Source organism: Enhydra lutris, unplaced genomic scaffold, assembly GCF_002288905.1.
Source record: "Enhydra lutris kenyoni isolate GAN:26980312 unplaced genomic scaffold, ASM228890v2 scaffoldscaffold12, whole genome shotgun sequence".
NCBI classification, from domain to species: domain Eukaryota; kingdom Metazoa; phylum Chordata; class Mammalia; order Carnivora; family Mustelidae; genus Enhydra; species Enhydra lutris.
Genome location: NW_019154096.1, coordinates 60922670 through 60993469, shown reverse-complemented (window position 1 = coordinate 60993469; position 70800 = coordinate 60922670). Strand labels below are relative to the sequence as shown.

The following is a 70800-nucleotide window of genomic DNA, read 5'->3' as shown; positions in this document are numbered from 1 at the left end:
CACAAGACCGCATGCTGTCCCAGCCTTTCTCCCTTGGCGACTTGTGCTCTGAGGCAACACTGTCGTTACTTCTCTTTGAAATGTGTGGGGTTCCTACAGCATCTGCTGCTTATTTTGTGAACTTTGGCCAAAAGGAGGTCCTGAAGAGGTCCCACAGCCTCCTCCTCGCCCTACCTTCTCGGCACTCTGGGACTCCTCTTTTGATCATCTGCCCCCCTGATACGCCTTCGAACCCTGCAAAGATCTCAGTCGCCCACCAGTATCTGTCTGTCTGATGTTTGTCTTTCTCTCTATGAACCAGAGCCGTATAGACTGGAAGCAGTCCCGCAGCATGTCTGGTATTGTCCCTGTAACCATCCCTGGCGTATGCACCTTTGCCACAAATGCTTTCACTGCGTAAGTCATTGACCATAAGGCATTTGTGTCATAAAAGAAAAAAAAGAATTGGTTGACACAGTTTAGTTTCATTTCTCTAGATGCAGTACTCCCGTTTTTTTATTATATAAATCTTAACCTTCATAATGGTCTATACAGTGGTGCACTTTTGAACCCACATCTCCCATAAAACTTTAGAACATCTATCAACAGACATGTAGGAATATGCCAAGAGGAAATGCCAGTATAGAAGTTTTTCAAAAGGGGTCCTGCGTGGCTCAGCTGGTTAAGCATCTGCTTTTGGCTCAGGTCATGATCCAGGGTCCTGGGATTGGGGGGGTCTGCTTCTCCCTCTCCTTCTGCACTCCCCCTGCACCAGCTTGTATGCTCACACACTCTCTATCTCTCAAAAACATAAATAATTTTTTTAAAAAGAAGGCTTTCACAATGCAATACAAAGCTCAGTAACAAATATCCATCCTAGTATTTCTTTTAATGAAGGAAGAAATTTTAGTGGGAAAAAAAATGTGATGCTGGGGGCACCTGGGTGGCTCAGTGGGTTAAAGCCTCTGCCTTCGGCTCGGGTCATGATCCCAGGGTCCTGGGATTGAGCCCCGCATCGGGCTCTCTGCTCAGCAGGGAGCCTGCTTCCTCCTCTCTCTCTGCCTGCCTCTCTGCCTACTTGTGATCTCTGTCTGTCAAATAAATAAATAAACAAAATCTTAAAAAAAAAGTGATGCTGAATGAAAAGATGAATTAACAAGAAGAAAAATAATATCATAAACAAAAGACTTTGAAGACAAGTGCATAGGTACAGCCCACAAAATAAAATCAGTTATTTGTGCAGTATTGTGGTGAACCTATACTATATGTTTTGAATATATTCAAGAATTTACATTTTGTAATAGTCTTTTAAATTTTGTTGTTCATTTTTCATGTTTCATTATGTTCTTTTAAATGAATGTCCCTCTTTTATTTTTCATGGTTTTATCTTGTATAGCAAAATTGCCTTATGGCCAGTTAGTTAATGTGGCAAAAATCCCTGCAGCCTAGATGTTATGGTGAAAGCACCTAGAACCTTCCTGCAGACAGCAAATGTACTAACACCTTACAGATGTCTTGATTACTTGGATTAAGAGTCCCCAGCTCAATACTTTCAGGAACAAGGCAGATAGCATGACACATGAAGCCCATGGGCTGGGTACTGGGCACCACTGCTCGACTCTGTTGGGTCCGTTATCAAAGGAATGAGACTGAGACAAAGTTACGCAAAGCCTTATTCTATGCCAAGCATTAGAAGTTAGACTGACCGGCCAGGGAAACGAGGCTGAGACAAAGTAAAAGTTATGTAAAGCTTTATTCTATGCCAAGCATTAGAAGTCAGACTGACCGGCCAGGGCTGCCTCCGAAGAGAGCGACGCCCCTTGGTCTTACAGGCTAGTTTTTATAGGGCACAATCGCAGACCTCTACATATGTGGCTTTGGCTGATTGGATGTCTCCTACCTGTGTGTTTTAGTAACGGTTACCTGGAACCGATACTAGTAACTGTTGAGGCGTTTATTAAACAACGGCTCAAAAATGGCCTTGTTTTAGGTATGTGTTTTAGTAATAGTTACCTGGAACCGATATAAACAAAATGGCCTTGTTTTAGGTGTGTGTTTTATTAACAGTTACCTGGAACTGATATCAATAACTGTTGAGGCATTTATTAAACAACAAAATGTCTACCTAGGCAACATGGAGTCACTATGACTAAGTAGGCCCAGGCAGGCCCTAGGGGTTTAACATGTTTTAACGTGGAATCGACCCCAACAGACTCCACCATGTCTGGTTGCAAAATTTTAGCAAGAACCACAGGCCCAATCTTAACAGATTTTTTTTTTTTTTTGGTGGTGGGGTGAAATCTCTTCATTTTTCTGTGTTGGCAACTATTTTTTAAAAATCTTAAAATATCATGGGGGGCTCACCTGGGTGGCTCAGTGGGTTAAAGCCTCTGCCTTCAGCTCAGGTCATAGTCCCAGGATCCTGGGATCAAGTCCCGCATCGGGCTCTCTACTCAGGAGGGAGCCTGCTTCCCCTCTTCTCTCTCTGCCTGCGTCTCTGCCTACTTGTGATCTCTGTCAGGTAAATAAATAAAATCTTAAAAAAAAAAAAAGGTCAGCAAGAACATCCCTCCAATATGTTTGACCTGATCGATGAGAACTGGTGTTAAAAAAATATATATATCATGTGGGATGAGCTAAAATACCTATGGGCCAGACTTAGTCATTCAGTACCAAATTTACAACCTTTGATGGTGGTTTTCACTTGCATGAGTTTTGTGATGGAAATTATCCAAGGAATCCCCTAATTCTTCATTTTGCTTCACGTATGTATGGATGTAGCCCTTGCTCTTGAAATTATAACCATCCAGGCTTTGCTACGTTGGGTTTGCACAGCTGACTTGAGAGACCGTGGCCTGAAGAACAAGAGGAATAGAGGGGAAGGAGTAGACCAGTCTTCTGCAGTAACCCGGCTGGGTAGCTTTGCTCACATGAATCTCTTGGTTTGAACATCCTCATTTATAAAATGAAGGTTTAGATGAAGGGATCCTACCAGTTCCCAAATTCCGTAAATCTATGGCCTTAATATAAGTGATTGAATTAGTACTTTTTCTTTTGTTTGTACCTAAAATAATCTAGACTAGTTACTTAGAGACTCAGGCTTATGGTGTCCTAGGGAAATAAATCTAATTTACTAGAGTATAGGGGAACTCTGTGGTGTAATTTTTCCTGTCTGTTTCCCTAAAAGGAGAGGCTAAGGAAGGGTTCACTCTAATATGAAGTGCTACCTCAGTTTCCCAGTGGCCAAAGTCATTAGAAATTTCATTTAGAAAAAAAAAAAAGAGATTTCATTTGAAATATGGAGCAAGAAGATGGAGGAAGGACAAATATATTGATAAAGAATAATAAGAACAGACCAGGATGTGGAAATATTGGAACTCTTATTCATTGCTGGTGTGCATATAAAATGGTGCAACCACTTCAGAATACAGTTAAACAGTTCTTCAAAATATTAAATATAGAATTACCTTACCATATGACCTAGCAATTCCACTCCAAGGTACAACCCAAGAGCAATGAAAATACATATCTACAAAAAACCTTATACATAAATATTTGCATCATTATTTACAATAGCCAAAAAGTGGAAATAGTTCAAATGTCCATTGAACATTTTATCTATTTATTTATTTATGACAAAATTATATATGTTCAAGGTATGCAGTGTGATGTTTTGATATATATATGTTCTAAAATGATTACCACAACTGAACTAATTAACATATCCATTACCTCTCATACTTTTTTTTTGTGGTGAGAACACTTAAAATCTACTCTCTCAGTAAATTTCAAATATATAATACATTATCATTAGTATATTCACCAAGTTGTACATTAGGTCTCCAGAACTCACTCATCTTATAACTAACAGTTTGTATCCTTTGATAAATATTACCTCTTCCCCCTTTACTCTCCACCTCCCGCTAGCCTCTGCTAACTACCATTCTGCTCTGTTACTATGAGTTCAACTTTTTTTTTTTTTAGAATTCACATATAAGTGAGATCATGAAATGATTGTCTTTCTGTGTCTGGCTTGTTTCACTTAGCACATTGTTCTCCAGGTTCATTCATGTTGTCTCAAATGGATGGTTTCCTTTTCTTTAATGCAGAATATATTTCACTGTGTATATATTATCACACTTTCTTTATCCATTATCTGTTGATGGACCCTTAGGTTGTTTCCATGTCTTGACTATCATGAATAACGCTGCAATGAATATGGGAGTGCAGATATCTTATTAAGATGGTGATTTTTGGATATATCCCCAGAAGTGGGATTGTTGGATCATATGGTAGTTCTATTTTGATGTTTTGAAGAACCTCCATACTATTTTCTATAATAGCTGTGTCATTTTACATTCCCACCAACAATACACAAGGGTTTCCTTCTCTCTACATTCTCCCCAACACTTGTTATTTCTTGTCTTTTTGATAATAGCCATTCTAACAGGTGTGGGGTGATATTTTATTATGGTTCTGATTTGCATTTCCCTGATGGTTAGTGATGTTGAGCACCTTTTCATAAACTTGTTGGCTATGTGTATGGCTTCTTTGGGAAAATCCCTATTCAGATCCTTTGCCCATTTATAAACTGGGTTATTTCTTTTTGCTACTGAATTGCATGAGTTCCTTGTATATCCCAAATATTCATTTGAATGGATAAATAAAGTGTGGCATATCCATACAATGGAATACTATTCTGCCATAAAAAGGACCGAGACACTGATACAGGCCACAACATGGATGAACCTTGACAGTATTATGCTAAATGAAATAAACTGGACACAAAAGGTGATGTTTTGCATAATTTATAATTCCATTTATATGGAATGCTCAGAAGAGGAGACCCTATGGAGACAGAAAATAGATTAGTGGTTTTGTAAGGCCGTGGGGGATGGGGAAGTGAGGAGTGAGGGATTTCTTTAGGAGGGATTAAAAGGTTATAGTGGTGATGTTGGCACAACTTTGTAAATATGCTAAGGCCCACTTACTTGTGTACTTTAAGTGAGCGAATTATATGACATGTGAATTATATACCAACGCAGCTGTTTAAAAAAAAATAGTAAGGATAAAAAGGTTTAAATGAAGGGATGTATGAATAAAAATGTAAACAAAGGTTAATGAGAAACAGAAGAAAAGAATGTTATAGACTAGATTAAGTTACTAATACATATTTTTAGAGCTCTTCATTTTATACTGAGAAGGGGCTGCTTTTAGCAGGCAAATTATGGTTAGAGGAAGGGATGTTTAACAATCAGAAATTGTGATTTTTATTCTTGGCTATGGTCCTAAGCATGAAATTGTTTTCCTGATATTTTTATGTAGTGTTTTGAAGTTCAGACAGACTGCTCCTCTGTTTTTCGATTCCATTTGTTTGAGTTTGGCTTGTTTGAGTTAATACTGAGGATGCGTTATGGCAAGGGACACTCATGACATAAGTACCAAGAGGGTTGCCAAAATTCTGCAGACCTTGCCAAGCCCCAGTGAGTTGCCCCACGCCTTGCAAAGTCCAAGTCACTAAACAGGAAGACTGAAGGACTTGCTAGTTGGTGCTAAGTTTGGGGCATTCTGTGTTTGTGTGCCAGGGGTAAAACATTTTGGCAAGATGTGGTTGATTTAGTTCAATTGCACAAGGGCAATTTCAGTGGAGTTGGAATCCAGGCCATGCTTTGTCAAATTCCTTAGAAGTCACATACGGGGATGTCTACAGGGGCCTGGCAGGTAACAGTAGAACCTACGTGGTTAAATGGAGGGCTCCCTGTCCCACCTTAAGGGAGAAGCCCCTGCTCTGTTCATGCTGCTTGTTGCTGTATAGAAGTGAGGGCCAGTGTTGCCAAACCAATCTCCTGATTTTTCAAAAGAAGCTGAAGATAGGGATTTTTAAATAGCAAACCTTTCCTTTTTTAAATGTTGCTATCTAACTAGAATTTAAAAATGCAACAACCCACGGAATGGGAGAAAATATTTGCAAATCATATGTCTGATGAGGGACTTGCATCTAGAGTATATAATGAATGCTTACAACTCGATACTGAAAAAACAACCCGATTTTAAAATGGGCAAATGTTCCAAATAGCTATTTCTCCAGTGGAGATATGCAAATGGCCAATAAGCACATGGAAAAAAAAGCTCAACATCATTAGCTCTCAGGAAATGCAAATCAAAACCACAAGTTACCATTTTATACCTACTATAATGGATGACTAAAATAAAAAAGAAAGATGTCAGCAAGTGTTGATTAGTATGTGAAGAAATGGGAACCCTCATACATTGCTGGTGGGTATGTACAATGGTGGAGCCACTTTGAAGAACAACTTAGCACTTCCTCAAAAGGTGAAACATAGAGTGACCATATGACTCAACATTTCTATGCCTACATATATACTCAAGAGAAATGGAAGCATGTCCATACAAAAACTTGTACATGAATGTTCATAGCTGCATCACTCCCAATATCCAAAAAGTGGAAACAACCCAAATGTCCATCAACTGATGAATGGATGAACATTACATGGGACTTTATTTGACAATAAAAAGGAATCAAGTACATACTACAACATGGATAAACCTTGAAAACATTATGCGAAATGAAAGAGGTCAGCTACAAAAGACCATATACTGTAAGACTACATTTATATGACACAGCCAGAAGAGGCAGATCTATAGGAAGTAGATTAGTGATTGCCTAGAATAGAAAGGATGGAGGCAAATGGGAAGTAAATGCCAAGGGAAATGGGCGGTAAATGCCAAGGGTGATAAAAATGTTCAAAAAATGGAATATACTAAAAGTCATGGAGTTGCATACTTTAAATGGCTAAATTGTATAGAAAGTGAATTATATCCCAATAAAACTGTTATGAAAAATGACTATAGTGAGAGCCACACAAAGCTCTGCCAGGCTGCCAGCTTCAAGTCTTTTGATTAGAACTTGATCAAATGCATAGCAGGTCTGGAAGAGGCTGGTCAACCCCAAATTCCTAGGAAACAGAAGAGGATGATCTGCCAGTTCTAAAGTCACACGGCTATTTAGTGGCAGAGTTAGGGCCAGAACTTGTCCTCGACCTTTACCTCTAGGCCATGCTGTTTCTATCCAAAGCCCAGATTTCAAGGCAGAGCCAGGAAGGGATTGTGAAAAGTCAACATCAGGAACAGCTGGATATACTCTCATCCTTTTCCCACATTTTCTGAAGGTCTCTCATAGACTCCTTGAGAAAAGGATAAAATATGGTAAAAAGGAATCCTCCTTAAAGGAAGAGAGGACACAATGCTTCCCTGAGCCTCTTTTCCTGAATCATGGGGAGGTCTGCGTGTTTCAGTCACTTACTCTGTATATTCCTGATTCATTTACACTTAGCTCATCATTATGTTGTTTGTGCAAGAACCATTTGATGTCCAAGAAATCCTTTGGGTCTCTTTAATTTTTTTTTTTCGTTTGAACCAAAGAATTGAACTTTGCCAAGAGTAAATAGAACTCAGATATCAAAAGGTCTGAGTTCAGTTTTCATTGAATACAAAGGGGGAGTAGATTCTGAACTGAGCCAAATGCATTCTCCCACCCTTAATTTACAGTACATTGTTTTGGCAGACTCTACAGTCCCAAAAGTTGGCTTTTCTTCTCCCATTCCTTTCTAGGGTGTAACCACAAGCCTATCTTTGGTTAGCTTTACAAAAATAAGGCCATATTGTACCAATTTATGAGAGCCTCACTCATCACTGGTTCTATAGCGATCAATTTTATTAGAACAAACTGAAATGTTTGAAAAGGTTAAAAGCCTCCTCTAAAGTTGTAATTTTGTTTGATATCCTACAAGGATTTTTATTTTTTCAGTCCTTTCATCTGGGGTTTTATCAAAAGGGATGTTGCTCCCTTTCCCCCATCAATGGTCAGGCCATCAACCAGTTATTAAATTGAGTATTGGAGGGCTACTTTGCTTGTGCTGCTCATATTTGGAGAATGAAACAGGTCCTTCATTATGTCTTTAAAGGAGAAAGGGTCAGAGAAAGGAGTAGTGTTTTGAGCTTTTTAAAAATAACAAAACCAATCTTAAAATAAAGAAGCAGAGCAAAATTAAGATCACCCCAAATTCTGTCACTTCAAGATAAACGTTAACACTTTGTGGATCATTCTCCTTTTATTTTAAAAAGGTATCTATGTTAGTAGAGATATATGTGCATATATAATAATAAAAATGGGATATTACATTATTTTGTAATCGGCCTTTTCCATTTTAGTTCATAACTAATTATCAATATTAATATAATATTATCTATATTAATATAATTATAATTGATAATATTATCAATATTAATATAATTATATCTACTTCATGCATAACATTCAGTTGCACAGATGGAATGCAACTTACTTAAATGATTCAGGGAGGAGTCTTTCAATTGCAAGTGACAGAAAATCCACGTCAAACTGACGTAAACACAAAGGGAAATTTTTGCGCTGATATTTGAAAAGTCCAGTGGGAGATTTGGTTTCAGGCATGGCAGGATTCAGGGCTCAAATTACATGATGATGTTATGCCCCAATAATGGGTCCATGATTAAAGGAGCGAGACTGATACAAAGCGAAGGTCAAGCAAAGCTTTATTTCATGCCAAGCATCAAGAATCTAACTGAACGTTTGGGGACGCACCTCTTACAAGAGAGGGCGACCCTTCTCTGTTTCACAGACTAGCTTTTAAGAGCAAAGGCCATGCGGTTGGGTCTGGCCATGCACAGGTGACCAATGAGATTGTAACACACACAGGAAACTCCACAGTGATGCTAGGTGACCAACTGAATTATAATTTACCCTAGTAGACATTTTTTTTTTTAAGATTTTATTTATTTATCTGTCAGAGAGAGAGAGAGGGAGAGAGAGCGGCAGAAGGGAGCAGGGACAGTTTAACTTTAATGAAAGCCTCTTGCTAAATAGGTCCTTACAATGATGTTTCAGCTTCTCTTCCTTTCCTTTTGCTCTGCCTTCTGCTGCTTTGGTGCTGCTCACATGTTGCTAGCAGAGGCAGCAGTTCCAGAAAACATGCATCCAGGTTTTTACCTGGCAGAGGAGAACAAAGCTCTGTGCCAGCTCCCACCATGTAAATCACGTTGCCCTGGTCCCATAGCAATCTCTGAGTCTTCACTGCGCATCTTGTGCCCAGGTCATCAAAGACTCCTGGAATCCAAGTATTTCACCAGAATAACACAGATTGAGAATGAGCTGGGGAGGGAGGGAGGAAAGGAAGGAGAATGGGTGAATATTGTATGGCCAAAATAAGCTCCACAATTCACATGCTTGAACACGTAGAACTATTTTTGTATTGTTTCCCATGGTTTTTGTCACAAAGTACCACAAACTAGGTGGTTTGAACAGAAATTTATTTTCTCACAAGTTCTGGAAGCTGGAACTCCAAGATCAAGGTGGGGTTGGTCCCTTCTGAGGGTCGTGAAAGAGAATCTGTTCCATGCCTCTCTCCTAGCTTCTGCTCATATGGTGGCAATGTTTGGCATGTAGATGCATCATTGTGATGTCTGCCTTCATTGTCACATGGTGTTCTGTCTGTGTCCAAGTTTCCCCTTCTTATAAAGATACCAGTCCTATTGGATTAAGGGTCCAGTGCTTCAGTATGACCTCATTTGAGTGATTACATCTACAGTGGTTCTATTTCCAAATATGATCAATCACATTTTGAGATACTAGGGGTTGGGGCTTCAAAATACGAATTGCGGGTGTGAGGGGTACAATTCATTCTTTTTACACACTTAATGTTCTGGCTATATCTAAGGCCCATTGCAGTCTGGGTTTGAATGTTGAATCTGGCTGCTTCTCTCTGGCCAGGGTTTGGACTACCAGGTTGGATGAGGTGACCTCTAGGGTCCCTTTGTGTTTAAGGGCTTAGGGGCTAGGAATCCATCCCGCTGCCTGAATGTATCCCACGGAGCCCCACCCCTGCCTAGCTTGTGGACTTTGGGCAAGTGACTTAACCTCTGCAAACCTCAGTCTCCTTAACCAGTAAAATGAGCATAACAGTGCTCCACTCCTTGCTTGTTGTGGGCCAGGCACATAGTGCTCAGTAAACATTAGTGACTGTTCCACCTCTCCAGACATGTAAGGACCGAAGAGTCAGAAGAGCCTGACATAACCCCAGTGTTCTCACCTTTCGTGATAATTTGGCCCAACAATTTCTCTCTGAGTTTGTCCCAGAAGAAGCTTCAGATGGGAAGGGCTGCCTTGTAAGACGGCAAACCGGAATTCAAATCCGGTCCAGGGAACACAAAGTATTCTCTCTGCTAAAGCCAGATGCTGTAAATTCTGAGCAGACTCCTCCTAGGCAGTGTGATTACGAAATACCTGTTTCTTTTGCGTCCCACTTATCCGCCTCTCTGACATTTCCTTTTTTCTCTTACAACTTGATCTTTCCCACCATCTATCAGATGTGGGCTGGAACCAGTCATTTTATTTACAATCTCCTTCTTTTTTGGCTCTATAAATCTGAGGACATGAAACAGCCGTCTGCTGCTTTCCAAGGCGCCACATCTTTTCGTTCTTTCAGACTTTTTCTGTGGGGCCTAATTTAGCTTATCTAAATGCTTATTGAATAACAACCAGAACTTCAAGTTCTTGCAGATGGCAGGACCTATTTGATAAGGTGTCTTAAGGCCTTCACCAAGGTCAAAGCAAGAAATGTAGATCACCTTTAAAAACGTGGTTACTTTCACTTAGCAAATATTTCCTAAGTGCTGACTCTGTGCCAAGTGCTGTTCTAAGCACCAGAATCCCTTACCCTTGAGAACTGCACTTTCTAGGGGCATTCATTCACGCAGAAAATATGCAGTGAGAACCTACCACATGGCAGGAATTGTTCATCATTAAACAGCAGAGACACAATCCTTGCACTGATGACTATTGTGTGTGTGCGTGTGTGTGTGTGTGTGTGTGTGTATGTGTTTGTAGGAGGGGATAGAATACAATACAATACAAGTAAATTTTTATCATAGTAAAAGGTGATAAGCACTATGGAAAAAAATACAGCAGGGTAAGGGGGGATTAGGATTGGTGGCAAGGTTGTATTTTAAACAAGGTGGTCAGAGAAGGTCTGCATCAGGTCCCTGCATCAGGTTCCCCGGTCAGCTGGGAGTCTGTTTCTCCCTCTGCCCCTCTCCCTGCTCGTTCTCATTCTCAAATCAATAATTTTTTTTTTTTTTTTTTTTTTTAAAGAGAGAAGATGATATGTGAGCAAAGACTCACAGGCAAGTTGAGAGAAAGGTGAGGAAGAGAGCCCTAATATTTGGATAAAGAGCAAGTCCAAAGGCCCTGGGGCATGAGTATGCCTAGCTTTTCAAGACTAGAAAGGAGGCTAGTTTTCGCTGGAGCAGAGTGAGCAAGGTGAGAATAGAAGGAAGTGAAGTTAGGGGCAGATCAAATAGAACTTTCAGCTTGCGTGACCTGAGGAACCATCAGGAAGTGCTAAGCTGGGTAGCAACATGATCTCAGACTTCGAAGGATAGATCTGGCTGCAGTGTTCAGTCCAGACAGTGCAGGTGTGGGTGGCAGTAGGGAGGCCAGTAAAATCAATCACTCAAGTGCGCCAGACCAGAGCAGAGACAGGAGGGGTGGTGAGACGCCTCGGATTAGGGATTTATTTTAAAAACAGGTCAACAGGATCTGACCGGCGGGGTGGAGGGGTTGGGGAGTGGGGTGGGTGGGGGGTGTTTGAGCGAAGAGGGTAGGGATGGCTTCAAGAATTTGGCCTGAGCATCCTGAAATAATGGAGTAGCCACTGGCTGAGATGGCCAAGACTGGTGGAGCAGTTTTGTTTTGTTTTCATGCTTTGGGCCGGGAGCTTGGTTCAGACATGTTAAGTCTGAAGAGCTTGTTAGCTCTCCGTGTGGAGTGGCCAGCTGGATTTGGATGTTGCCTGGGGAAGTGATTTTGGGGGACATCTCTAAAGCCTCAGGAAGTGAGACCCTGCTGGAGTACTGTCAGAACTGGCTTTGTCTCTCTCCTCTCTGCCCTCTTCAAGGTCGGAGACTCCCTGGAGAGCAGCTCTTCGCGCTACAGCCCTTTCAGCCGGCAAAGTTCCTCTTTTTTCTCTTTGGGGAACAGTGAGAAAAATCAGCAGATATGACGGTCCGTGGTATGGCCTCCATTCCTTAACTCGCTGCGGGGGAAAGAGGCAAAGCCTCATGGGGTGGAAACGCAGACCCGCCTCCCGTTTCCCGCCTCCCTGACGACACCCCCTGAGCTCCGGGCTGGCGGGCGGGGCCGCGGCGCGAGCGCACGCCACAGAAGGGGGCGTGGCCGCTCGGCTCGCGCGCTTGCAGCGTGCACGCCGGCCTCGCTCCTTCCTGCTCTTCCCAGGGTGATCAGCTGGTCTGCGCTCCCCTGACGTGGGCCGGGGCACGTCACCGCCGAATGGCAGCCTCCAGAAAGGCACCGCGAGTAAGGTGAGGGACTCTGCCGGGGAGCCGGCTTCTGGGCTGTGCGCGATCCCCGGGGCCCGGACGCGCATTTTGCACCCCAGAGGGCAGGAACCAGAAGGGGAGAAGCAGCAGGCGGCCCACCATAGTCCGGAGAGGGCCCCGGCTTGCGGGAGCCCCCTGAGCGGGAGCAGGGGGAGGGGACCATTGCAGCCAGGCAAGTTCAGGTTCGTTTCAGGAGGGCCGCGTGCACCCTCGGGCCGCCCGATCCGGGCCCACGGACGTGTGTGCCCGCAGAGCTGCGGCGCTCAGCCCGAGGGTCGGTGTCCGTGTTCCACCTCTACTCCTGGCCTGGCAGGAAGGCCCCCGCTGTTGCAGGAAGTTGGCCCCTCTAGGCGCCTCCGGGTTTCCCGGGGAAGTGGGCGAGCCCCTGTCCTTGCCCCTCTTCCCGCGGAATATAATCTTCAGATTTACAGCCCTGACAATACAGCAGCAGTTCGCCTTATTGATCTCCTATCGCCAGGAAGATTGGCACCCGCGGGCCCATCCCCACCCGCATGGTTTCAGAGGCTGTGTGAGGGAATACTTTGGCGTAATCTCTCCAAGATCCCACCAGTAGCCTGTCCTGGGCTCTCCCTGGGTACAGGGGGCGTGGGAAGGGTAATCTCCTCATCTCAGACACATTTCGGTTTATTCTCCCGCCACAACTGGGCTATACTTCTGACAAAGTGGGAGACTGAGAAATGTTTGGAGATCACAAAGACGGGAAGCCAGAATCCTTGGAGATCCACACGGGATTGGGGTCAGTCATCCTCAGGCCAGTTGAGACTTGAGTGAATACGCCTGGAAGCATGAACACAGACCGTGGCTTGTAGTTGTGATTTTGAGTGGACAGATCGCAAGCTGACCTTGACCTGGCCTTGGCCTTGCCATATCATGTTGGGGATGAGTAGAGAAGGAGGGATGTGTAGAGAACCAGGCCTATCTTGTGGAAGGATGTGGGGAGGTGTGGCAAACCTGGTGTGGAAGGAGTTGCCTTATATTAACTGCTGACAATGGGGTTAGGCAGGTGGCTAATGATGAATTAGGTCCTAGTCACATAAGTAGCTTTGAGGACCAAGATTAGATTTATAGAATCACAACATTTTGAGGGCAGAAGGGTCTCTCAGCATCAGCTGGCAGAGCCTCCTTACCACACATGGGAGGCAATTGAGAGGCTGAGAAGGGCTGTTTGCCCTAGGCCCTTTCCCTAGTGGCAAAATTTAAGAGCTACTCAGTGTAAACATGAGAACTTCTTGCGGTTCAGGTAAAACTGACTTAGGTAAAAAAGGGTTGAGCTGGCTTCTAGTGCAACTGAGTACAGGAGACCAACACTGGCATCAGACTTGGCCTCTTTTTTGCATCTCTTGGCTCTGATTTCTTAAGTATTGGCTTCATTCTCAGGCAGACTTTCCTTCTGGAAGTACGACCATTCTATGCTGGCAGCCCCAGCAGAAATAGAGCCCTCTTTCCTAACGGTTGGAGCACAAATCCCAGATCTGATTTCCAGTGGGCTGACTTGACCTTATGTTTATTCCTGAACCAGTCATGGCCACAAGAATAGATTGCCCAGGCCTGGGTCCCAGAACTTGGTGGGTGAGGGGATGAGATTCATCCCTACTCTGTGGACTGAAAATGGAGACAAGACAGTCTCAGATGGAAACCATTGTGCTTTGACCAAAAGAGGGAGGGGTAGACTTTGGGTGGGAAAAGACTGCATTTCTCACTACCGCACCCTAAAACTTGTTTCAGTATACCCTTATCTGAACTGAGGTGTGATTGAGCAACTTGGTCCTTGTTTTGTCCCATCCCAGTGATAGACGTGTATGAGTCTCATGGACCAGGGTAAGGGGGATGATAAGCACAACCCTGCTGGGATTTCTTTTCTTTTTTTTTTTTTTTTAAAGATTTTATTTATTTATTTGACAGAGAGAGATCACAAGTAGACAGAGAGGCAGGCAGAGAGAGAGAGGGAAGCAGGCTCCCTGCCGAGCAGAGAGCCTGATGCGGGACTCGATCCCAGGACCCTGAGATCATGACCTGAGCCGAAGGCAGCGGCTTAACCCACTGAGCCACCCAGGCGCCCCCCTGCTGGGATTTCTTTAAAAAGAGAGAGAAAGAGGTACCCTACTCATCTTGTGCAAAGATTGAACAAGAAGTTCTTCACATGCTTCTTTCCCCAGACCCACCTCCTGACACATGGTACATCATGACGTTGAGAAGGTGTAGGCTGAGGAAGTCCTGGGAATGGGAAGAGAACTGCTGGCAGTTGGGAGGCCTGGACTGTGGTTCTAGACAAGCTCTGTCACCAGCTAGCTCTGAGGTTTCCAGCAAGTTGATCTCTGTTTCTGTTTCTTTGTCTAGAGGAGGGAGCTGAGTTGGATGGTCCCTGAGGTACATTGTAGCTCTAACATTTTTTTTTTTTAAAGATTTTATTTATTTGACAGAGAGAGATCACAAGTAGGCAGAGAAGCAGGCAGAGAGAGAGAGAGGAGGAAACAGGCTCCCTGTGGAGCAGAGAGCCCGATGTGGGACTTGATCCCACGACCCTGAGATCATGACCGAGCCGAAAGCAGAGGCTTAACCCACTGAGCCACCCAGGTGCCCCTGTAGCTCTAACATTTAAATGATAGCCCTTAAAAAAAAAAAAAAGAAAAAAATGGTAACCCTTCTTCAACTGAGCCTGAGAATGTATCTGTTCAAGGATCTTGGGTTCTGCAGAGACCAGGGTAGGACAGGAGCAGAACAACTGTAATGTTTACCTGCTTCATGGCCCCTTTGAGCCTGATGGGAAGGTAGAGGTAGTTATGCTTAGGGAGAGAGTTTGAATTCAAATTCTCCCATGAGCATCCTGTGTCGGACCTGATTTCTTGTCTTTGCACTTGTGTATGGCCTGTGGTACGTTATCTTTGTTTTCTTATCAAGTGAATGAGTAGAGCTACTTGTGAATAATTTCCCTCCAGCTCTTTTGCCCGTGTCCCAATTAGTCACTGGGACCAGTTAACTCCGAATGTGTAGAGAAACTGACTTCCTTGGCTCACCGTCTTGTCAATGGGTATATGAAGTCAAGGGAAATCAGGTGATCTCTGTCCAAAAAAAAAAAAAGTTTTCTTACTTTGTAAAATATTATAACAGCTTTATTGAGATGTAATTCATGTACCACACAGTTCACCTTTTAAAAACATACATTTCAGTGGCTTTTAGAATATTCACTAGAGTTGTACAGCCATCAGGACTGTCAGTTTAAAACCTCTTTATCCCCCTGCCAAGAGGAAACCCTGTACACATTAGCGGGCAGTCCTCATTTCCCCCAGCTTCACTTAGCTCTAGGCAGTGGCCAGTTAGTTTCTGTCTCTATGGATTTGCCTCTTCTGGACATTGTGTACAGATACATGCAAAATACGGTTTTCTGTGACTGGCTTTTTTCACTTTGCGTAAAATGTTTTCAAACTTCACTGTGTTGTAGCATGTTATCGTTACTTGATTCCTTTTTAATTGCCAAATAATATTCCATTGTATGGATAGACCACTTATTTATCCATTCATCAGTTGATGGACCTTTGCGTTGTTTCTACTTTTTGGTTATTACGAATATGCTATGAACATTTGTATACAAGTTTTTACGTGGACTTAGATTTTTCAGTTGCCCATACCTAGTGGAATTACTGAGTATGGGATAATTCTTTATTTATTTATTTTATTTTATTTATTTTTTTTATTAAAGATTTTTATTTATTTATTTGACAGACAGAGATCACAAGTAGGCAGAGAGGCAGGCAAAGAGAGAGAAAGGAGGAAGCAGGCTCCCTGCTGAGCAGAGAGCCCGATGTGGGGCTCAATCCCAGGACCCTGGGATCATGACCTGAGCCGAAGGCAGAGGCTTTAACCCACTGAGCCACCCAGGCACCCCGGGATAATTCTTTATTTAATGTTTTGAGGAATACTGGACTGTTTTCCAAAGTCGCTACACCATTTTATATTCCCACCAGCATTGTTTGAGGGTTCCAATTTTTCCACATCCTTACCCATACTTGTTATTGTCTTCTTTTTATTATAACTTTCCTATTGCATATGAAATTATATCTCATTATGGTTTTGATTTGCATTTCCCTAATGGATAAAGATGTTTAAAGTTTTTTCATGTGCTCATTGGCCATTTGTATATCTTCTTTGGAGAAATGTGTATTCAGAAATGTCTATTCGGGGGCGTCTAGGTGGCTCAGTGGGTTAAAGCCTCTGCCTTTGGCTTTGGTCATGATCCCAGTGGCCTGGGATCAAGCCCCATGTCAGGCTCTTTGCTTAGTGGGGAGCCTGCTTCCTCCTTTCTCTCTATGCCTGCCTCTCTGCCTACTTGTGATCTCTGTTTGTCAAATAAATAAACAAAATCTTAAAAAAAAAATGTCTATTCAGATGCCCTTGACCATTTTAAAATTGGGTGGTCTTTTTATTGTTGAGTTGTAGTAGTTCTTTATATACTCTGGATGTTAGACTCTTATCAGATATGAGTTGCAAGTGTTTTGACTCATTTTTTGGTTGTCTTTTCACTTTTTTGATGGTATCCTTTGAAGTACAGAAGTCTTTAATGAAATCCATCGTATCTCTTTTCTTTGGTTGCTTACTCTTTTGGCGTCATATCTAAGAAATCATTGCCCACTCCAAGATCAGGCAGATTTATGTCTGTTCTTCTAAGAAAACATTTATGTTTATGATCCATTTTGAGTTAATTTTTGTTTATGGCATATGGATATCTGGTTGTCCTAGCATTATTTGTTGGAAACTATTTATTTTTTTCTCCATTGGATAGTTTTGGCACTGTTGTCAAAAATTGGCAGTACTCATGAAACAAACTGAGGTTTCCTGGGGGTTGGGTAGGAAGGGATAGATTGGCTGGGTTATGGACATTGGGGAGGGTATGTGCTGTGGTGAGAGCTGTGAATTGTGTAAGCCTGATGATTCACAGACCTGTACTCCTGGGGCAAATAATACATTATATGTTAATTAAAAATATTTGAGAATAAATAAAAATAAAAATAAAACTCACACAAAATTCACAGTAAATGTGAGGTTTATTTCTGAACTTGTTCTGTTTCATTGATCTGTAAGTCTGTCTTTATGCCAATATCACACTGTCTTGATTACTGTAGTTTTATTAGTTTTGACATCAGGAAGGATGAATCCTCCAACTTTGTTCTTTTTCAAGATTGATTTGCCTGTTCTGGATTCTATTTTCATAAGAATTTTAGGATCTGCTTCTCAATTTCTGCACGTACAAGCTAGCTGAAATTTGATAGGGGTTGCCTCTAGATTATTTTGGGGAGTATTGGCATTTTAATAATATTGAGTCGTCTTTTTTTTTTTTTTTAAAGATTTATTTTTTTGACAGAGAGAGAGAGATCACAAGTAGGCAGAGAGGCAGGCAGAGAGAGAGGGGGAAGCAGTCTCCATGCTAAGCAGAGAGCCCGATGCATGGCTCGATCCTAGGACTCTGAGATCATGACCTGAGCCAAAAGCAGATGCTTAACTGACAGAGCCACCCAGGCGTCCTGGTGTATGATCCTTTTTTATATGTTACTGGATTCAGTTTTGCTAGTATTTTCTTGAGGACAATTGCACTTATATTTATAAGAAATACTGATATGTTCTATTTTTTAATGAAAGAATATATGATTCCCTCAATAAAGAACATCCCATTCGGTCCTACAAAATTAAGTTCTCTGGGAATCGACCTGGAGTGATTAGTGAAAATCTCTGGTCTTCTGGTTCTCTGTGTGGTAGACTGACCTAATGTGGGCTCTTCTCCCTCTACTGACACATAAAAATGTGGTAAATATAATAAAATTACTTTTAAGTTCATAGCTGAATAAAATCCAAACCCTTTGTATCACCTATTAAAGGCTTCGTGTTGCCTCTCTGATCTTGTCTCCTAACCACATATACATCTCTTCCTGCCAGCACGTGCAACCACACTGGCCTCTTTGCTTTCTCTGATGTGTACCAGGCATACTTCTGCCTTAGGGCCATTGCCCTTAAAATTCCCCTTTTCTAGAACATTCTTTTCTTAGACATTCACATGGCTTGATTCCTCACTTTTTTAAAGGACTCTATCTAGAATATCATCTGTTAGCAAAGAGATCTTGCCTGGCAACCCCATATAAAATCACCTTTCACCTTACCTCTCTGACACTCTTCCTTTTGCCTTGCTTTACTTTTCTTCATAGAACACATACTCCCTGATAGACCATATTCTTGTTTTTTATCTTTTGGAGGTTAAACTGGATCCTTCTCTTTTCAGCATTCTCTAGCCCCTACCCCCCCACCCTTGTATACCTCCTGAGATCAGAGATGCTGTCTGTTTTGTTCACTGTTATGTCTAGAGTATGTTATGTCTAGGCCTGGATTATAGAAGAGTTTCAATGAATATTTGTTGACTGAATGGACTTGAGAGAAAAGAAATCCTCAGGTGCCAGAAATTTGGGCGAACTTAAAGCTTGAATGGTAGCTGGTATGCTGAGCCTGGGGGGGTTACACACTCAGAGTCCTTCATACCTGGGGTCCAGGGCATCATACTATCCCTGTATGGGGATGGGAGAATTGTGGGTAAATCTCCTATCTAAGAAAGTAAAGTGGAAATTAGTTTTATAAGCAAACAACAGGGACAGTAGTGTTTGTCTAGGACATGTCTAATTTTCATACATAAAGTAGTCTCTACTGAAGATAAGCTCTTCTTCTTTTTTTTTTTTTTTTTTTTAAAGATTTTATTCATTTATTTATTTGAGGGAGAGAACATGAGAGAGGTGAGGGTCAGAGGGAGAAGCGGACTCCGTGCAGAGCAGGGAGCCCGATGTAGCACTCGATCCTGGGACTCCAGGATCATGACCTGAGCCAAAGGCAGTCACCTAACCAACTGAGCCACCCAGGTGCCCCCTGAAGATAAGCTCTTAATAAAAGATTACAAAACATGTAAGGAATAACTTAGTGAGGGGAAGCCAGCAGACCCAGCGAACTTGAAGATTTGGACCTTCTAATGGGAATTCTAAAATAAGAGCCCCAAATAATTAAAGCTAAGAGAAGGAATGGAAACCATAGTGAAAGAATGGGACACCATGAGGAAAGAGCAGGCAGTTTAAAAAGAACCAAATAGAATTTATACGTGTGAAAAATACAGTTATTGCAAATAAAGTCTTTTTAGACTAGTTAGGAGATGAGACATAGCTGAAGAGAATTGAAGAATTAGAGGTTAGATCTGAGAAGGTTTGCCTTCCATGGTGCTGTTCTAGCTGCAAGTTTTATCTGAGACTTTTACTTATTTCGTTATGATACCAGGGTTAGAGTCCTTCTGAGTCATGAAGGAAAACTGCTAAGTCAAGTAGATATCCTCTCTAACTAAGCCTTGCCACGTTTCCTATGGTCAAAGTCTGCAATATCCTGTTCTTTCTCTTCTTAAGGGCGAATCACCAGGATTTTCAGCTGAAAAATTTAAGAATAATTGAGCCTAACGAGGTGACACACTCAGGAGACCCAGGTGTGGAAAGAGGTAATATTGTGCTTACTAATTAGATGGAATGTCTTGAAAGAATTTTAGGTCCCTGTACCCTATTCCCAAGTTGGGAGAAAAGAGAGGGTAGAGGATTAAAAATTCCTCGTGGCTGGGACTAAGGGGGCATATATTTGGAAATTAAAAACCATTTTGTCCTTTGGGTTCTGGGTAGTTGGTTACTGTTTATGTATTTACCACTTTCTTTAGGTAGTAAGTTACAGAATTATAATTTTTGTATGTCCTCCTTCGGGATTAGGCAGTGGTGGAGGAGGAGGAGAGAGAGATTCTTATTGAAAATGCCCGGTTCTAGGGTCTAGGGGTGCCTGGGTGGCTCAGTCATTTAAGTTTCCCACTCTTGATTTCGCCTCAGGTCATGATCTCAGGCTTGTGATATCGAGCCCAGCATCCGACTCCGGGCTTAAGAGTCTCTCCCCCACCGTGCACACCCCAACCACCCCACCAAAAGCCCAATTCTAGTTTTCCCCATCTCTGATGTAAACTTTTAGTGGTTACCTTAGAGGTTGGCTTTCAATTTTTGTTGTAAAATTTTGAAAAGAGAAAAGTTAATAGTATCCTACTCTGCTGTATCAATTTTGCATTCAGAAAAATCTTTTCGGGAAAAATTTCTGGAACCATGCTCTCTTCCCAGAACTGGTTAGTTGTATTGTTGGGTTGCTAGAAACCTGAATTCTGAAAAGTGGTAAATTATTCTATTTCTATCCCTAGGAAACTAGTGCTTTTCTCTGGGCCGCCCAGGAAAACCAGAGCACTTCCTTTTAGTCGATTGAAAAAATTGATTACCTGAAGTTCATCAACCATGACTGTTCTCTTTTTGGCAGAGCAGTGCTATAACTGCTTGCAATTAGGTCCCTTTTCTTTAAAAATATAAATATATACAACATATTTTGGGTGGTATTTGGGAAGAGAAGAAGATGGAAGAAGGAAGGGGAAAAAGAATAAGGGAAGGTAAATAGTGACAATTATCAAATGTAGAGTTCAGAGAGAACTTCTCTTTAGTTTGTCTGAAGAAAGAAGGTTGCAGGGAACATCAGTTGTCTGGGGTTGCAGATCCCAACTAGAAACTGGAGCCCACTTGTTTTGATTCCATTGGTCTTCGAATACTTTAAGAGAGCCTTTGTCATGTCCTCTAGGTAATGTGGTAAAATAGAGCATAGACTTGGGAGTTGGATAGATATTGGGTCCTGGTTCTTGATAATCCTGTTGACTGGGGCAAGTGTTTAACTCTTGTTTCTTTATCTGTAAAATGGGAATACCGCAGCCTCTCTTGGGAGGGTTATTTTGAGAACTGGCCACCAGTGTATGTAAAGCCCTTGGTCCTCACTCAGCAGTGAGACCAAGAAGCAAACCAGTGCCTGAAAAGTGATTGATGCTGGCGGAGCAGCCTGGCAGCTCTGTGTTTGTTAAGATGCTGAAATTCTTATTCTATTCTTCTATTCTTATAATGAGACATGTAGGAAACCCAGCTGGTTTTGCAGATCCAGATTCAAATAATATTTCTTGAGCTTTTATAATGTACCAGATGCTGTGCATGGTGCTTTCACATGTGTTGTTTCAAGCGGAATTCTGTCCACCTGGTGAGGTAAACACAGTGTGCTTTTCATGTACTTCTAAGAGAAAAGTTGTATTTATGCTAAAGGCTGAAGGTTTCGGAACTTATTTCTGAAAGCAAGCCCACATATGCAAGAGACTTTGAAATGAGTCATTCTCTTTAAAGCACGATTTAAAAATACCTGGCAGTGTTTGGGCTAAGGTTACATCATGGAGTCTTGTTGCTCTTGGCTTCCTACTTCGCTGCACACCCTGATTAACTCTTGGCTGCTTCTAAATTTCTGAAGGTGACGGAATGTGGAAATGTGGAGCAGATGCTGTAATACGACGTCGTCTAGCATCCTAGCTCTCCTCTTTCACTGAAGATGCATTACTGTTGATTGTATTGAGTCTGAAAAGATCACGACACGAAGTTGGGACATTGCTCAGCCATCTTTGAGCACGTATATGTAGGTCTTATTCAGGAATGAGGATGACATGTCCCTTTCTTGAGGGGAAGCATTAGGTTCATGTGTTGCACTATTTATCGCTCTGCTTCCATGGTTAGTTAATTGTGTATCTAACTCTATGAATTGAACACACATGACATTTACTATGCGCCAGGCATTGTTTCTAAGTGTGTTGAGTGTGTTGTATATAGTAACCTATTTGATCCTTATAAGACCCCCCCCCCGCCCCCACCTGGGCCCAATCTCTCTGGGCGGCTGCTTTGTCCCCCCCATGCTGGCTGCTCACCCATTCCATCACTTGCAGGGCTACAACGGCCCCGGCCACATTTATGCATGGAAGCTGCCTCCGCAGCCACAGCCCATTGCTTTGGCCCTTGTCACTCACGGTCTTCTTCACCTCGGCTGTGGCTGCCACTGCTGCTGCCGCTCACCATGTCCTAACTGTGGGCTGTGGTGTTGGGAGTTCTTTCTTTGTGTCTGGTAGGGGTGACGAAAAAGTGGCTGCATCTGACGCAGCAGGCCAACCACTCATGAAGGGCATGGAGGAGGAGGAGGAGGAGGAGGAGGAGCAGGAGGCAGGGATGGTGGTGACGGCAGGTGGCGTTGTGTGGAGAAGTGTGAAATGCCACTGTAGAAGAGTACGACCGTCAAGAGGAACAAGGCGAGGATGAGGCAGGAGATGGTGATGAAGGCTGGAGTGTGGTGGTGAGGAGCTTCCGGAGCCAGAGGATGCCTTCGACCCGTTCCGTTTCGCCTTGGATGGTTTTCAGTTTGTAATTGAGGATTTTGTGCTTGCCATTGGTTTTGCTGACTTTATTGATGAAGTCAGTGACAATGTTGATATGTACCATAGTCAGTGCCATTGAAATCCTTAAGTCAGAATGTGCCTAAATAGAAGCCACATTCTGTAAGGAAATGAATGATCTTGACAGAAAATACATTCGCTTGTGTCACGTGTTTGCTTTTTAAGTTCCAGATGCCCAGGCTGTACTCCAGAGTTGTTAAATTAGACGTCCCCCAGGTAGTTCTCTTTTGCAGCCAAGGTAGAAATACTGCTCCAGGGGAAGTCCACATTTTGGCTTGACTCTTTTTAATGTTAACTTGCTTAGAAATACGGTTTGAAACCCCTGAAAATGTCCTAGTAAAGTTTCAGATGCTTGCAAGCTTACAAGGTCACAGTGGGCTTTATTTTGAACCCAGTTGGAGGTGTTGACATATAAACTTAGGTTGGATCAGATAACTGTGATCTCTCTTTCTTAGATAGATGAGAAATTACAGGCTCAGTAGATTAGACAAAAGGAAAGGATGCTCCTCAGTAAAGTATTCGGAAGCAGGTATAACGTAAGGAACATGGGCACGTTGGAATTGTGAATAGGCCCGTTTCCAGTGACTCTGTCTTTTAAGTATTTCTGTCGTTTGGAGACTCTGAGATGGAGTCCTAAGGCTGGTGGTTGAAGCTACCCTTGCAGATTAAGAATGGGGTACTTTGGGGCACCTGGGAGGCTCAGTGGGTTAAGCCTCTGCCTTTGGCTCAGGTCATGGTCTCAGGGTTCTGGGATTGAGCCCCGCATTGGGCTCTCTGCTCAGCTTCTCCCTCTCTTTCTACCTGCCTCTTTGCCTACTTATGATCTCTCTCTGTCAAATAAAGAAAACCTTAAAAAAAAAAAAAGATGGGGTACTTTTTCAGTGAGTCCCAAGGTCAGTATAGTACCTCATAGGGGGATCTATGGGAGGTAACCATCATGACTGAGACTTCTGTAGCTCCAGATGCTGGTGATGATGGAGAAGAAGCAGATGAAAATGTTGAAGAAAAAGAAACTTAAAAAAGATCCATACCTAGCAGAATTCAAGTTACAGTGAGTCAGGACGTCAGTCCTTGAAGATAACTGGGAGTGTAATGGCCCCAGCTTAACTCTGTGTTACAGCATTGTATTTAGGGTGCTTTTGGTTAAGTAAAATATTTTTCATTTGTTTAAAAAATTAGTTGGCAGAATCTGACACACTGGTAGCACCGAATGCTGGTGAGGAAGGGGAGCAGTAAGAATGCTCATTCATTAATGGCAGGAATGCAAAATGGTATACAGCCACTCTGGAAGACCGTTTGTCACTTTCTTACAAAACTAGATACATCCTTACCTTATGACCCAGTGGTCATGCTCCTTGGTATTTACCCAAAGGAGTTGAGAACTTATGTCCACACAAGGACCTGCACATGGATGTTTGTAGCAGCTTCATACATGATGGACAAAACTTGGAAGTAACCAAGATGGCCTTCAGAAAATGAATGTATAAATAACTTGTGGTAGGGGCGCCTGGTTGGCTCAGTGGGTTAAGCCTCTGCCTTTGGCTCAGGTCATGATCTCAGGGTTCTGGGATTGAGCCCCACATTGGGATCTCTGCTGAGCAGGGAGCCTGTTTCCCCTCTCTGCCTGCTGGTGATCTCTCTCTCTCTGTGTGTGTGTGTGTCAAATAATAAATAAAATCTTAAAAAAAAAAAAGGAAAAAAAATAACTTGTGGTATATCCAAACAACGGACTGTTACTCGTCACTAAAAATAAATGAGCTGTCAAGCCATGAAAAGACGCAGAAGAACCTTAAATACATATTGCTTAGTGAAAGAAGCCAGTCTGAAAAGGCTTTGAATTCTGTGATTCCACCTGTTTGACTTTCTGGAAAAGGCAAAACTATGAAGACAGTAAAAAGATTAGTCATTTTCAGGGGTGGAGGGGCAGTGAGAGGAGGAATAAGTAGACTGAGCAGAGAGGATTTTAGGGTAATGAAAACTATTAAGCTATTTCATATGATGCTATATCCTGGGTACATGACATTAAGCATTTCTAAAAACCTATGGAATGGACCACACCAAGAGTGAATCCTAGTATGAACCATGGATTTAGGGGGATAATAACATGTCAATGTAGGTTCGTGGAGGAGTAACAAATATACCACTCTGGCAAGGGATCTTTTTATAAAAACTTACTTTTTTTTTTTCCAAGTTTTTATTTAAATTTCAGTTTGTTAACATACAGTGTGATATTAGTTTCAGTTGTACAGTTTGGTGATTCAGTACTTACAATACTGGTGCCCATCACAACCAGTGCCCTCCTTTTTTTTTTTTTTTTTTTTAAGGATTTTATTTATTTGATAGAGATCACAAGTAGGCAGAGAGGCAGGCAGAGAGAGAGAGGTGGGAGGAAGCAGGCTCCCCGCAGAGCAGAGAGCCCGATGTGGGGCTCGATCCCAGGACCCTGGGTTCATGACCTGAACCAAAGGCAGAGGCTTTATTTTATTTTATTTTTTTAAATTTTATTTATTTATTTGACACAGAGATAGAGTACACAAGTAGGCAGAGCAGCAGGCAGAGACAGAGGAGAAGCAGGCTCCCTGCTGAGCAGAGAGCCCGATGCGGGGCCTGATCCTAGGACCCTGAGATCATGACCTGAGCTGAAGGCAGAGGCTTTAACCCATTGAGCCATCCAGGTGCCCCAAGGCAGAGGCTTTAACCCACTAAGCCACCCAAGCGCTCCAGCCAGTGTCCTCCTTAATCTCCATCCCCATTCCTCCCACCCACTTCCCCTCTGGTAACCATCAGCTCTCCGTAGTTACGAGTCTGTTTCTTGGTTTTCCTCTCCTTTCCCACCCCACCCATGTTCATTTGTTTTGTTTCTTAAATTCCACATATGAGTGAAATCATCTGGTATTTGTCTTTCCCGGACTTATTTCACTTAGCATAATACACTCTCGCTCCGTAGGTGGGGAGGTCTTGATTGTGGAGGAGGCGTTTATGTTGGGAGAAGGGAGGTATATGGGAACTCTGTATAAATCTGTTAATCTAAGATTAACTCTTAAAAAAAAAAATAAAATCTATTTTTAAAATGAGCTGGAAAAACTCATTATTCAACCTGAATTCTAGTAGTATAGTTTTGTGCTACTAAATGGGATATAGAAAAATATGTATGGTCACTGTTTCATAACTGGCTTTTTGTGAAGTTACTTTGTTATATATCCATGGGACTATAACTAGAGAGTGTCCTTATCTAGTCATATATCTATAGTTACCATACAGTATGATTTATCAGAACTGTTCGCTGATAATGGTACTTTTTTGAGAAAAAGTTTTTTTTGAAGAACTAGCAAAAGCGATTTGAAAGTAAGCTTACATCATCTGAGCCTTTAACACATAGAAATAGTCTGTATTCACTAGGAGACAGTGCTCTTTTTGAGTACATAGAAATTAGTAAAAGTTTAAGAATTTCTAGTAAGACTACATTTACTATTTTCTTTTTAATGATTTTCATATTTCTGTTTCCTTGAGCTGGTGACGCTCTCCCCAAAAGGTCTAGCTTTATTGGGATAGACTCCTAGGGACCCCTGCGACTTTTTCAGGGCTGTTTGAAAACCCTGCATCTACTCTGCTCCCGCCATATTTTAGAACGGCAAACACAGACCACTGAGGGTCCGATCCCCTTCTCCTTCAGGTTGCCCACCCAGTTGATAGTAGGTATTCACTAGAGTACATGACTTTGATTTTGATTTGTAGTGGACTCACCTTTCTACTCCTAATCTGTGGTTGGCTGTTTAACAAAAGTATAAATCATACCTCTTTTAATGCAGTCAAACTTAAGCAGAAAGACACCAGTAAAAGAAAATAAAAATCATTCTAGGGGCACCTGGGTGGCTCAGTCGGTTAAGCATCTGCTCAGGTCCTGGGATCTAGCTCCTGTGTCGGGCTCCCTGCTGAGCAGGGAGTCTGCTTCTCCCTTTCCTCCCTCTCCTCCCCGCCTGTGCTCTCTCTTGCTCTCTCTCTCTTTCAAATAAGTAAATAAAATCTTTTTTTTTTTTTGTAAATAAAATCTTAAAAAAAAACACTCCAAATGTTTCTATTGAAAGGTAACCACTAATTAACATTTGGGTGACTGGCCTTCTAGAAACTTCTCTGTGCATTATACACATACATGATTTTAAATAAGAATGGTTTTATACATCTTCTTTTGTAATCTTTTTTTTTTTTTTTTTTTTAAAGATAGCGAGAGAGAGAGAGAGCACAAGTGGGAAGGAGAGGGAGAAGCAGGCTCACTGCTGAGCAGGAAGGCTGATGCAGGGCTCCATCCCAACCTGAGTTGAAGGCTTCACTGACTGACCGCCCCTTGTAATCTGTTCTTAATCACCCACCAGTGTTGGTGTCTTTGCAAGTTAAGTATAGATCTGTGTAATTTTTTTTTTTTTGTCTGTGTAACTTTTAATGATTTTGTAGTGCATTTACCCAATTATGTATTTCCCCCCCGCTTTTCTTTTTCATTATAAACAAAGATAAACAGGTATCTTTGTGCATCTGTTTATTTCTTTAGAAAATAGTTCTGGAAGTGAAAGAGGTAACAGATCAGTTTGGAAATGAGCATTAGTAGCTTAACTTTTCTTGCCACAAATGGCTATTTGGAAGTGGTATATAAGAACTGTGAACTTTGGAGCTTCTGGGACCTTTGGTTTTGGTCTGGTGGTGGGGTGGGTAGTTTGAAGATGCCCCCGGGGTGGGGCAGCTGGCAGGTGCATCTCTAGGGCTCCCTTTGAACTAGTCATTGAGTTGCATGGGGCAGGCTGGTTTTGGAACTAACTCTGCTATTGTTTCAGAGGGTGGAATGGCTCCAAAGGTCACCTCTGAGCTGCTTCGGCAGCTGAGACAAGCCATGAGGAACACGGAGTATGTGGCCGAACCGATCCAGGCCTACATCATCCCGTCGGGAGATGCCCACCAGGTACTGAGTGGAGATGGGCCGGTGATGGATCTCATCAGCCTCTCCTCTGTTTTCATTCTTTTCCCCCATCCCCAGTGTCTTTGTAGGATTTTAGTTGTCAGTCCGCAACTGAGCATGTCCTCCAGGGCTTGGCACAGGGGCCTGTGTCTAATAGGGTCTCACTGAATGCTTGCTGACTTGGCCCTGACATCCTTAGTTCTGGTGAATGTAGGCAGCTTTCAATAACCTGCGGAAGCATTAATGGACAAAAGGAGGGGAAGAGGTCTAGGCCTTTGTGTTGCTTACATACTTTACCCCATCTTCTGTCACACCCTGTCCTTCCAAGAATTGTCCGTCCTGCCTACCTTCTCCCCATCCAGACTGTCCCATCCCTCTGACATGGCTGGAAGAACAGCCAGAAGGTTGTCGTGATCTCTACCCCAGCAGATTGTAGGCATAATTCTGAACACCACCCTCTCCTCTCCTTCCCCCACCAACCATTACCTTTGATGGAAGCAACTCAGTAAGTGCCCTTTACCTCTGAGAACACTAGTGCCCTAAACATGGAGGAGGTGGGTTTGGAGAGGTGGAGACTGCATGTGATGGGGCCGAAGGGCAGGAGGGTGAAAGGATTCTAGTATCTACTCTTTGAGGTTGTTGAGTCAGCAAGTGTTTGAATGGGACTGCAGGGTTCCAAAGGTGAATTTAAGATTAAACTCCTGCCCTCACTATGCTTATGGTTTGATAGAGGAAAGAGATAACATAAAAAGTACTGTTCTTACATGGAGTCATCTCTACATACATACTTTATAGCCTTCACTTATGTGCAAGGCACTGCCCTAGGTGAGTTGCAGGACACAAAGGTGAGAATGGCCCTGTTCTTGAGAAGCATATGGTTGAGTCATGGAGTAAAGACATGTCTGTATGACAAGGTGGAATGTGGCAGTGCCATCAAGAAAAGTGGACAGGGTCACCTGGGTGGCTCAGTGGGTTAAAGCTTCTGCCTTCGGCTCAGGTCATAATCCCAGGGTCCTGGGATAGAGCCCCGCATCGGGCTCTCTGTTCAGCGGGGAGCCTCCTTCCTCCTCTCTCTCTGCCTGCCTCTCTGCCTGCTTGTGATCTCTGTCTGTTTAAACAACAACAACAACAACAAAAAAAATGCGGACAAAGCACTGGAAGCTTGAGGGTGAGAGGGAAGATGATGGAAGGCTTCATGAGCAGGGGAGGCATTGGAACTGGATGTTGAAGAATGGGTAGAGTTGGATAAGTAGAGGAAGTGGAAAGGATTCTGGGTGGCAAGGTTAGTAGGAGCAAAGCGGAGATGCAGGGAAGGTTGAAGCGCTTTTTGGAAACACCATGGCAAATCCCCCTGGCAGAAGCCCAAGGAGGGCATAATCTATAGGGGGAAATACAGCTAGTCCTGTAGGATCCTTAAGTTGTAGGTAATAAAAACCGCCTTGAGGTCCTCTGAACAATGAAAAGGCTTTATAAGGCTATAAGGGCAGGGCCACTGCTTTGGCCCAACTCCAGCTTGTGAATGATGGTATCTGGACTTGTGGAATGTCAGGGCCTCAGATGGGGGGGTGGTGTCTCATGGAACCTGAGGGCAGGAACTCAGCTGGCCCAGAACAACTGGGATGGGAAGGGCTTCAGCTCTTGCTGTAGATCAGTTTCTCCCTTTTTTAGGCAAGGTAGATGGTAAGTAGGGGGCCATCCAACAGTTCCCACATTTATATCTCTTGCTCTTTTTTACTTTCAAGATACCAGACTGAGCTAGAACCTCAATCCCAAAATCCAGAGTCCTGGGTGAGAACTTGATTAGCACGGTAGCTTGGTGTTGAACCTGGGTCCTGGTGTGTGTGTGCGTGTGTGTGTGTGCGCCTATGTGGGATGGCAGGTAGTGCCGACATGACTGGTGAGGGTCCACCATGATGGAGGGGTGGCATGGAAGAGATTACTGTTAAATTGAACAGTTGCTAAAAGATGTCCACTTTAACTGGCCTCTCTTCTGCTCCTCCCAAAGGTGTCAGACCCCATGGTGGTGACAGTAGCGTTAACCTAGGGTAGCTAGGTTAGCAGGGTAGGGTAGCAGGAAGCTTGGACTCCTGCCTGGAAACAAGATTTCCTGGCCTCAGGAGCAAATGAAGGGCTGAAATGAATAACCAAAGGGATTGGATATTTTGGGGCAATAGCGTGAAGTTCAGTGTACTTCGGTGTTTGGAACAGTATTCCCCAAACGGTATTTCACAGTATTCCTGTTGTGTCTCAAGGTGTTCTGCAGAAAGCATATTCAGTGGTCAAGAAAATAGTGAAATGAGCTTCTTTTTATTATTATTATTAATTTTATTATTATCCTATGTTATTATTTATTTTTATTATTATGGTAAGCAATTTTAACATTAAATTTATCATCTCAGCTATTTTTTTTTTAAGATCTTATTTATTTGAGAGTGAATGAGAAAGACCATGCATGAGTGAGGTGGGGGGTTGTGAGGAGGGGTTGTGAGGGAGAGGGAGAAGCAGACTTCCTGCTGAGCAGGGCCAACCTGGGGCTCAGTCCCAGCACCCTGGGATCATGACCTCAGCTGAAGGCAGATGTTTAACTGACTGAGCCACCCAGGCGCCCCCATCTCAACTATTTCTAAGTGTATAGCACAGTAGTGTTAACTCTGTGTACATTGTTGGGTAATAGATCTCTAGAACTTCTACATCTTGTGGAACTGAAACTCTGTATCCATTGAATGTCCCCTACCCTCGCCTCCCACTAATCACCACTCTACTTTCAGTTTCTAAGAGTTTGACTGCTTTATATACCTTATATAAATGGAATCAAACCATTGTCTTTTTGTGACTGCCTTATGTCACTTAGCATAATGTCTTTAAGGTATAGCTTATGACAGGATTTCCTTTTTATTAATTTTTTACTTTTTTCAAAGATTTTATTTATTTATTTGAGAGAGAGAGAGACAGTGAGAGAGAACATGAGAAGGGAGAAGGTCAGAGGGAGAAGCAGACTCCTTGTGGGGCTGGGAGCCTGATGCGGAACTCGATCCCGGGACTCCAGGATCATGACCTGAGCTGAAGGCAGTGGCTTAACCAACAGCCACCCAGGTGCCCAGGATTTCCTTTTGAAAGGCAGAATGATAACCCATTGTATGTATATGCCATTTTTTTTTTTTTTTTATATACCACATTTAAAAAAATCTTTTCATCTATTGATGAACATTTAGGTTGCTTCCAGTTCTTGGCTCTTGTGTATAATGCTACAGTGAACATGGGTATATAAATGTCTCTTCAGGATCCTGTTTTCAGTTATTTTGGATGTATACCCAGAAGTGGAATTGCTGAATCATATAGCAGTTCTATGTTTTTTTTTTAAAGTAAACTCTATCTCTAATGTGGGGCTCGAACTCAGGACCCCAAGATCAAGAGTCGCATGCCTCTATTGACTGAGCTGGCTAGGCGCTCCAGTAATTCTTTTTTAATTTATTGAGGAACTCATACTGCTCATACTGCTTTTTATGGTGGCTGTACCATTTTACATTCTCCTAGCTGTACACAAGGGTTCCAGCCAGCATTTCTTTTATTTTTTGTTCAGTTTTATTTTTGGAATCCTAACAGGTATGAGGTAGTATCTCCTTGTGGTTTTGATTTCCATTTTCATGATGATTAGTGATGTTGAGCATCTTTCCTATGCTTGTTGGCCAACTGTATGTCTCTTTCCAAGAAATGTCTATTCAAGTCCTTTGCTCTTTTGAACAGTTTCATAACTGCAGGACTTCTCAGGGCCTTTAATATGCAGATGTGCACTATGAAACTATAAGGAGAGGATGAGGTATTCAGCATTTTCTAGACTTAAAATGTTCATGGCATTCCCACAGTCTTCTCAGGGGCAGGCTCAGGGACTCAGTGTTTCATGGAATTCCTTGGTCCGTTGACCCACAGTAGTACTTTTCATGCTATTACGGGTCAGAACTTGATCCTTGAAGAGGTGAGAGGAAAGGGAGATCCTTGTGTGGGGAGGAGAAGCCACTGAAGACTGGGGTTCTGCATGTAAACGTGGGCAAAGGAGGAGGCGAGAAAGTACGAGTTGTGAGTATAGGAGAAGTAGCAGATCCGGCTGGAGCGGGGGCTGGTGGCATGTGAAGAAGCCATGGTGTGGGGTACATTACTGTTGGATTGAGTAGGCAGTGGGGAGGTGGGGGGAGGTGGGTGCAGTGTAGGGTGGGGGTTGGTAACGATTCTTCCATTCACCTCTGTTCTCTAGGATAGACGAACAAGACTCACCACCTTCACAGGAACCAAAGCTTCATCTTAGCTGAGGACTAGGTGAATAAGTAGGTTGGTCAACACAGTCTGGGCCTGAGTCATGGTAGGAGACTAGGTGACAGGCACCCCAGCATTTAGGAAGGGCAGACTTTAGCCTTGTCCCTGAAGAAATCCTGCCCCCCCCATCTCCTGTCAGTGCCAGGCTTTAGCCTTTGGACTTAATGCTTCATGTCATGTGGATTCTGTACTGATGCACTAGCGATGTTTTCCAGTTTCTGCCTTTCCAGCATCAGGCAGTTGCCCTGGACTGATGGGATTGCAACCATTCTATCTCAGTTTTGAGCAGGATGATGGTTCCTGTGGTGGGAGCACATTATGTGGCAATTGGTGTGGGGTCTTCAGTGAGTCACTATCTCAGCGTGGGTTCTCCAGAGGGACAGAACCAATAGGAGATATAGAGATGTATCCGTACAGAGAGACTAATCCTGAGGGATAGGCTCCCACATGAGGCTTCCCTGGTTCACTTCGAATTTGAACTGGAACTTGAACTGCACCACGAGGGCTCCTAGTTCTCCAGCTTGCACACAGCACCGATGGCGTGTGTCCCTGTCTGAGTTAAAGGCCTGAGAACACGGAACGGTGATCTCTGAGGTCAGAAGAAGATGGTTGTCTCAGCGCTAATGAGAGAGCAAATTCCACTTTCCTCTATACCTTCAGCGGATTGGATGCTGAGCACATAGGTAGGACAGTCTTCAGTCTGCTGATTCAGATGTTGTCTCTTCCAGAAACCACCTCAATAGTGTTTTCCCAGCTAGCTCTCTGGGGATGCCTTAATCTCCAGGGTGACACAGAAAATTCGCCCTCACAGTTCCCTAGCACACTGTTGTGTGAAATCGAGTGTCCCCTCTGAGAGGGTCGCACAGCCTGTTGTAGCGTCCCGGCGGAAGACTCCTTACAATTCTGCTTCATTCATGAGCCTTCACCTCTAGGGGAGGCCTTGGTGGAGGAAAGGCTGGACTGTTATTTGAATTAAAAGTTGAAAGTTTTCTGATTTAGGGTGGGTTGGGATTTCAGTTTGTATTCTTCTTTCTGGAGTTAGGATACAGTCTATATGCGTACTAGTAGGGGATGTCCTTGTAGCCAAGATAAGCCAGGTTTATTTCGATATTCTTCATTTTGGGTGGTGTTCTTGAGCCATTTTTTTTTTCTTGTTATTATAAAGCTGTTAATTTTTTTTTTAATTTTATTTTTTATAAACATATAATATATTTTTATCCCCAGGGGTACAGGTCTGTGAATCGCCAGGTTTACACACTTCACAGCACTCACCATAGCACATACCCTCCCCAATGTCCATAATCCCACCCCCCCAACCCCCCTCCCCCCATTAACCCTCAGTTTGTTTTGTGAGATTAAGAGTCACTTATGGTTTGTCTCCCTCCCAATCCCATCTAAAGCTGTTAATTTTTAAAATATTTTTTATTTAAAAAAATTTTTTTTAAAGATTTTTATTTACTTATTTGACATAGAAACAGTGAGAGAGGGAACACAAGCAGGGGGAGTGGGAGAGGGAGAAGCAGGCCTCCTGCTGAGCAGGGAGCCCGACACGGGGCTCAACGCTGGGACCCTGGGATCATGACCTGAGCGGAAGGCAGACACCCAAACTGAATGAGCCACCCAGGCGCCCTATAAAGTTGTTTCTAATCTGATACCCTGATTTGGGCCTAATATGCCCAAAGCAGCTCCTTGTTAAACTTGGGAATGGCAGTGAGACTGGCCAAACCACAGGTGACATTCCAGGTTCTCCACAGCTCTTCATCCCCTGATAATGATCCCAGAATTTTTTTTTTTTTTTAAAGATTTTATTTATTTATTTGACAGAGATCACAAGTAGGCAGAGAGGCAGGCAGAGAGAGAGAGAGGAGGAAGCAGGCTCCCCGCGGAGCAGAGACCCCGATGTGGGGCTCGATCCCAGGACCCTGGGGACATGACCTGAGCCAAAGGCAGAGGCTTTAACCCACTGAGCCACCCAGGCGCCCCATGATCCCAGAATTTTATAATTGGATGGCTTCTCCCTGGATGAGGAATCTGTGAGTCAGGGATTTAGGTTTTTATCAGATACTAGGGACCCACTGAGGGCTTTGGAACAAGAGAGTGACACAATTAATCAAAGGTGCAGTGTTGAGTGTGGTTTGGAGAAGGGACATACTGGGAGCCGAGAAGGCATTGGGAGACCATTGCGGGATCCCGGAGTCAGGGTCTGGAGGGCTTGGACTTGGTGCTGGCTTTAGGAGCAGAGAACAGTGGAAGGATTTGGAGAAGCAGTAGAACACAGATTGAGTGTGGACCTTATAGGTAGATGGCAGAGGGGCTTGGGAAGGTTGGAACCTGGGAGGATTTGTGGGGTCATCCAGAGAAACAAATGAGAAGTCCTGAGCTCCTTGTTTCAGTACCTTTGGCGAGGTGGGGCATAGTTGGGGTGACTGCTACTTGGGACTCTGGGGCCTTGCTGGGACTGTGAGGACAAGGAGCAAGGAAGGGTTGGCTTTGTGTGTGACCTGCCACAGCAGCTTTCCCAGTAATAGAGAGGCTGCTGTTCTCTGTGGCTCTTGTTCCTGATTGTTTCCTTTCAGGCTAGATTGAGGGTTGATGGAATTTCTCCTACGGGTGGGGTAGGGAGGGTGCTGGAGAGTGAAGGGGAATCTTGAATTCTGTCCTTTGTGTGCTTTCCGAAACACAAATACACACACCCACACACTGTTCCATGCTAGAGAGAAAATGTACCCCAAATGCATAATTACGCGAGGACAAGGCACACCAGGAGTCTGCTTCTCGCTGTCCTCTGCAACTCTTGAGGGTTCGTTCTTTGTAAACCCAGAACAAGGGTTGTGGTAATCATGAGTTTGGGCCCAGGGGGACTTTCACAGTGAGGAATTGTCCATTCTTTCCGGGAATCTCATTGCTTTCATGTCCCATCTAAGCCAAACATTGAGATTCGGCCCTGCCACTGGCTCCAAACCCGGAGAATCCTTGGTTAGGGCCAGAGCTGTGCCAGCACTGCTTGGAAATCCAGAGTCTTTATCCTCCCCATCTTTAAGGCTTCATATTCTGCTCCTGGGCGTAGTGTAATCAAAGGGTCATGTTCTGTCAGAGGTGATTCTGCCAACTTGAGTTTTTGGCTATTTTTATGGTTCCTCCTTCTGGAAGACTTGAATCAGATTTTCCTAACCTCTGTCCTACTCCCTTTCTTCCTGGAGTCAGCTTCCTGTTTTGTATTTCTTAAACAGACTCTCTTCTAGGGTGGAGTAGTGATTTTATCACAGAGTGATTTTATCCACTGTATTAATTAGAGTATTGCTAGCAGAGGTCCCACATCTCACAGTTTTAGTGGCCTGGTACTTGTCTCTTGTTTACATAGTGGTCTGGAGTGGGTGTTCTGGGTTGGTGTGTGACTTTCTTCTACTAGGAAGAGAGTGATTCGGAGATCCAGGCTCTTTCCATCCTCTGATGCCATTATTCCAGCTCGTGGAAGGGGGAGGAGTATGGAGAGGGCACATTGCTTTTTAACTGTCCTGACCCAGACATCACCTCGGCCCCACATTCCATTGGTAAGAACTAGGCATGTGACTCCACCTAGCTGCATGGGGACCTGGGAAATGAAATCCTAGACGGGAATATAGTTGTTGGCAACAGGTGGGGGTGTGTTATCATCACCTAAGGCAGGGCATGGATAAATGCCAGTGTGGATGATCCTGAAAAATTCTGATACATGGCTGTTCTCTGAGTTTGGAATGGGTCAAAAAGCTTTTGGGGAAGAGAACATGTTTGAGCTGGATTTTAAGAGGTGGCTAAAGTTTTTTTTTTCCCTATTTATAGATGTGCTTTATTTGGCTGTGTATTATTTACATTGTTTGAATTCAGTGCCAACCCTTAAAAGTTAGGTGATCTCTCACAAACACACATCTATTTAGCTTCTGAAATACTGCAGGGTGGGAACATGTGGCTTGCATTCTAGCATGAAAGGACTCAGAGCTGAGAAGAGCTGCTCTCTGGAAAAGTTACTTCCTTATCCTGCTTTACTTACTTAGTTTAATTGCCTGTACCCCAAGACATTGAAGTTTGAACCCACAGTTACAATCCCTGCTGGTCTGAAAAATGTGTTATTTTCGTACTGCTGCTGTAACAAATGACCACAGACTTAGTGGCTTACAATAACAGAAACCTATTATCGTATAGTTCTGGAGTCTACAGTAGGTCTACAGCTGTGTTTTTTTCTCGAGGCTCCAGGGGACAGTCTGTTTCCTTGCCTTTTCCTGTTTCTAGAGGCCACCTACATTCCTTGGGATGTAGCCCTTCCTTCACCTTCAGAGATGACTAAGGTTTTAACTAGGTAGAGGAAAAAGGTTCATTTTTCCTTCTGCTTGTTCGTTTTTTCAGCAGATACTGGTTAAGGGCCAGACCAGTACGTGTTACCTATGCTGTGATAGGGTTAGGGATGGGGACAAAAAAAGACAAATACCCCGGACTCATGGAACTTCTATTTTGGGGCAGGTTAATACAATAATAATGTAAGAAAGAAGAGAGCATCTAGAAAAATGTGCTGTACTCAGAGGTAAAGGCCAAGTGGCCACTCTGGGTGGTCCAGGCAAGCCCCTCTGCGGGGGTGACATCTGATCTGAAATGCAGTGATGAGAAGGAGCTTGCCGTGCCACCATCAAGGAGAGCCTTTGGTAAGCACAAGAAAGAGCCTGTGCAAAGGCCCCGAAGCAGGAATGAGCTTGGGAAGTACAGAGAACAGAAAGCAGGCAGTGTGGCTTGAATGTCTCGAATGGCTGGGAGAGTGGAGGAGAGCTCTGAGAGGACGGCAGGGCCCAGTCGGGCAGTTCATTGGACACTGGGCTGGGTTTGGGTTTTATCCTAAGTATGATGGGAAGATTTCGGCAGGTTTTGAACAGGATGCTAACAGGGCCTACAGAGACATTTGGGAAAGCTCACTCTGAGTGTGTGCGAAGAATGGGTTTTTGGGTCCTTGGTCGAGGTGGAGATGTTGGAGGCCTAGACTGAATGCTGGTCTTAGAGATGGAGAGAAATGGTGGTTTTGGAGAAAAAGCCAATAGCTCTGCTTCCTTGTTTCTTTTTCCCAGCATGCTAAGGCTTTGGCTTATTTTAGACCTTTTTCTATTCTCTAGGGAGAATGTTCTTGGGTTTTGCCAGCTCCACTGCTGGGGGAAGAGTGGGAGGCCCAGGCCCAGTGCTTGTCTGGACCCTGCCTAGCCTGTTGGTGTGGAGGTGACAGCTTCGGTCAGTGACGGCTTCCTGGCATGTTGACTACTTAGGTCATGTCTAGACATTCTTGCCCAGACCTTGTCTTGATCCCAAACCAAACATGTTCACCTGCTGTTAATTCCACCTCCCTTTGGAGAAACCTGCCTCCTTCCTTTGTGGATAGGCAACTCCTCTGAGAGGCCCTGTCCCTCCCCTCGGGCTTGCCCGGGACGGGTGGGGCATTCCTGGAGAGGTGCGTCCCTGCCTGGAAGAGTCTGGCTGTGCCAAGATGAGCAGTACTTCTCTGCCTGCCCTTTGCTGGCATCCTCACTGTGTGTCACAGGTGGGTGAGCCCCAAGCAGGGGAACCTCCTTGTCCAGCAGAAGTGTCCGCTGGGTCTTCCCCATTGTGTACTGTGAGTTAGAGCACCAGACTTACTTTCGTTGACTTAGTTTGCCCAGCCTCTTGGCTGCTTTCTCATCGTTCAGGAAGAAACTAATACTCTCTGTTCCATTGCATATATGCAGCCCTCTCAGCTTTCTGGTGAGTTGTTTTAAACATTAACTTACTCTTCCTCACAGCAACCCCAGGAGAAGGGAGGGATCTCCTCTGCCCTCCATTTTTTACTTGCACCCAGTGATTACTGGGTTGTAATCAAATGAGAATTCTGCAGTTCATAAATGCTGCTGGGGGCCATTTCTTCTTGTTCTTAGTGCTAAGATCAAGTGTTCTTCTCTGTTTTGGGAATAAAACATGTGCCTGCTGGCACTTGCTGCAGTCTGAAGAGAGCTGTTTTAGAAATGAGGAACTGAGCCTGAGAGATGCCGTGAGCCTTGCTGCGGACCACATCGCGGGGCCTGCTGGTGGCAGGTGTCACCTAGAGCCCTATTGTGGTTCCCTCCTCTGGCTCCTTTGGCATCCCCATGGGTAGCGGTCCTGTGGCCGCTTTGGGGCTGTGGCTGCAGCTACCTTGGTAAAAGGGACAGGAGTGAGACGCGGATGCCTTCTCATCCCTACTTTGTTTGTCTAAAAAGGCCTTGGTCCGGCTGCCCCACACTCCATCCTCAGCATTCTTAACCCCGCCGGGTCCTTTAGCTCCAGAGAAAGCTGCCAACAGAAGGAGCTGCAGCTCTGGTTTCCGGCCCAGCACATCCTGGCCCTGCTGCTGACCTGGGGGTGGGCAGGTTGATTAAAGTTTCTGTCTTCACCCTTCAGGTTTCTCTTTTGCCAATAGTCTTGTTCTGGAGAGTTGTTATGAGGATGGGAGATGATGGGTCATATGGCAGCTGCATGGCCGAGTGCCTCACAGCCCAACTTCAAGGCCTACCTCTGCTGTTCATGGGACTTTGGAGAAGTTACTTAACTCTCTGTGCTTCACGGGCTGTTGGCGGAAGGCACCCCGTGGCCATGTACCCTCTGCACGGGAATGAGAACCTACTGTGTTCTCCAGTCTCCCACCCCTTGCATTTAGAGGCAGGGGAATGGCAAAGACCTGGTTTGGGTTATGACGTTTTCTTTTGCTGAAGCCTCCTGGGTTGGAGGGAGCGTTTCCATGTATTTCCTAATAGGAAGGGACAGGGTCTGCATAGGAGCGATTGGTGATGCTGCCTTGGAGGGGAACCCACACAGGAAGTTCAGAAACAAGCTCATGCCTAAAGAGATCTCAGAGAATTATTGGCACCTAAAGCAGAAATTCAGCCTTTCCCTTCAGAAAAATAACAGATGCCTAAATGTCAGTGGTAAGGAAGGGAGAAGGCTGTTGGTTTGTTTTTTGAGTAAGATGTCAGTGAGGAGATCACAGTTTATTATGTTTTGTCTTGATTTGCTTTTTGTTCTCCAGAAGAAGAAATAGAGGCTGGCGGGAATAGCCCTCTTAGCCCTTCATTAATTAGGGTCTTCTGCTGTGTGCGCCATTTGTTTTTCATGTTCAGCTTGACTTTTCTGCTAGGCTGTCTGTTCCTCGATGGTGCCCAGGCTTTGCCAGCCTCTGTGTGCCTGCTGGGCCTCGCACACAGCTGAGCACGTGGAGAGCGGTCGCCCGTGACCGGTCAAGGTCCACTTCTCCTTCCTTTTTGTTTTCCAGAGCGAGTACATTGCTCCGTGTGACTGTCGGCGGGCCTTCGTCTCTGGATTTGACGGCTCTGCGGGTGAGTTGCTAAATTCTCTCTTGGTTCTTTCTGTACTTTCGTTCGCTTCCCAAAAATAACTGGGCCAAGTTTCAGCCTGTGACAGAACCAGAAAGAAAATGTAAACCAGACACTCCCCCCTGGAGCCTCTGCAGAGAGGTGTGAACTCCCAGCATCCCCCAGCTCTCAAAGTTCACCTTTCAGTGGCCGTTTTCTTGATGCTTTTGCTATTAAAGTTTTATTTATTTTTCTTACTTATTTTTTTTTTTGCTCTTAAAGTTTTAAAACATTTTTCTTTAAAAACGTTTTGAACTTTTTATTGAATATAGCATACATACGGAAAATTACATCAATTAAACTGAAAATACCTGTTTAACTAGTACTCTACATAAGAAATGGGACCCTCACCGCACCCCAGAACCTCTGCCTCAGCTTGCTGGTCCTGTGTAATAACAGGTTCAATAATTTCACTTTCAGTTTAAATAACAGAGGTTCATGTTGAGCTGCATTGCTGCCCTGCCCTAACTTTTCCAAAACCGTGCTCCTGAATTTTCGGGTGATTTCTCCCCGCCTCAGATTCCCTTCTGTTAAGCTAGCTAGGCTCCTAGGCTCGGGAAGAACTGCTTCCTTTCATAGACGTGCTCGTGTTGGTTGGCCGCTCTGCCAAAAGCCCCAGGTTCTGTGGGGCCTGTGGGGACTGAGGGCAGGTAGGGGTGGGAGGCGTGAACTCCCTGCTGGTGACCAGCGAGTCACTGTGAGTACTGAGACTCCGCTTGGTTTCTCTCAGGAAAGGTGCAGCAGTTCCCTCGGGGCATTTGCAGGAGCAGACTGTTGTGATCACTGTGCTGGAATCCTCTCCACGTCTGTCTTGTTCAATATGAGACCATTTTGACTGCAGGTGCTTAGCCCCCTGTTCTGCCGGTCTTGCAAGTGGGGTTTTGTGCTGGGACCAGTCAGCTGGGGCTGCCTGAGGACTTCTTCCTTCAGACCGTGACCTGCAGCTGGTTCTCAGGGGCATCGACTTCTCTAGCCTAGACCTTTTCAGAGGCCCACCTGTCCCCTAGAGTGAGTGGTGGTGTGAGGCTGGGCCGCACAGAGCCGGTGCTTCTCACTGGGCTTGCTGGCCTGCTGCTGTCATGTGCGGTTGTCTATGTGGTTGTCAGAAGCCTTTCTTTTTTTTTTTTTTTTTTTTTTGCGCCCCTGCTCCAGGCACGGCCATTGTCACGGAAGAGCACGCGGCCATGTGGACTGACGGACGCTACTTTCTCCAGGCGGCCAAGCAGATGGACAGCAACTGGACGCTCATGAAGATGGGTGTGTAGAGGCTCAGCCAGACCGACTTCAGCTGGCCAGCTCTGGGAAGGGACCTGAGCATTCCTCAGGGTGTCTGGATCTTAACCCTTTGATGAGGTCAAGGACCCTTTCGAGAATTCAGGGTGTGTTAGTCCTCTTGGACTGCCATAACAAAATCCCATGGACTAGGTCCCTTAAACAACAGAAGTCTGTTTTCTCAGCTCTGAAGGCTGGAAGTCTAAGATCAGGGTGCCAGCCTGGTCAGGTTCTGGGGACAGCCCTCCTCCCGATTGACAGACAGCTGCCTTCTCACTGTGTCCTTACCTGGCAGAGAGAGAGATCTCTCTTCTGAAAGGGCCACTGATAGTATGAGATGAGAGCGCCACCCTTATGACTTAAACATACAAGTTTTGGGGGATGCAACCCAGTTCATGGTGCAGGAAAGCCCCCTTTCTCTCACATGCACACGCACACGCACATGCACACCCAGAGGCAGACATTTATTATAAATGGACAGGTGGCGGACTTTAGACTTTCTGACTGCCTGCCTCTGTTACGGTGTGTGCACCCTGCACATATGTGTCTACTCGTGTCTGTGTGTGTACATACGTACTGGTGTCCATCTGCATTTCAGAAGTGAGCACAGGTTAATTTCTTTATTGTTTAGAAAAAATAGACATCTTAATACTTTCTGCTTCACCCCAGTGGATCATTCAGTCTACCCCTGGAGTATGGGTATCTTTGGGGCCCACTTCTCCAGCTGTCAGCACACTAGGGGTCAGAGTGTCAGAGGGGCAAATTCTATCTGCCTGCTCCTTCATGTAGGTATGTGGCGGCCCTGGGGAGGAGTCCTCCTTCCTTCCAAGTCCCTCTCTACTTCACTGTGTCTTTCCTAAGCCCCCCCTTTCCTCAGGCATCTCTCCTGTGCAGGGAAATTCTGGTGGGTTTGGTTGGGGAGTGAATCATCCCTGGGATTTTGCCAGCTATCTGTCTGCTAGGAAATAGCATGACTTCATCCTATAGAAGTCATACTAGGGGCATTAAAAGAAACTTCGTTAGTAAGTGGCTTTCTAGCGGTTTGGAAAGAAATAGCCAAGAATCAAATAGCAAAATAACAACTCAGTGCCAGCTTTTAGGCAGTTTTTTGGAATTGAGATTTATGAGCTCATTTCTTTATAAACCTTTGAACTTCCCCTCTGTGGTTATGTGGTTATCAGCAGTCATGAGGGAAAACAGTAAAGATAAGTACTGTTTTAGAACATACGAACTTTCACTCTAAATATAGATCTATTTCACCAAGAAGTTAACTTGTTAGTAAAAATTTGATCAGTTAAGAAGCATACATCCAAACATAGAAGGTATTGGCTCAGATTAAAGAAAAACTGGAATATCAAAAATAACTTTAGTTCCTTTCTTGAAGCTCATTTGGTGTCCTGTGACTAGTCTCTTGGAAACGCAAAGGGCTGTTTGCTCTTGGGCATTGGGAAGCCAGGGAGCCATCATAAAGATGATGGTGACTGGACTGTGTGGCCCTCTTGTAATCTTTGGAAAGATTTCTTTGCTGGTGAGACTTGTGTCAGCCGTCCAGTCGGGCCTGGTTCAGGGCTGGGAGCCTCCTGTCTACCATCCTGCCTTCCAGTGAGGGGAGAGCACTGTGGCACGTGTTTCCCTTACCTGGTGTGAGATGTGAGGAAGGTCCCCCGCTCCCAGCCTTCGCCATTTGCCACCCAGGTGCTCATCAAGTGCCCAGGAGTGGCAAAGTGACCAAAGGCTGAGAGGATGTCCTTTGCAATGACGCTTGTACCTTTGTTGCAGTGGTTCCCAGGATGCCATTTTTACCAGGAGTCAAATGAAAATCTGCCTGCCTTTCTTTCTTTCTTTCTTTCTTCTTTCTTTCTTTCTTTTTTTTCTTTTTCTTTCTTTCTTTCTTCTTACCCCTATGTTTTGTTTTTTGTTTTAAAGATTTATTTATTTTAGAAGAGAGGGAGAGCACAAACAGGAGGGGCAGAGGGAAAGGGAGAGAGAATGTCAAGTAGACTCTGTGCTGAGTGTAGGGCCCGATGCGAGGCTCAGTCCCACACACCTGAGATCACGACCTGAGCCGAAACCAAGAGTTGGACGCTTAACCATCTGATCCACCCCAGGTGCTCCATCATATGCTTTTACATATACCATCTTACCCTTCTTGCAGCCTTCCAGGATTGAGGAAAGTTCCGATTTTCCAAGTGCTGCCCGTCCACCTTATAGAAAGAAGGTGCTTTGTAAAGACCCTGTTAACATGATGTTGGTGAATTGCATCCTTCTGGGTAGGACTACAAGCTTGGGTGCATTGGGGATTGTTTCTTCTACTTTCTTCCCTCTCTAGGTCTGAAGGACACACCAACTCAGGAAGACTGGCTGGTGAGTGTACTTCCCGAAGGATCCAGGGTTGGTGTGGACCCACTGATTATTCCTACAGGTGAGTGAGCTGGAGTCCTTCCAGCGTGGGTGAGGACGTGGATTCTAGATGGTTCTCCATATTCCTAATTTGCTTGTGGGACTTGGATCATCGGGGGCTCAGTATAACTTGATGTCATGATCAAGGTCAAGGTGAAGAAAAGAGTTCTGGCAGAGAGGCAGGGGAAGGCTGTGGGTGGTGAAGATAACCTTTCCATAGTTCCCCATCCTGCAGACCCAGCGCTAGGCCATGGGAGGATCGCCTTTCAGAAGGCACTGTTGTTTCCCTCAGCTGAACTGGCATTTGGTTCATGCACGGCTGGGCCATGTGTATTTCTCCCCAGATTACTGGAAGAAGATGGCCAAGGTTCTGAGAAGTGCAGGCCACCACCTCATTCCTGTCAAGGAGAACCTTGTGGACAAAATCTGGACAGACCGTCCTGAGCGCCCGTGCAAGCCTCTCCTCACACTGGGCCTGGATTACACAGGTCAGACCCCCACTGCACCCAAAGGGCCCCCAGCCATCGTCCCCATTCCCTGCACCTGTCATCGTTCTACCCATGCCAGCCCACCGCATCAGAGTTGAACCTGTGGCAGGATTTTGCCCCATCCTGGCCCAGTGGCATTGGATGGAAGCAGGAGCTTTTTATGTTTCCGCGGTGGCCACCTACTTGCCACTTATTTTGCATAATTTATTCTTGCCATGCTCTTCTGGGTAGACCTTTGGCCACTGCTGAGATGGCTTTTTTACTTTTTATTACTTTTTTTACCACACTGTTGCTAACTGCCTCTATGACATGTCTGATATTGGAAGCAGGGCCAGGGCAGGGGGTGGTGGGTTCTAGGTTCCATTTCCTTTTCTTCTGCCCACATCTGTAGGTTTACCTTCCTAGCTCCCCTACCCCACCCCCGCATCTAGAAACCTTCTGCTCTAGTGGCTTTGGGCGTGGGTGGGTTTCTTTGGCCTGTGTGTTAGTGGTTGGTGAGGAGTGAGCACTGCGAACCATTCGTGGGAGTTGAAAGTGTGGATTTATGGAACGGCGAGGGCTGCAGAGAGAGGCCAGGGAGGTGGGGCTGTCGGGGAGGGAGGCGTGCGGTGCAAACAGAAGAGGAGAGGTGGATGGGGGATGTCTGGAATGTAGGCAGATTGCCCAGAGGGGTCCTGGGAAGAAAGCATTACAGCCCAGACTCTTGCCAAGTTTTAAACAGCATTCCCGAGCTGATCTTCAAAGCGGTGCTGGTTGTGGGGGCAGCCCCCAGCTTGCTTTCCCCGTGACACCCTCACTGGAGGGTTGCGTGGATGGAGGGGGATAGGTCCGGTGAGTGGCCCAGGGTCAGCTAACCATTTTCCATGAGCATGTTTTGAATTTTTTTAAAACTGAATCAGAGGCTCAAACTTGTTACTTTTAGGAGAGGGAAGAGCAGATGGGGGGTGGGGGGATATGCTTTTGTTTGGGCAAACATGCGTGCCGACTACATGCGGGACACTGTGCCAGCTGCTGGGTGAATATGGCAGATGGTTACCCCGTTTCCACAGGGGTGTAACCCGAGTTGTAAGTGCTGTGTCATGGCGGGTGAAGGTGGTGGTTGTGGTGGTGATGGGGTGAGCTTCTCTAGGGCTGCAGTTTCATCTGGAGAGCCATAGGGAGATCCTGGCTGTGACAGGGCAAGTGTGATTTGGAAGCAATAGTCACAGTGAGTCAGATGGCAGGGAGTTCCTAGGTCTTGCACCAAGACGTGAGTCTCTGGGCTCCAAGAACGCAAGGTGGTGGGTGATATTCCCCTGGCTTCTAGGACTGGCTCAGTTTTCTCTGCCAGGCAGTATGTTCTCATAGCAACCTGTACAGAGAAATGTGACTGTTGCTGAATTAATTGTTGGTCTTCCCTTCTAGATTATAAGCCCCAAGGGCAGGGGCTGGGTATCTTTCAGAGCTGGAACTGCAGTGACCAGCACAGTGCCTGACAGGTAGCTATGCCTGGGAAGTCTAGATTTTTCATGCACATTTGTTGGATGAACAGATGCGTTAATTTTGTGGGTGAGGCAGTCAGGGCTCTCGAACGTCAGACAGAGTTGGACAGAGGTTTGAAGCCAGCACTCCTGTTTGCTCCAGTAACACGCTCCCTCTAAGATGTAGCTGCTGGTTAACAGTGTTTGGGATGGGTTCTTCCACTTGGCTCCCGTGGGTCCCTGGAGCCAGAGTCGCAAGCACATCTGTTTCTTTCTTTCTTTCTTCTTCTTCTTCTTCTTTTTTTTTTTTTTTTTAAGATTTTATTTATTTATTTGACAGAGATCACAATTAGAGAGGCAGGCAGAGAGAGAGGAGGAAGCAGGCTCCCTGCTGAGCAGAGAGCCCCATGCGGGGCTCGATCCCAGGACCCCGAGATCATGACCTGAGCTGAAGGCAGAGGTTTAACCCACCGAGCCACCCAGACACCCCAAGCACATCTGTTTCTTGCAGGCATCTCCTGGAAGGACAAGGTTGCGGACCTTCGGCTGAAAATGGCTGAGAGGAACGTCGTGTGGTTTGTGGTCACTGCCCTGGATGAGATTGCCTGTAAGAGCTCTGGCTTGACTGTGTGGGCGTGTTACCCAGTCGCTTTCTTGGTTCTCTGGGAATCTGTGTGTTCAGGCCAGTCCGCTTTCTGCGTGGCCAGGGAGTAAACAAGAGACTATGTCACCAATGGGTATTTGATACACCGAATAGGATGGAAAAAAATACAGAGAATTTGGAGAGGAATGTGGCTTTGCCCAGAGCAGTATTTCAGCTTGGGGTTGATGTTAAATCAGAGATGATGTCCACCTCTGGCCAGTCTCTTCAGGACTGTGACACTGTTGAGGAAGGACATTTCTTAACGTTTTGTGTCTGTCAACACTCATGAGTCTCTAGCTGCAGAAGTGGCATCCTAGGAGATTATTTTTTTCTCTACACTTTTCCTCTAGTTCCCTAAGTTCTTAACAGTGAGAATGTTCTCGAAATTCTTTGACCTCAGAAAACTCAGAAACTGAAAATTCTTCAGCCTTTTTGATACAGTAATAGTTTGTGAATCTTTATGTAACCCTTATGTAATTGTTTCAGAACCTGAAGGAATCTGGTTGAACCTTCCTGTCCTGTCTTTGTTTTCTGATGGGATTTGGCCCAGGGTAACTGAGAAGAGGCAGTACCTTATCGTTTTATTTTCTCACTAGAGAAAGTGACCTTACTACACAGTGTCCTATCTTTCCAGTCCCCAGCCCCAAAACTTCGTCAAATATCAGTGATGCTTGACAGGCCTGTGTCAGTGATTAATATTCTTAATTAATTAACAACCTTGACAATAGAGAAAATAACATATATAAAGTTATTTTCTCCCTTTGATTTTAAGAACACACATTCCTGTTGTGGAAAAGCTGGAAAATGTAAAGGAAGTAAAAAGCAGAAAAAACTCACCTATTGTTTCGTTACCCAGAGATAGTCCCTGTTAATAGTCTCTGCAGGTATATATTTTATAGCTTGATTTTTCCAATGTATCAGTATATTCTAAGCATATATAATAATACAGTAAAAAGAAATACCTAATCATATGGTTATACCGTAATTTACTTAATGATTACTCTAAGGATGACCTTTGGGTTTATTTTCTGATTTTTCCATGACTTTATTATGATGCTGCCATCAAAATCTTAGCGCATCAAAGTCTGTGTCTTGGTTTCTGGTGATTTTCTTCTCTTTGAGGTTGGCTTTTAGGGGCGGTATTACGGGTTAGAGGGTGTGTGCCTGGCAGAGCTTTTGGACCCGTCTTGACATTTACCTGCAGGGACATGAATATGGCCGTCCGGCCACACCCTCGCCAGTCCCGGGTACTGTCATTTTTAAAAAGTGCTAGTCTGATAGGTAAAAAATGTTGCTTCATTGCTTTACTGTGAGAAACCATTGTTCTCAAATAGAGGCAGCACTTTTCTCACCAGGGTCTCTTTTATACTTTTTTATACTTCAGGAGAGCATCAGGCAGCTGGAAGCTAGGGGACCGGGGATAGCGATGCTCTCTGCTGGCCTCCGTAGTCTCTTAAACCTACGACCTCCTCAAACCCCCTCCACGCTGGCTGTAGGAGGGTCCTCCACCCTGGTTTGGCACCACAGCCTACCCTTGGGTGGGCTCGGATTTGGGTTTCATTCATGGGCCCAAGCCCTGCTGACTCACTGCTTTTGTTCCTGTGTTGGGAAGCTCCACCTCCTTGGGGCTCCGTGGCTGTGAGCCAGAGGGCCTTATTTGGGCTCCCTCATCCTGGGTGGGTCTAAAACTGAGAGAGTGCTTGGCTCTTTTCCCTTCTCTTGGGAGAGCCAAAGGTTTTCCCTGTGGCCAGGCCAGGCCTGGCAGGTCACCACCAGGCGGACCATTTCAACTCTCTGTTTGGAGGGTCATCCTCAAGTTTTTTGACTGACTTCCATTCTGTTCCCGGGATGGTGATGTGGCAGCATAAGATACAGTTCTGGTGCCATCGTTTGGTGGACGTGAGCAACTGCAGCCCAAAGGTGGAACCAGGAAGTCAGGTTTTCTGCTTTTCTGAGATGTCACGGAATCCTTCCACGGAAGCCTTCCATGCATGCCAAAGTGCTTCCCTCTGTAATCTGCCTGTTCAAGTCTCGAGTCAGGCAGGTGACAGGGTCTTTTTATTTTATTTTTTTTTAAGGGCTGTTCAATCTCCGAGGGTCAGATGTGGAGCACAATCCGGTGTTTTTCTCCTATACAATCATAGGATTGGAGACGATCATGTGAGTGTTGGCCCCACACCGGAAAATCCTTCCTTCCTCGCAGCTCCTCAGAGGTTCTGTCCCCCTTGCTGGCCAACCCCATCCCTGCCTGAGACTGCTGAGGTGCCACTTTTCCCCTTTCCTGCCTCTCTCTTCCTTTCCCTTCTGGTCCTCCTAAACACTAGGTATTTTTTACATCCTGCCTCTCTCTTAATCTCTCAAATGACTTGAGATCTATGAAAGAAAGTATCTCTAGTACTAGGAGATTAAAAAAATAAGTAGGCACAGACATCAGAACAAAACCACAGTGAGAAAAAAACAAAAAACCAAAACACAGTGAGGTTAGTTCACAAAATTTCTGCTGCAAGGTCTTGGTCAGGCCCCACATTTGATTCTAAGTTTTGTAGCAGCCGGTGCAAAGGGAGATGTGGCTACGCTCCATTGTACAATCCGGGGTCCACAATTCAAATAAACTGAGGCATTTGGAAGGTCAGAAATGACACAAGAAAACCCCCGCAGTTGTGGTTTGTCGAATTGTCTGTAAAGAATTGCTTGTGGCCTCCTGTGGTTGCTCTTCGATTTGGATGGCTCTCTCTATTCTGATAATGTTTATTAAGTTGAAAGGGTCTCTCTTGGGTGCTAGGACGATTGAGATAGGCAGGGTCCTGGGCTAGAGCTGGGGAGATGAGTGTCTCTTCAGGGGATTCAGGCATCTTAGTGGGCACTGACTTGTCAGTGGGATGGGTATGGGTGTTACTGGAGGGGCCTGGCCTCCACTGAGGGGGTCAGAGGAGACTGACCAGTAATAATTGAAGCAGAGATCAAGGGCACATGTGAGTTGGCTCAGTGAATGGGGAGCAAAGGGAATGGTGATCTAAGCAGAGGGAACAGCATGGGCCATGGCTCTGGCTAGGAGAGAGCACAGGGCTTGTGGAGGACTGGAATGGTTCAGTGTGGTTGGAACGTGGAATGTGAGGCTGGAAGGGGAGTGGGGCCCCATAAAGGAAGGCCAGTGAGACAAGTCCAGGAGCTTGGACCTCTATTCTGAGGACACAGGGGAGCTACTGAATGGATTTTTCATAATGAACCACATGATCAAGTTTGCAAATCATAAAGAATACTGTGGCTGTGAGACTGGGGTGTCCAGGGGCAAGACTGGATGTCGGGAGACCAGCTCAGAGGCCATGGCACCAATCCAATGGAGAGACGGTGGTAATCTGAACCCGGCTGGTGACTGGGCAGGGCTGGAGGCAAAGCTGGACAGACTTGATGGGGATTTAGACTGTAGGTCTGGAGATCTTAGCGGAGGGGAGGAAGGACATCAGGGACAGTGCCCAGGTCCTGGCTGGGGGAGTGAGATGGATGGTGATAACATATACAGGGATGGGGACACAACTTGGAGAACAGGATTTGGGAAGGGAATGGGGAAGAAGGAGAAGCTGCTTGGTTTTGATTGTTAGAAGATGGAGCCCGTTGTATATCTGTGGTCCCCCACTCCCCCCGGTCTCGCTCACATGCCCTCGTCTCTCTGTCACCTCACCTCTCGCCCCTCTGCAGGCTATTCATTGATGGTGACCGCATAGATGCCCCCAGTGTGAAGGAGCACCTGCTGTTTGACTTGGGCCTGGAAGCTGAATGCAGAATCCAGGTGCTTCCCTACAAGTCCATCCTGAGCGAGCTCAAGGCTCTGTGTGCCAATCTCTCCCCAAGGGAGAAGGTGTGGGTCAGCGACAAGGCCAGCTATGCCGTGAGCGAGGCCATCCCCAAGGTTGGTAGTCCTGCCGAGGCCTGTTCACAGCCTGCCACGTTCCTGTTGCAGCCCCTTCCCAGTCCTGGCATCCTGCAGCTTTGTCTTTGACATAGAGGTTGTTCTGGACGATCTCTGGGACTGGCTCTCAGACCGGAAATGCCCTCTCCCTGGAAGAGCCATTTGGGCTGAGCCATATTGAGAGTCTGAGGGTCTGTAGAACTCAGGGAGTCCTCTGTGTTTTCCACAGTGTGACCTGAGAGATAATTTTAGGGGGTATACATTAAAACTTAACGTTATTTAAATGTTATCTGTTTCAGAAGAAATTTAGTGTATACTAGAAAAAACATTTCTAGCGTTTGAGACCATGAGATTGTAAAAATTATTTCATAAGTCAGGGTTGAAGAAACTAAGTTGATTTAAAGATGGTCTAAAGAAAAGTATTATGTAAATAAAGGCCTAGAGGGTAGGCAGCCAGGATAGGGGCTGTGTAGGTGGTAAGAGAGCGCCTGACGTCTGGGAAACACTCTGTGTGCCCCCTCTCACTGAACATTACAGCCGAGGAGACTGGAGGCCCTTAGGAAGAGCGGCTTGGGAAGTTGGGGACTTGTCGGAGGTCAGATGATAGTAACAGCCTTGCCCTTTACTGAGCCCCTGCTGGGTGGTGCTAAGCAGTCTCCTGTCTCCTCATTTTAACTGGGGCTCAGGGCAGGGCTGGAATCTAAGCCACCTTGGATGTAGCCTTTTCGACTGTCCCGCCCTGGGCCTCTGGCTGCCAAGTGGCCTTGGACAGGCCCAGGGGAATCCTCTCTTCATCCTGGGAAGAGCCTAGGTCTGGCCCCCTAGACCTGCCTCTTGAGTGTACCCTGCCACTCTCATACCGTGTGACCCTCAGTTACTCAGATTTGCTTCCTTGACCCAAGTAAGGGGATGATGCCTGCCTTCTCTGTTTCATGGGGGATGTGCATGGGAAACCGAGGGAGTAAGAGTGGAGAGAGAATGCACCCCTTCAGCAAGCTCTGTGCAAGTGCACGATGGCCCTGAATCCCCCGCCTGTAAGGCAGGGCTGGGTTCTAACTTGTTCTTAAGTCGGGAAGGGCCTTTCCTAGCCATTCATGATCAGACTGTGAAGAGTAGGTGACGTGTGATTCCGGAGCAAGATGGAGGAAGGAGTGGGAGCCCTTCCCTCATCAGTCACGTGTGTCTCCAGACAATGGGGAAAAGCCTCCTTTGTGTGGCAGGAAAGGGGTTATTTTGGTCAAGCTTTGATCGTTAGCGAACTCTGACCATGACCATGGAGGCTTGAAAAGCAATGTCTTGATGGCCGGCGGCCAGCAGTGTCAAAGAGTCGAGGATGCGGGGGTTAGAAGAGAAATGCCTTGCTTGATGTACTTTGTCTTTTTGGAAGAGCTCAAGCCCCTTTCGTCATGCTCAGAGTCCTCAACCAAAAGGGGCTGGTCTTCAGTCCCCAGACACAGTGAGGTGGGTCCTGAGTGGGGGGGGTCTGCAGATGACGTGTGATGTGCCAGGCGAAGAGGTGATCGCCTTGGTCTTGGGTGTGTGGAGCCAGGCTTGATTTCCCACATGACTCCTTTCGCTCCTAGGACCATCGATGCTGTATGCCTTACACTCCCATCTGCATCGCCAAAGCTGTGAAGAATTCTGCCGAATCAGAAGGCATGAGGCGAGCCCACGTGAGTCAAGCAGCCAGTGCAGAGGAGGAGGTGTATGGGGGTCAGAAGGCCCAGGCCCTCCCCTGCTGCGTGGCTTTGAGCCTGGCACGAGGTCGGAAATGCTTTGAGCCTTGCAGTGTTAATGAGAGAATGAGATGGCCCTTTCCTGGTTGTGCCCGAGCTGTTGAGCAGCCCAGGAGCCCTGTCTCTGCTGGTGGGAATTGCTGCAGGCTTGATTGCAGGGAGCTCCTGCGTGGAAAGCTCCGATGGCTGGTGGTTGTGCCCTGTGGGTCTGGCTTTTTCAGTCCCGCGTTGGGGTAGGCTCTGAATTTGCCCAGCTGATTTTCAGTAATAACTCTTTTAAAAAAAGTCTCTGTTGTTTCCACAGATTAAAGATGCTGTTGCCCTCTGTGAACTCTTTAACTGGCTAGAGAAAGAGGTTGGTTCTTAGTCTTTGTTTAACACGTGGGTGGCCATTATTCAGAAACTGTCAACATGTGATTCTAACCATGGCCCCCTCCGTGCTCTGGTGACCATGAGGTCCAAGGTCTTGATCTAATTTTAGGACTCTTCTCTTGGTAGTTCTTCCTGGAAATTTGGTGTTATTTAGAATTTTTTTTTATTTGTAGAAAATAGTAATACAGATGAGGAAAGAATTTCCTTAACTGAGAGGATTCTTTCTGGGTCAAGGCATTGTCCTATAACTAAGTGGGATTTCATTATAAGGAAAAATGGCTCAAAATAATATTATCGGCAAGTTGACTGTATTAAGAGGAAAAGGTCTTTGTGTACATTTTGGACTTCAGTTTAAGGTGTAAAACCTTTGATAGTAGATTGACCCTTGGCCATTAGTTGCTTGCCTTTTCATTCCTTTTGGTCGACAGCAGGGGATTCTTTGTGTTGTTGTTGAACAGTCTCATGTTCCCTTTAAATATTACATAAACAACTCTTTAAAAGTTGCTTAAATGGAAAAAGAATATCACCCTCACTCCCACCTGTGTAACTAGCTTATTCCCTCTGGCTGGTGTTCTTCTGTGTAAATCATTTTTACGTGTCTCTCAGTGTATAGATGTGATTTTGTATTTTGCTTTATTCACTCTGTACCATAGTGTGAGCCTTCTCCACGTGCTTGGAGGCCTTTAGAAAAGGATCCAAATGGTAAAAGCGTTGTGTGGTGACAGATGGTAGCTACACTTGTGGTGAGCACAGCATAATACAGAGATGCTGAATCACCGTGTCATATACCTGAAACTAACATCGCATCGTGTGTCAGCTCTATTCGCATTAAAAAAAAAAAAATATGGATCCAAGTAGAGAGGTTGCATTTCGTGGTTAGACCCATTTGCCATTCCTCCTGTTTTCAAATGTTGAGATCATTTTTAATTTTTTTTTTTTGCTATTATCAATCACCCTGTAATAATATCTTTGCATATTTATCTTCTTTATTTATTTAGGATAACTTTCTTAGGATGATATCCTAGCAGGAGATGCCTTTGAATTGTAGCTGAGTGAGAAATTGAAAGGATAGAAATCCTTCTAGTTTAGGTAGCTTTGATGAGAGTCTTTGGAAATTCCCTCCTTGTTAAAGATGAGCCATCAGCTGTGTCTCGTAGGTGGGACAGTGGGCACGTGGGAAGTGAGGACAAAATAGGCCTTTAATGCAACCCCTTTACCTTGTATGAAGCACATGAATTTATCACCCCAGATGATTTATAAGCAACTCCCTCGTAGGTGCCCAAAGGTGGTGTGACCGAGATCTCAGCTGCTGACAAAGCCGAGGAATTTCGCAGGTAAAGATCCGTGTGTGGCGGGAGTTGCTGAACATTGTGGTTGTTTCTCTTGTGAGTTAAATGAGGCTGAGAGGGCCCTGATTCTCAGCATGGTAAAATCCTTTAAGCCGGACTGCTCTCTGTGTCTTTCTGTTCTAGGCAACAGGCTGACTTCGTGGACCTGAGCTTCCCGACGATTTCCAGTACGGGACCCAATGGCGCCATCATTCACTACGCGTAAGGCATGCGGAGTTGCTCTCTGCCTGGCTTTGCTGCTGCTTCTGCACGGGAGCCTGAGCAGGGGAGAGACAGTATTTGACCTGAGGCCCTAGTGCCCACTTCCTTGTGTCTGTTGAGACTGTTCTTAGATGGGGACTTGTTTTCTCTCGTTGCCTCTAAATCTCCAAGTCTCTGCCTTTCGGGAGCCTCCTCTGAGGCCCAGGTGTATGGCGTTGACCTTCTCCATGAGGTAGTCAGACGGGTTGTCCCCCTCTTTGCCTTCTGAGGCAACTGAAGCTGTATTCCGTAGCTCTTCATCATGGTGAGCGGACTATTTTAGTGTTTCTCTTTCCTGATAATGGCAGCATTCCTGATGCATGAGTCCAGACATCTTGTGAGCTCTGTCACCTCCATACTTAAAAACTTAGCACTAGGTTGTGGAGCATTGTGTTGTGGTGAGGGAGGTGATCAGCACCCTTTCATCCCTCCCTGCGGGCTTGAGGCTGGGCTCCCAGCCTATGGGGAATTTCAGCAGATGAGCTCCAAGAGCCTGTGGATTCACAGAGTGGAGCATTCTCTGTGCTGTGAGACAGGAGGGGCACTGATAAGTTTAGAACTCAGTTGCCTGCAGAGACGGTGGGAAATGGAACTTGGCTTGGCCATTGGGTGCCAGCTTCAGATTCGCCCAGTTGAGTGGTTTTGCCTAGTGTTGGGCATTTTGAGTTCTTTGCTCCATGTCTGTGATGTACAGTCAGTGGAGGAACACTTGGTCTTTCGCACTGTGCCATACACAGGTGGAGATCCTCCCCCCTTCTAATAATTGCTTTTAGAGCTTTTAGTCTTGGGGCACATTTTGAACCTGTGTGTGGGAGACCGTCACAGATGTGATTGTGCAGTTCTCTCCTAGTAATGCTTCTGTTCCAAAATTAAAATATAAAAAGGACTTCAGTTTTTGTCTTCTGTTTAATTCAGGTGATGAATTTCTTGGCTGGATACTACCCTAGAATTTTGCATGTAATTAACACATTAAAAAATTTCAGCTCAAGTGGGGAGAATTCTGCTTCTACTTTGACATTTTTTCGCCGTGGGCTGTTGGAAGCCTGTTGAGAAGCGGGGCCTAGAGCTGGTTCCAGTTGTTCAGCTGGAGTGATCATCACTGATGCCCTTTGTGCTGAAGAGAGGGGGTGGGTGGTGCCTGGAAATGAAGGAGTCCTTCTTTCAGCTGTGAAGGACTGTCTGGAAATGGCATGGGGAAATCAGATCACTTTTTAAAAATACTTCTTGTTCGTTTAAAAAAAGTGCTACGGCATAAGAACATTGTGATTCACTCGTTTTCCTAATAAAAATGTTTGTCTGTCTGGGGGTCTGGGAAGCACATGGGGCCTGGTTCGCCCCCTCCCCCCGACCCCCAGCCACAGAGACAGATGACTTGTCGCTGCTGTGTTCCCAGTTCTCAGGATTCTAGCTTGGTCCTCTTGCATCTAATGATTATTATTTTTGTAACTTTTACAACCATTTCATGAAACTGTTTTGTTCCAGACACAAATGGAGATAGATACAAAGAAATACATTATTATTCCTTCTCTTGAGCTCTTTATCCAGTTGGGGAGATAGCCAGACTGGATCACTGAGTAGTTCTAGAAGATTAAATTATTTGAAATAATCAATTTGGTGGGTAACTTTTAATTTTGATATACTTTCAGACCTATATAAGTTGTAGGAATAGTATAAGGAAGTTTTATACGTCTCCTCTCAGATTCAGCAAGTACATTTGTGGAATAATTAATTTTTAATTAACTTTCTTAGGCCAGTCCCTGAGACGAATAGGACGTTGTCTCTAGATGAAGTGTACCTGATCGACTCGGGAGCCCAATACAAGTAAGTGAACTAGGGCTGCCATAGAGGGGGATGGTGCTGGGTCAAAAAAGTTGAATAGGGGGCAAGCCAAGCTCCAGCCAAGGGCACCCAGATGGGAATCTCACTGTGCGCCAGCCCCTAATGGAATCCTTCTCATGTCTTGTCCTTTTTTTCACCCCTGCTTGAAGTTATCCAGTGGTGACTCTTGTCACAAAAGACTGTTTGATAGAAATGTTTAGTTCTTGGCCGGAAGTTGTTAAATACTAAATAAATAACTGAAAGCAAGCTTTCGAAACCACTGGAAAGACTTCTGCTCTAGTTCATAAACTGCCTGTTAACTCTGCACTTGCAGTGGCCTCCTGACTTTGGGAAGTGGGGGATTAATTTTAAATGAGTAAATGAGAAATTAGGGTTGCCCCTGAATTTCTGAATTTCCATCTTCATGTCTCGCTGCTTTCATATTCCTCCTCTAGAAAGTTTCTCAGAGGAGAACCCAAGATTTGGCTGGGTCTTGTTGTGGAACCATGGAAGGAGCTGGAATGGGTGTTGTCGGCACTAAGAGAGCACGGGCAGCCACTGCATTTGGGACTGTGGTTGATGGAAAGCCTGATTATTTTTTTTATTTTTAAAGATTTTATTTTAGGGAGAGGGAGAGACAGCACGAGAGCAAGAGCAGGGGGAAGGGCAGAGGGAGAAGGAGGGGAAAAGATTCTCAAGCAGACTCTGCTCTGAGCGCAGAGCCCTATGCAGGGCTCCATCCCATGACCCTGAGATCATGACCTGAGCCAAAACCAAGAGTCAGGTGCTTAGCCGACTGAGCCACCCAGGTGCCCCTGGAGAACTTGATTATTAAGCGGGCTCTGCCACATGGGTGGAAACCATAGCCTAGCCTTGGGACACGTGTGTGTTTGTATTCATAATATAACATCTTAGAGCTCAGGGTATTAATTGGGTAACTGGTGTAAATTTTGGTTCATGTCTAAATTTTAGCAGGATTTCAGAAGTTACTCTTTCTATGTCAGTATGGATTAGTGCTTCTAAGAGAGGTCTTTGGGTAATTGTAGGGTCCACTCCTTTGCTGTCCTGATGGGCGGAACTAGAGCTTGGCCCCCTTTTGCTAGAAGCAGGCTCCTACTTGCTCCGATTTCCTTTTCCTCCGCCCTCTCATTTATAACCCCATGATCGTGTCACCCATGAGACAGGCCTCACACTGCAGACCAAGAGTGTGTGTGTGTGTGTGTCAGGACCTGACTGAGTTCACTCTCACTACCTATGGCCATCCTTGCTCTCACACTTTGTCTCATTAAGAAAAGGATTTATGTATTTATTTTAGAGAGAGCACAAGCAGGAGGGGCAGAGGGAGAGAAAATCTCAAGCAGATTCTGTGCTGAGCACCGAGCCAGACACAGGGCTTGATCTCACCACCCTGAGATCACTACCTGATTCCAAACCAAGAGTCTGATGCCTAACTGACTGTACCACCTAGAGTCCGCTGAGCCAAAGCTTATTTTGAGTGAAAACTAATTTGTCCTTTCCTTTGGAAAGGGATGGGACGACAGATGTGACACGGACCATGCATTTTGGGACCCCCACAGCTTATGAGAAGGTAAGGTGGGGCAGAAAACTGGAGAGCCCTCTCTGTTTTCTTAAGAACAGCATTGCTCTCATGAAAAGGAATTGTATAATGAAGAGAAATTTATATGTGGGATAGTAAAATAGCTCATTACTGTGGAGTCAGGCTTATCTGCTTTATGATGTCCATTTAATTAATTACTGGAGAAATCTTAAAAGCATTCTGTCTGCTAAGGTCAAAGCAAGTCAAAGTCAAGTTTAAACAGAGTCAGTGTTCTCGAATCAGGAAATCTCTTTGGGGATGGGAGTGGGATAGTGAAATGTATACTTTTTACAAACAACGTCTAGATTTGATTCTGAAAGCTACCTCCCCCTTCTCTTTTCAAGTTCAGCATTTCCACTTACAGGTTTAGCTCAGGAAGCCTCTAAAATGGTTTACACTGCTCAGTTTCTGGTCTGTCTGGCCTGGAGAGGTAGAGATGGCGGTGAGGTAGGAGTCTGGAGACCGGACTTCAGGTCCTTCTGCTGTTTGCTGGCTCTGTGACCTTGAGTAAAGCACTGAGACACATCCATAAACGTGGGGATACGAGTACCTGCCTCCAAGGCTGGTTATAAAGGTTCCACGACCCTTGCAAATTCCCAGATCAGTCACTAACCCAGGAATGCTGGTTGAGTCCCTGAGTGAGTCTGTTTTTCTAGGAGCTCCTGCAGGGAGTTTATCCAAAGAAGAGAGTTTCACACAGTGCAGCAGAGCACACTTCATACTTTTAGTCCTGTGCCTCATCTGTTTGCAGGCACGAGCGCCTTAGAAGAATCTGACCTTGGCTCCACATACCTTTGGTATGACTCTCTCCATGCTGGGTACAGAGCTCCCGACCAGCTCGAGTGTGTGGGTTTAGTCCTGGCTCTGCGCCTTCCTGGCAAGCCCCTAACCTTCCAAGCAGCACTTTTCTTCTTCAGGCAGTAGGGATTTCCCGAGTCTAAGATCAGGAAGGGGTACAGATACTGCTGCAGGACTGCCTGGCTTCAAGGCCAGCCGTTGCTCCTTAAGAACTACGCCGTCCGGCAGGCTAGTTAATTTCTCTGTCGAGTGGAGATGACAGCAGCATCTCTGGCATCCCTCGTGGGATTAAGGGTTCAGTGCTCAGTACCATGTCTGGCCCGGAGGAGTAGCTCGGTGACTTGTTAGCTGGTGACATCAGCAGTTCTGTGACTTTTGCTCATCTTTCTCAGGTGCAGCTGGAGTGTGTCAGAATGTTCATTTCAAGGGAAGGACCTGTGGGGTCATCTTTGATGGTTCTCTTTTAACTAAATTTAATTTCAAGATTTTCTAGAAAATCGGTCCCATGGGCAAGCTTTTTTTTTTTTCCCCCACCAGAGTTTTTTCTTTTTCCTCCGATTTTCTCTGTGGTATTGCTAATAACCTTCAGAAGCAAGGTTTTCTGAGCTGCCGGAAAGCTCCAGGACTGAAGTGTCTGTCCTCGTTCTACAACTTGCCCCTGGGTTTTTTTTTGGCAGGAATGCTTCACATATGTCCTCAAGGGCCACATAGCTGTGAGTGCAGCCGTGTTCCCGACTGGAACCAAAGGTAGGTGGTTCCTTCTGTCATCTGGCAGGCGTTTTCTTGTTCAGGCACCAAACATGTCTAAATTTGAGTGGAAGGACGTGTCCTTTGTTTCATGGCAGCCCTGGCCCCTTTAGGCCCAGCCAGGGCAAGTGCTGCGTGGAGTGAGTGCCTCCCAGGGAGCCAGGCCTCGGTTTGGTATGATGTCAGTTGTGTACCTCTCTCCTGCCCACCTGAGGTGTCAGATGACACAGGCAGATGGCTCCTAGGAGAGGGTGGCTAGCGCATGAAGGCCTCTAGGCCCAAGTGCAAGTTGGTTGGTGCACCCTATTCACTGTCCTGCTTTGCTGGGCCATTGTCTCCTTTTGGGATGCTTGTCGGGATTTATTTTACTGGGAACCTGACTTCAGATATATACCAGTCTGCCTGAGGACTGATGGATGGGCATTGGGCAGGGAGTTGACAAGACCTGGGCCTTGAATCTGCTTAGATCGGGTCTGCACTCATCTCCCTGGACATCTGTTTCCTTGCAGTCTGGTTAGAGTCTCATCTTTGTCATTCTGAAACCTCAGGGTCCCAGCCTGGGAAGGGAATGTGTCTGTCACCCATACCCTTAGCTGCTGCAGGCGACCAGCCCCTGTACTGGCTTCCTGGACAGATAGACCTCCAGCTTCGGACTGAGCTCTGGCGGGTTGGGGAGTGGCTGTCTTAGGAGCTGTGACTGTTAGTTCTTTCTTGTGCTGGGTTGAAATCGGAACCCTCCAGTAACTTTTACCCTCTGGTTTCTGTTTCACTTTCTGGAGCCAAACATAATAAATCTAATATCTAAAGTGCTTTGCAAATTGAAAAGTACTGGACAGATATCACTGAGTGGTTCTTTATGTGTCTTTCAGGACACCTTCTTGACTCGTTTGCCCGCTCAGCTTTGTGGGATTCTGGTCTGGATTACCTGCACGGAACGGGACACGGTGTTGGATCTTTTCTGAATGTTCATGAGGGTCCTTGTGGCATCAGTTATAAAACGTTCTCTGATGAGCCCTTGGAGGCAGGCATGATTGTCACTGATGGTAAGTGTCCCTCCCATCCAGGGTGGGCGCAGGTCTTCGAGTCTGTTGGAAGGCTCTCTGTTGTTTCTTAGCTTTTGATTATCTTAAAGTAAATTGGATATAATTTCCCCCTCTGGTCACCTTGAATTAAACAAGAACAACAACTTTTTACAATTATAAAAGTGATGCGTGCTCATTTTAGAAAAGGTGAGGCTGTGGGTGGCAAAAAAAGGAAAATCATTTGTAATCCAGCCACCCAGGTGAGATCTTCCTTCATATTTTGATGTGTTAGCTTTGGGTCTTTCATATATGTATATATCTTTTCTCCTAATCATTCAGATTATACCGGATGTATTGTTTGTATTCAGCTTTCTTAACTTGATGTACTTCCTTTTCCCAGGTCATTACCAGATCTCTTTGCATATATTTTAATGCCTGCCTCGTTATGTCTTAGGAATAAGCACCGGACTTGTTTGGTCGATCCTCTGTTACTGACTCCCGGCCCTGGCGCCAGTTCTCAGGCACTTTAGAATCTTTCCGTCTGTTCCTTGAGGACCTGTTGGAAGTGGCCGTGTGGGAGGCAGAGGTGTCTCTGGGCTCTTGCCCCGGAGCTGAGCGGGCTGTTGGCCTGCCTCTCCTCCTCCTTCATGGTGGGGCTCTCATCGCAGGAATGAGTGCTTCTCGCCTGTGCGGGCCTGTTTGTCACTGGCCGCTTCTCATCTCTGGGTTTGATTTCTTTTAGAGCCAGGCTATTACGAAGATGGGGCTTTTGGAATTCGCATTGAAAATGTTGTCCTGGTGGTCCCTGTGAAGACCAAGGTAGGTAATGGTCTGTTTATTTTTAAATTTTCCTTGTTTCTTAATGAGGGAAGATGAACGAGGCTGTCTGTGTCTGGAGCCAAGAATGTGCCATTCTGGAGCCAACATGGAGCTTCCTCCCCCTGATATCGGAGAGTCTCCTAGAAATCACTGTCCTCGGCAGAAGCCAGAAGGAAACTCCGGAATGAACTGGGACCCAGAACTGGAATTCCTGGGGTGCCAGGCAGGCCCCTGCCTGATGGGATTTGGGGCTTCTTGTCACGATGCTTCCTCTACGTCAGGGGGACATGTGCTGGGGATGGGGGAGTGCTTGTTTGAAGGCCCGTCCCAGACCCAGACCCAGGGCCAGGGCCTGGAAACTGTATTTTCAACAAATGCCTCAGATGATTTCTGTCGGGTAAAGCTGAGGGGCCCGGCGGGTCGGGCCCCATAGGCTCGTGATTAGATGGGTCTGTTTCCTTCCGGAAGACAGGCACTTCACCTTCTCCCCTTCACCGTTACCAAGAGGTGCCAGGGTTTAGGTGCTAGGCTTTAACTAGAGACCCGTTCACTCCTCTTCTGTGGGTGGTGGTGGAAATCGAATAGTTGGAGGCAAGTGGCGTCCTCAGCCTGCAGGCTTCTGTTCTCTGCTTCCACATCGAAGTCACCGTCCTTGAGAGTGGCCTCTCCCCTCACTCCCAGAGGCCTTGCCAGGAGCAGAGACCAAGCACACTCTCAGGTGCCCTGGCCATTCTGTACTATGTAGAATGGACAAACCTGTTATCTGTCACCAGATGGGACTGGCTCGTCGAGGGAGGACACATGATTTACTGTTAAATAAAAGTGATGTTGGGGACTTACGCTCTAGTAGAGTCTTGAGAACCAAAAGCAGTGATGCCCCTTGTCTAGACACCGCCATGCCCTGCCCCTACTGCTGCTCCATCACAGTGGACGTTAGCCTGGGGACCTGCTGCTCAGAGCCCCTCGGCTTTTCCCGAAGGCAGCTGTTGACAGAGCGGGGCAGCTTCAGGACGGTGGCTTCAGCTGGGTTCATTGTGCCTCCTGGGCCTACTGGAGATGCCGACCAGCAAACCCCGTTTTGGTTCCCAGTCACACACCTGGCCCTGGGGGGTGGTCATGTCTGGGGGGAATGACTCCATGGTGGCTCTCTGTGGTAAGAGAGGAGTAAAAGCTTCTGTTTTCTTCCTTTTCCAACAGTATAACTTCAATAACCGGGGAAGTCTGACCTTTGAACCTTTAACTTTGGTTCCCATACAGACCAAGATGATAGATGTGGATTCTCTAACAGACAAAGAGGTAATGAGGGTGGCTTGGAGGAGACAGAGTGGGACTGGGGTGGAGAGCTACCTTCCATTCTCTTGTCTGTTCCCACTTTTTACTTCAGAGGGCTGTGCCACCTGAGTCTGAAAATCCGAGGTCTCCTGAGGACTGTAGATGCTTCTCCTGTATTTGTTGGCTCTCCAGGTAGAGCTAGTCCATCCTGCACCATCGGGGGGTGGGGTGGGGGCGCTGTAAGGTTTCACGAGTAGGATTAGTTCGCCATTGCTTTCCTTGAGGACATGAGCCATAGCTGCGCTGGGGAGCGTTCAACAAACCGTGGGCCATGCGTCTTCCCTCTGAAAAGCCAGATGGGTGGTAGGGCCTGTTGGCCATTGCATATACCAGATTGTTTTCTCATGTTGAATGAAACATTAAGGGAATGAAAAGCAAAATCTATTATCATATGCCCAGTTGTCACACAGACAAGGAGAGAGATGGTGCCTCCTCTTCTGGTCACTCCGGGCTGTGAAGCTCTTCATAAAGCTAGGAGCCCAGTGGTGCTCACTCTCAGGCTTAGAGTGATGCAGGTCATGAAACCCCTTCAGACCCTGTGCTGGGTCCCAGGCCCACGAGGCCAGGTGAGGTGGCGGGTCTCGGGACCCGGATAAGGCTTATGGGATCAGGCAGGTGATCAAAATCAGAGCAGAGACGGGGCCAGAAACTGGGTGGTAACAGTCAGCACTGGACAGACCAAACAGTTTCCAAGCCAGGAAGACAGAAGCCAGAAGGACACAAGTTTCAGAGCAAGGCAGGTGGTCAGAAGTCCCTGCAAACTTCAGATGATTGATGGGAGCCGAGGGCGGGACAAGCATGGCAGGTCACTGTAGGAGTAAGTTTTGTTACCCAGTCCAGCCCCTGGCCTCACCCCAGGGGCGGTGAAGTGCCTCTTCAGGCATCCTCCTTGGTGTGCCCTCATGCTTGGCACGAGAGAAAGGTGCCTCTGAGGCTCAAGGAGGCCCCTTCTGTTGGACTGTGGAATGGGATTCTCCCAGCCAGAAGCTGCTTCTGCCTGATCCTGCTCACAGAGGGGTGACAGAAAAAGGTCATCTGCTTCCTGCTTAGCATGGGCACCTCTGCTTAACCTTGCTTGGGCAGCCAGACACCCCCACGCAACGAGGCCGACTGATGCGGGTTTGTTTATTCAGCTTGTTGATGGCGCTGGGCGGGAAACAGCCTGTTAGTGGCCCAGTGTCCGGTGTGGGTCTGGCAGAAAGAGTCTTTCCAGCGGTCCCTGGCTTAGGGGAAGGGGGACAGGAACACATGAGCAGGCATGGAAGCCACTTGCTTGAATCCTTTGTGCACCACAGGAGCCGGGGTCTCTTCTCATGGCCTCAGGTACAGCTTCCAGGGTCTCAGCAAGGGACCCTCCAAGTACGAAGTCACTTTGCTCTTGGAAGCCCAGGGCTGTGGCTTCCTACTATAGCTCTAGGTCGTGCAGTCCCTGCTGCCACATGCAGTGTACTCACCAGGAGGCATTCCTCCCAGCGACAATCCACTTTATCTACAGAAACAGTGCGTGAGGAAGGTTGAGTGAGGCCATTCTTCCCTGAGGGAGAAATTTTGTTAACCTGACTCAGTGCACCCCATGACATTGAACAGGGACCCGTGGGCTCTGTCGTAGTCAGTGGTTCATTACTATACCCTGCGTAGCCGAATCACTGAACTCTTCTTTCTGCCAAGTAGTTTTATGGGGCAGATAATAGCTTCTTTCCTTAGATCATTAGCAAGTTCCTACAAATAACAGTAGATGCATTTAACATACCAAGCAGAGTACATTTATTGTCTCTTTTAGCAAAAAAAAAAGAAAATCTCCTTCTCTATATTACTTAATAACTCTGGGGCTTCATTCTGTCAGAAGGCACAGTAATACCCCACAACCAGAGTCTCTCCAGTTGGCTTTTAAAATACTTGGTCATGTCCTTTACCGTCTCCCAAATAGATTGTTTTCAGTGACTTTTGGGACTTTTAGGGGTTGCATCCCCATCATTTATCAGAGGTGGCAGCTGAGGACTTCGGTCATGAACATGGGCTGCTGCACATTCTCGGGGCCTTGGGATGTTGGTCAGGGCCCCCTGAGGGTGTGCGTACAACTCAAAGGGTCTTGGGAGTGTCACCTCGGCTCCAGAGTTGGCTGCTTTGGACCGCTGGCTGTCTTCTAGCCCTGCCTGACCCATAGCACTTTGCTTGCTTTTCGCTCCCTGCCCTGCTCCCCAATTCCCAGTAGGGGCCAATAGGTTCTCCCCAGTGGGGAGTGGAGCCCTGGGGGGTTCAGAGCCTTGGCTATACCACTGCATCTGTCTGCCCATCTCAGCCCCTGAGCTCGTCCGTGGTACCTGGTCCAGACTGGAGTCCCCAGTGCCCGTGCTTTTGTAACACTGCTGCCTTCCCAGGTGGCGTGTGGGTCATTGCAGCGGCAGCACGGATGGCGGTGTCTGTCTTGCCCGCTTCACCGCAGCTGAGTGTCGGGGCGGGCCCACTTCCTGGCCAGTGAAGAGAACGGGTGGTCGTCCTCTGGGTAGAACTTGCTTCACTCCCGCCCTGCCCCAGCGGAGAGAATTCACCCTTTTATGGCGCAAAACTATCGCCAGAGTGGATCCACCCCAACCCAGGCGCCAAGTCCTGTCAGACCTCCTTCCTTCTTACCTCTTTTTAAAACATCTGCTGGGGCGGTGGGCATGTTCTGTCAAGCATCTGAAGGTTAAGCTCCCGGCCCCACCCTGCAGCACCACAGCCCTTGGTTACCAGAGGTTTGGGCTGCGTCCAGATAGCCACCCACGGGGGCTCGGCTCATCCTGGTTTACGCAGCTTTGTCAGTGGAAACTCAGTGCATTGGTGGGACACCTTCAGGTGTGTCTCTTAGCAGATGTCTTACTAGGCATCTAGGGGCTAGTTTTCAGCCCCCCTCTCCTCTACTGCCACCCCAAGATGGCTGAGGTATAAGGGAAGGAGGCCACATGGGTGGGTGTAGGACCTACCAGACTCCCTGCCCCGTCCCTCCCATGGTGTCCTGGGGGGCCTGTTGGGAAGTATAACTGGGTACAGGTTACTCTGCACTTTGGAAGCCCAAAGCCATGACTTGCTCTCAGGAATTAAAGTTTCTTCACAGTCATTGCCGGTCCACTGCACTAGACTATTCTGGAAGCATTTTACCATAAGCAGTGTGGCCTTGTCCCCTCAATTTCAAGGGAAATGGAGCCCAAGGAAGTCACTTGTCCCTGAGCAGGGAGAAAAGGTTTTGTGTATCTCTGCCCTCAACTCGTGATCTCTGTGCCTGGGGGCCTCTCCCTGTTTGCCTGTGTAGCCTTTGCGAGAGGTGTGAACACTGCCTGTCTTTCTCCCATCTTGTAGTGCGACTGGCTCAACAGTTACCACCTGACCTGCAGGGAAGTGATTGGGAAGGAGCTGCAGAAGCAGGGCCGCCAGGAAGCTCTCGAGTGGCTCATCAGGGAGACGCAGCCCATCTCCAACCAGCACTAATGCCTCATGGTTTTTGTTTTTGTAAAACGCTCTGGGGAAGGGAAGAAACCTGGCAGATCCCTGACATCTGTCCCCTTTCCTCTCCCTTACTTCCCCTTTTTACTTTGAGATTCTAAGAAGGACTGAAAATCTTCTTATCCTCTTTGATATTTTCTTGCAAACACTCAATCTTTTATGATTTTTTTAATTGTTGAGAACTAGCCAAGAATAAAATAGCTGCACCAGAAGGAGGGTCCCCGCAAAGCGGAACACTCGAGCAGGGGAGATGCCCTGAGCAGCCACAGGGAGTTCTTTGGCCAGTGATGGTGAAACACTGAGTTGACACTGATGGTCAAGTTCCAGGTGCTAGTACATTATTCATGATCACCTTGATTCATGAGACTGTATTTATGATCAGTGAATAAAATGTCCGAATGTGCTTTGTCTCAGCCGTGTCTTTCCTCTCAGCACTGTCTACACCGCATCTTAGGGGAGCTCATCTCCAGGGCTGGTGGCCTTTGGGGGAGACATTGTCTAGACAGAAGGTCCCCTTTGAGGAGAGATCCCTGGCCTCCCCACATATTGTCTGGCTTAATTGGAAAGCATTTTTCTTTTCTCTGGAAAACTTAATATTTTGGTGAGTATAATGTTGAAAGTGAGTGGTCCACACTGTGTTACATGTTGTGTGTTCTCCCCTTGCCCCCCACCATGGCACCATAGCACCACAGCCCTCATGTCTCCTCACTCGTACATAGCGCTCTGTGGCAAGTGCCTGCGACTCCCCATCCATGGGGACTTTCACACTTGGGACAGTCCCAAAGATCTGATGTCCCTGTGACCTCAGACCATCGTGGTTGGGTATGGGAGAACAGACTTCCTCATCCCTTGGCTGGGATGTCTGAGGTGTGGTCTATACTGTCTCATGCAGCTGCTCAGTGGGATGGAGCCCCATTGCCCACCATGGTTAACTTGTTACAGAACACACTTTTACTTTTTCCTTTCCTTCTGTGTTTCACTTCACCTTTTTTCCCACTGGTATTTCTTAGGGCCATCCCCCAATAAACCAATTGCATATAAATCCTTGTCTTAGGGCCTGCTTTTTTTTTTTTTTTTAAAGATTTATTTTTATTTATTTATTTGACAGAGAGATCATTAGGCAGAGAGGCAGGCAGAGAGAGAGGGGGAAGCAGGCTCCCTGCCCAGCAGAGAGCCTGACGCGGGACTTGATCCCAGGATCCTGAGATCATGACCTGAGCCGAAGGCAGAGGCTTAACCTACTGAGCCACCCAGGTGCCCTGGGCCTGCTTTTTTTTTTTTAAAGTTTTTTTTTTTTTTTTTTTTTATTTACTTGTCAGAGAGAGTGAGCACAGGCAGACAGAGTGGCAGGCAGAGGCAGAGGGAGAAGCAGGCTCCCTGCTGAGCAAGGAGCCCCATGTGGGACTCGATCCCAGAACGCTGGGATCATGACCTGAGCCGAAGGCAGTCGCTTAACCAACTGAGCCACCCAGGCGTCCCGGGCCTGCTTTTTTTAAGGAACCCACCCAAGACATAACCTGGAGATAACAGCTACTAATCTGCTATATATTTTCTCCAGTTTCTTTCTTTGTGTTAAGTGTTCAGTAACATATAGAGCAAGTATATGTGCGTAAATGAGTATGTATGCAGAAACTGATACAACATTGTGTGTCAATTTTATGTCAATGAAAAAAAGTGAAAAAAAAATTAGAGATAACTGCTTCCAGTCTGAATTTAACACTGAACATCAGAAATGGAAAGGTATTTGACTGAATTGATAGCAGTATATACATACAATGTAAATCTAGTTTTAATCTATTAGAAAATTCACATTGTGTTTGGTTTGATGGATTAATTAGTAACTTTAAAAGTATGTCTTCCTCTTCTCTACTGCCAAGATGGAATGATCAGTTCAAAACTCAGATATCAGATCTCTGAAACTGAGGGAAATTTAAAAAATACATGAGTATTTTCCATTTTTGGATTTATGGTTTTAATATCTGAAAAACGTTGTAATTAAATAACCTCCTTAATTGTAAAAGAGAAAGATGTATATATACACACACAGCACATGCATATCACATGCACACACACGTCATGCATACACACACATTGGGTCATGCTATTCATACTTACCAATATGCTTTCTAACTTGGCAGTATGTCCGAGTTATTTTCTATCTTGGTGCGTGTGGATTTGACTAGTTTTGATATTTAATTGTGTGGCTAGTTCTTTTTTAAACTAGTCTCATTTAATCTTAAACCATATCTTGGATTTGGATCGCTTTGAAAGATGAATAAATAAAAGCATACTTCAGCCATCCACCAAAGAAAGCATGGTTGGCTACGTCCGCTACTTTGCAGCTGGGGAAGCAGAAAATGACGTGAGCTAATCTATTTTTACCACTCAGAACCACGGTGTCAGCAGGGAAGTTTTCACTGATATGATGAACCTTAAGTGACAGAGTGCCTTAAAACACTTGCCAGTGTTTCCTTTGTCTCTCTTATTTTCTCTGAAGGCTCTTTGGTTCCAACTTGCTGTGTGGGAGGAAGCACGCTATATGGCTGGTTCTGAGGTGGTATTTGTGATGTGGACCCAATAACAGGACTGTCTTGATCCCCCAGAGATGATTCTTGAATGTGTTTAACACTTGCTCCTATTTCTGTGTCCCATAGGATTGTTCTTTTTTTTTTTTTTTTTAAAGATTTTATTTATCTGACAGAGATCACAAGTAGGCAGAGAGGCAGGCAGAGAGAGAGGAGGAAGCAGGCTCCCTGCTGAGCAGAGAGCCCGATGGCGGGGCTCGATCCCAGGACCCTGAGATCATGACCTGAGCCGAAGGCAGCGGCTTAACCCACTGAGCCACCCAGGCGCCCCCCATAGGATTGTTCTTAAAAGAAGTTTCTCCTTCAATGACAGGATGTATTAATCATTTTTGTCCTCCATCATGCTTCTAAAAGTTAGAAGACCCCCTGTTCTGACTCAGACCATGATCTCCTCTGCTCCCCCAGAGGGGTTTCTTTTCTCAGAAAATGGGGAGCTGTGGATTGCAGTAGACTTGGAGTTCAAGCAGACTGTAATTCAAGTGTGACAGCAATGCCCCTGTTTGTTCCTCAGGCTGATAAGCCTGTCACTTCCCAAGGCAGGCTTAGAGCAAAGTTTGATTCAATGGGCTCAAGCCCAAGGAGCAAAGGTTTCTGGTCCTGGGTGCCTGGCGCTTCCTGCCTGGATCTGCATGTCATGGCCTGAAGTCCAAGAGACAAAGTGGGCATAGCTGATCCCAGAAAGACGGAGAACTGGAATAAAACTGCAGTGCGCAAGTCCTCAGAGGGAAGATGAGATACAGGAGAATCAAAAGACTTTACTTTTAAATAAATGATTAAAAAAAAAAAGGTTGAATGTAAAAACAGGCAGTATACTAAATTTATGGACTAAGTCCAGGGAAGTTGATTTTCTTTTTCTTTTTTTACCTTTTTTTTTTTTCATTAGCATATATTATTTGCTTCAGGGGTACAGGTCTGTGAATCATCAGTCTTACCCAATTCACAGCACTCACCACAGCATATACCCTCCCTAATGTCCGTCATCCAGTGACCACCCCCTGCCCCAGCAACCCTCAGTTTGTTTCCTGAGGTTAAGAATCTCTTATGGTTTGTCTCCCTGCCTGGTCCCATCTTGTTTCATTTTTTCCCTCCCTGCCCCCACAGCCGCCTTCCCTGCCTCTCAGATTCCTTGTATCAGACAGATCATATGATAATTGTCTTTCTCTGATTGACTTATTTTCACTTAGCATAATACCCTCTAGTTCCATCCACGTCTTTGCAAATGGCCAGATTTTGTTTTTTGGGGGGTTTTTTGGTGGCTGCATAGTATTCCACTATATTTATATACCACATCATCTTTATCCATTCATCTGTTGGTGGACATTTAGGTTCTTTCCATAGTTTGGCTATTGTGGACATTGCTGCTGTAAACATTCAGGTGCATGTGCCCCTTTGGAGCCCTACATTTCTATCTTTAGGATAAACACCCAGTAGTGTGATTGCTGCTTCATAGGGTAGCTGTATTTTCAACTTTTTGAGGAACCTCCATGATGTTTTCCAGAGTGGTTGCACCAGCTTGCATTCCCACCAATAGTGGAGGAGAGTTCCCCTTTCTCTGCATCCTTGCCAGCATCTGTCATTCTGTGACTTGTTAATTTTAGCCATTCTGACTGGTGTCAGGTGGTATCTCATTGTGGTTTTGATTTTTATTTCCCTGATGCCGAGTGATGTGGAGCATTTTTTCATGTGTCTGTTGGCTATCTGGATGTCGTCTTTGCAGAAATGTCTGTTCGTATCTTCTGCCCATTTCTTGATTGGATTCTTTGTTCTTTGGGTGTTGAGTTTGATAAGTTCTTTATAGATTTTGGATACTAGCCCTTTATCTGCTTTGTCATTTGCAGATATCTTCTCCCATTCTTTTGGCTGTCTTTTGGTTTTGTTGACTCTTTCCTTTGCTGTGCAAAAGCTTTTGATGTTGGTGAAGTCCCAATAGTTTATTTTTGCCCTTGTTTCCCTTGCCTTTGGCGATGTTTCTAGGAAGAAGTTGCTGCAGCTGAGGTCGAAGAGGTTGCTGCCTGTGTTCTCCTCAAGGATTTTGATGGATTCCTGTCTCACATTGAGGTCTTTCATCCATTTTGAGTCTATTTTTGTGTGTGGTGTAAGAAAATGGTCCAGTTTCATTCTTCTGCATGTGGCTGTCCAATTTTCCCAGCACCATTTGTTGAAGAGACTGTCTTTTTTCCATTGGACATTCTTTACTGCTTTGTCAAAGATTAGTTGGACCATAGAGTTGAGGGTTTATTTCTGGGCTCTCTATTCTGTTCCATTGATCTGTATGTCTGTTTTTGTGCCAGTACCATACTGTCTTGATGATGACAGCTTTGTAATAGAGCTTGAAGTCTGGAATTGTGATGCTGCCAACTTTGGTTTTCTTTTTCAACATTCCTCTGGCTATTCGGGGTCTTTACTGGTTCCATATAAATTTTAGGGAGTATTTGTTCCATTTCTTTTTTTTTTTTTAAAGATTTTATTTTTATTTATTTGTCAGGGACAGAGGGAGAGAGAGAGAGCGAGCGCAGGCAGACAGAGAAGCAATAGACAGAGAAGCAGGCAGAGGCAGAGGGAGAAGCAGGCTCCCTGCCGAGCAAGGAACCCGATGTGGGACTCAATCCCAGGACGCTGGGATCATGACCTGAGCCGAAGGCAGCCGCTTAACCAACTAGCCACCAGGCGTCCCTGTTCCATTTCTTTTGGAAAAAAAAAAAAAAATTGATGGTATTTTGATAGGGATCGTATTACATAATGTTTAATTGTGTAGATTGCTCTTTAGGTAGCATAGACATTTTCACAATATTTGTTCTTCCAATCCATGAGCATAGAATGTTTTTCCATTTCTTTGTGTCTTCCTCAGTTTATTTCATGAGTACTTTATAGTTTTCTGAGTACAGATTCTTTGTCTCTTTGGTTAGGTTTATTCCTAGGTATCTTATGGTTTTGGGTGCAATTGTAAATGGGACCAACTCCTCTTTTTCCTGTCTTACTGTTGGTGTATAGAAATGCAACTGATTTCTGTGCATTGATTTTATATCCTGACACTTTACTGTATTCCTGTATGAGATCTAGGAGTTTTGGAGTGGAGTCTTTTGGGTTTTTCACATAAAGTATCATTCATCTGCAAAGAGTGAGAGTTTGACTTCTTTGCCGATTCAGATGCCTTCAATTTCTTTTTGTTGTCCGATTGTCGAGGCTACGACTTCTAGTACAATGTTGAATACAATGGTGATAGTGGACATCCCTGTCATGTTCCTGACCTTAGGGAAAAAGCTCTCAGTTTTTCCCCATTGAGGATAATATTTGCTGTGGGT

At 45.5% G+C, this 70800-nt stretch overlaps 1 protein-coding gene across 8 annotated transcripts; it reads left to right on the top strand.

The window, feature by feature from the left end:
• The first annotated feature begins 12306 nt into the window (after positions 1-12306).
• LOC111144812 (X-prolyl aminopeptidase 1) lies at positions 12307-65316 on the top strand. 8 transcript variants are annotated; one of them, XM_022499300.1, is made up of 22 exons: positions 12367-12417; positions 19875-19963; positions 27613-27737; positions 39334-39397; positions 40586-40690; positions 43035-43127; positions 43450-43593; positions 45565-45660; positions 47775-47856; positions 49393-49603; positions 51187-51276; positions 51644-51694; positions 52987-53045; positions 53184-53261; positions 55050-55121; positions 56646-56706; positions 58191-58260; positions 59130-59303; positions 60025-60101; positions 61299-61397; positions 62374-62444; positions 64768-65316. In XM_022499300.1, exons 1-22 carry the CDS (start codon positions 12386-12388, stop codon positions 65012-65014), a joined length of 2190 nt encoding a protein of 729 aa, XP_022355008.1. In that variant the 5' UTR covers positions 12367-12385; the 3' UTR covers positions 65015-65316. The 8 variants fall into 8 exon arrangements, with proteins under 8 accessions (XP_022355009.1, XP_022355008.1, XP_022355013.1 ...); XM_022499301.1 differs by lacking the exon at positions 62374-62444 and having other exon boundaries at positions 12307-12417; positions 64770-65316; XM_022499305.1 differs by lacking the exon at positions 62374-62444 and having other exon boundaries at positions 49393-49483; positions 64770-65316.
• Positions 65317-70800: the final 5484 nt, after the last annotated feature.

Coding starts and splice junctions, on each gene's coding strand:
- LOC111144812 (XM_022499300.1), top strand. CDS start 12,386: ATGGCAGCCTCCAGAAAGGCACCGCGAGTAAG. Junction 60,102..61,298: donor TGGTCCCTGTGAAGACCAAG/GTAGGTAATGGT, acceptor CTTTTCCAACAG/TATAACTTCAATAACCGGGG. Junction 62,445..64,767: donor TTCTGCCTGATCCTGCTCAC/AGAGGGGTGACA, acceptor CTCCCATCTTGT/AGTGCGACTGGCTCAACAGT.